Raw genomic sequence first — 72089 nt, 5'->3', positions numbered from 1 at the left:
CAGGACTAGAGGGGCCCTGCCTCCAGCCAGGAAAGGGACAACCGGGTGTGTGTGGATTCGATGGCCTGGCACATCAGACCCACGGGAGTATAAGGCTCTAGTAGACACCGGTGCACAGTGTACCCTGATGCCATCAAACTATAAAGGGGCAGAACCCATTTGTATTTCTGGAGTGACAGGGGGATCCCAAGAGTTAACTGTATTGGAGGCCGAAGTGAGCCTCACTGGGAATGAGTGGCAGAAGCACCCCATTGTGACTGGCCCAGAGGCTCCGTGCATCCTTGGCATAGACTATCTCAGGAGAGGGTATTTCAAGGACCCAAAAGGGTACCGGTGGGCTTTTGGTATAGCTGCCCTGGAGACGGAGGAAATTAAACAGCTGTCCACCTTGCCTGGTCTCTCGGAGGACCCTTCTGTTGTGGGGTTGCTGAGGGCTGAAGAACAACAGGTACCAATCGCTACCACAACAGTGCACCGGTGGCAATACCGCACCCACCGAGACTCCCTGATCCCCATCCATGAGCTGATTCATTGACTGGAGAGCCAAGGAGTGATCAGCAAGACTCGCTCACCCTTTAACAGTCTCATATGGCCAGTGCAAAAGTCTAATGGAGAGTGGAGACTAACAGTAGACTATCGTGGCCTGAACGAAGTCACGCCGCCACTGAGTGCTGCCGTTCCGGACATGCTGGAACTTCAATACGAACTGGAGTCGAAGGCAGCCAAGTGGTACGCCACAATTGACATTGCTAATGCCTTCTTCTCCATCCCTTTGGCAGCAGAGTGCAGGCCACAGTTTGCTTTCACTTGGAGGGGCGTCCAGTACACCTGGAACCGACTGCCCCAGGGGTGGAAACACAGCCCTACCATTTGCCATGGACTGATCCACACCGCACTGGAACAGGGTGAGGCTCCAGAGCACCTGCAGTACATTGATGACATCATCGTATGGGGCAACACAGCAGAAGAAGTTTTTGAGAAAGGGAAGAAAATAATTCAAATCCTTCTGAAATCTGGTTTTGCCATAAAACAAAGTAAGGTCAAGGGACCTGCACAGCAGATCCAGTTTTAAGGAATAAAATGGCAAGATGGACGTCGTCAGATCCCAACAGATGTGATCAATAAAATAACAGCCATGTCCCCACCAACTAGCAAAAAGGAAACACAAGCTTTCTTAGGCGTCGTGGGTTTTTGGAGAATGCATATTCCAAATTACAGTCAGATCGTAATCCCTCTCTATCAAGTGACCAGGAAGAAGAAGTACTTCAGATGGGGCCCTGAGCAACGACAAGCCTTTGAACAAATTAAACAGGAGATAGTTCAGGCAGTAGCCCTTGGGCCAGTTCGGGCAGGACAAGAGGTAAAGAATGTGCTCTACACCGCAGCCGGGGAGAATGGCCCTACCTGGAGCCTCTGGCAGAAAGCACCAGGGGAGACTCGAGGTCGACCCTTAGGGTTCTGGAGTCGGGGATACAGAGGATCCGAGGCCCGCTACACTCCAACTGAGAAGGAGATATTGGCAGCATATGAAGGGGTTCGAGCTGCTTCGGAAGTGGTTGGCACTGAAGCACAGCTCCTCCTGGCACCCCGACTGCCGGTGCTGGGCTGGATGTTCAAGGGGAGGGTCCGCTCTACACATCATGCAACCGATGCTACGTGGAGTAAGTGGGTCGCACTGATCACACAACGGGCCCGAATAGGAAACCCCAATCGCCCAGGAATCTTAGAGGTGATCACGAACTGGCCAGAAGGCAAAGATTTTGGAATAACCCCAGAGGAGGAGGTGACACGTGCTGAAGAAGCCCCACTGTATAATAAACTACCAGAAAACGAGAAGCAATATGCCCTGTTCACTGATGGGTCCTGTCGCCTTGTGGGAAAACATCGGAGGTGGAAAGCTGCTGTGTGAAGTCCTATACGCCAAGTTGCAGAAACTGCTGAAGGAGAAGGTGAATCAAGCCAGTTTGTAGAGGTGAAAGCCATCCAGCTGGCCTTGGACATTGCTGAACAATAAAAATGGCCAGTGCTTTATCTCTATACTGACTCATGGATGGTGGCAAATGCCCTGTGGGGGTGGTTGCAGCAGTGGAAGCAGAACAACTGGCAGCGCAGAGGTAAACCCATCTGGGCCGCCGCATTGTGGCAAGATATTGCTGCCCAGGTAGAGAACCTGACTGTAAAAGTACGTCATGGAGATGCTCACGTACCCAAGAGTCAGGCCACTGAGGAACACCAAAACAACCAGCAGGTGGACCAGGCTGCTAAGATTGAAGTGGCTCAGGTGGATCTGGACTGGCAACATAAGGGTGAATTATTTATCGCTCGGTGGGCCCATGACGCCTCAGGCCATCAAGGAAGAGATGCAACATATAGATGGGCTCGTGATCGAGGGGTGGACTTGGCCATGGACACTATTGCACAGGTTATCCATGAATGTGAAACGTGCGCTGCAATCAAGCAAGACAAGCGAGTAAAGCCTCTTTGGTATGGAGGACAATGGTTGAAGTATAAATATGGGGAGGCCTGGCAGATTGATTATATCACACTCCCACAAACCCGACACGGTAAACACTATGTGCTCACCATGGTGGAAGCAACCACCGGATGGCTGGAAACATACCCTGTGCCCCATGCCACTGCCCGGAACACCATCCTGGGCCTTGAAAAGCAAGTTCTGTGGTGACATGGCACCCCAGAAAGAATTGAGTCAGACAAGGGGACTCACTTCCGAAACGCCCTCATAGACACCTGGGCCAAAGAGCATGGCATGGAGTGGGTCTATCACATCCCCTACCATGCACCAGCCTCTGGGAAAATCAAACGATACAACGGGCTGCTAAAGACTACGCTGAGAGCAATGGGTGGTGGGACATTCAAGCATTGGGATACACATTTAGCAAAAGCCACCTGGTTAGTCAATACCAGGGGATCTGCCAATCGAGCTGGCCCTGCCCAATCCAAACCCTTACGTGCTGTAGAGGGGGATAGAGTCCCTGTCATGCACATAAGAAATATGCTGGGGAAGACAGTCTGGGTTACTCCTGCCTCTGGCAAGGGAAAACCCATCCATGGGATTGCTTTTGCTCAAGGACCTGGGTGCACTTGGTGGGTGATGCGAAAGGATGGGGAGGTCCAGTGTGTACCTCAAGGGGATTTGATTTTGGGTGAAAATAGCCAATGAACTGAATTTTGATGTCAACTGTTACATGATATTGTATATCATTATTTCTATGGTTGCTATCAATGGTATAGCAGTGAAAATCACCCAGATTAATGAAGAATGAACTAACTCCGATGAAACCGAGCAAAGTGCAACGATGATAGAACTGGACGAACGCAGAAGTACCAAAATGAGAACTGGCTTCAGGATGCAACAGCCCAACACCGCACACCATCTCTTTGGCCCTGAAAGACTGTTATAACAGATGGAGCCCAAAGTCATGGACTAAATGAACTCAGTGGACATTTTAGAGGGATAGTCCATAGACCAAGGGAATGATATCTGTGCGTGCATATATATATATGTGTGTATATATAAAGAAAGATAGTGGTGGTTAATTGAAATGTATTAAAAAAAAGATGTGAGACCTAAGCACGACGTAAGTGGTATAGAATAAGGGGTGGATACTGTCCTGGTTTCGGCTGGGATAGGGTTAAATTTCTTCCTAGTGCTGTCTTTTGGATTTAGTATGAGGAGAATGTTGATAACACACTGATGTTTTCAGTTGTTGCTAAGTGCCCTCCTAGTCCAAGGACAGCTCCCGTGCCTACTGACTGAGCTAGGTACACGAGATGGGAGGGAACATAATCAGGACAGCCAGCCCAGCTGACCAATGGGGTATTCCATACCATGTGATGTCATGCTCAGTATATGAATGGTAGGCGTGATCCAGGAAGTACCGATCGCTACTTGGTTATCGGTCAGCGCGGGTGGTGAGCAATTGCATTGTGCATCACTCATTTTGTATATTCTATCATTATTATTATTATTTTCCCTTTTTCTGTTCTATTAAACTGTCTTTATCTCAACCCACGAGTTTTTCTCACTCTTACCCTTCCGATTCTCTCCCTGTCCCGCTGGGGGGGGTGGGGGGAGTGAGTGAGCGGCTGCGTGGTATTTGGTTGCCTGCCAGATTAAACCATGACACTAGTTTAGCCCTGTCCTTTTTGCACAGCAAAACCAAGGCCTGGTTTGGAGCATCTGTATGGATGTACCTTTGTCAGTGGAAGCAATGGGGTGCTGTTCCTCTTGAAGGAGGTGCAGGAGGACCCCTATTAGCACCTAGCTGAGCTGTACGGTTGTTGAAGCAGGGACTCCTTTCTCCTCTGGAGTTCAGTGTAAAGGGCCTTGTGAATGAAGCCTTTGTATGATTTCCTCCAAGTTAGGTTTTACATCAGCTTGAATAATAATCTGTAAAGCAGTCAATGAAATGATTCCTTATGCCAATGTCCACTGAGACTGCTAGAGAAGAAAAAAGAAGCTCTTCCCTTCAACACCCGTCCCCCACCCCCCTCCCCAAAAAAATACTCATTCACTGTTCACCCTTAATCCTTTGTTCTTCAAAGCTGTATGGCAGCAATGTTATGATGAAGTGATAAAGAGCTTACTTTGGAGCTAGAGGAGGAAAAAAACCACAGAGGACTCTCAAGTCTCATATCAAGGATTGAGAAACCTTAAAACATGGAGAGGGAATATACTTGCTGCATCCTAAGTTTGTCAGCCACCTTCTGCTATTTCTTAGCCAAACATGCCAATATGGTATACTCCTGTAACTAATCTGTTGCATATTTTCTTAGGTTTATGTCTTTAATAACTATCGCCTCTTTTTATTTTTACCTTTCAAGATTTTTTCTTAGCTTTAATGTCTCGAGCTCTTTGATGCATATAATATGAGAAAGAAAACAAGTGTAAAAGGGAGCTGCCTACTGTATTGACCAATCAAGTTAATTTCCAGTGACCTGATATGGCTTGCAATATACAACACATCTAATTAAAACCATACTAAATCAGGTTTCTTTCTATCGTATGTTGTTTATTGTTTGAAATCATGTCTTAATATTCATATTAAATGTAAAAAAACCCTGACTTCTATTACTAAGATCAAAGCCATTAAAACTCCATCAAACTAGAATTAAACAGCACTATCAAGGTACTATCTAATTAGAGCAAATCCCCAAATCAGAATTAACAAATAGTGTTGGACTACAGCCAAACCATTACATTAATACATAATCAACGCTTATGAATTCCCAAATAAAAAAACTAGAGGGAAAGCTGCCCATTTAATTATACATTCCAATTAAGATTTTGGTCTCAGTCAGCGCAGTAAGGTTATCTGAACATCTCACTATTAGCCCATTTGTGTTCCTTGAAAGTCACATGTGCAGTCATTGGCGCTTCTACTTAATTCGACTGTTACAGGGTAGATCTTTTCTTGTGATTTCTCTTGCTCTCTTTACAAAAAATAAGTTTTACAGCATAGCTCTGCTCTGGAAATGTTAGCAGCTATAGCTAAACACTGAGAAAAGCTAATCAGTGCTGTGTGCTTTTTTTCAAAATAAAGAGCATGCACAAGTTCAAAAATGTTTTCCAAGAGATAATATGGAGATGAATTAAGAACATAAACGAATTAAGCTTGGCTCCTCCTCCTTCACTTTTTTCACAGGAGGTTCCATTCGAGGAGATTTTTCACAATCGGTGTCCACCTTCTCTTGGGAAGCTTTAACTGGTTTTATTATATTGTCTTTCTTAGGGGGAACAGCCACTTCTACCTTCTGCTTTGTCTTGTCAATTTTTGCTTTTGGCTTATCCTTCTCTTTTTTCTCCTTTTCAGACACCAATTTGAAAGCAATAGAATCTGCTTCCACAGGCTCATCTCTCACAGGGGTGGCATTGTCTCTGCTTGGGAGCATGAACAGGGAGTCCATTTTAACATCTTCTGCTGTAACTGGCTCTCTTGGATTTTTCACACCTTCTAACAACTCAGCATCAGGAAAGCCTTCATTCTCATCCCCTTTTCTTCTCTTCTGGTATTTTTAATGTTTATTTCCTTTGTCATCTCCCAGTGGATTTTCCACCTCCTTCTCTTTTGATTTTATAGGATCTTTGATGCCATGGCTCTCTCTTCCAGAAGGTTTTTCAGGGTAATTTCCAGCTATCTTACGATTTTGGTGGCTCTGCCCACCACGATAATCCTCCCTAAGTCCCCAAGCATATGGCTAGAGTGAGAGAGAGTGTTGGTACCATTAGGTGGCTAGGCAAGCACAGAGCCCCAGTGTTGGTGGGGCTGTGAAAGGGCTGCCAAGGGAAGGTGTAACAAAGTGAGAAAACATCTCCATGTTGGAGATGGCAGACAATGAAAGGAGACAATAATCCTGCTATGTTGACTGTAGCGCATGTGTTTGACTTGCTTCTGTAGTCAGGCAGACTTGGAGTGCTCCCCCAACCTCAGTGAAGGGGCACGCCGGAGAGGACAGAGGAAGGATCAAGCCCCCCTAACCAAGGGTTTTGTTGGTCTCTGCTTCTTCAATGATTCAGACCTTAATATCTGACAGGAAAAGGGTGGTCCCACTGACTTATGTTTTCTGTTGTCTTGTAGTTATTAAAAATGCCAAACGGATCAATAAATTAGCTCATTAGAAGAAATAAGTCACGTGAATGTTTCCTTGTTTTACATCTGTCTTGAAAAACATTTCAAGTCACACTGAAGTTGTAAAGGGAAGGTCTGGATTCGTCCTGTTTGTACTGATGGGCTACGACCGCCCCTGCTAAGACCGCAGATGGAAACTGGCTGTGTCTATACTCCCGTATGGGCTCTCCTTTATTGTCTGCTGACAAACAGATGTATTTACTGTCTTACACATCAGCTTGCTGTCTACTTATGAAATGGCCTTCAGTTCAGATCACAGGCCTACGCACAGGTCACGCTTAGATTGTTTTCTGTTTCTCTTGTTCTGTTTCTTTCCTTTCTGAACATCCTTGCCAAGATCTACACAGAAATCTGAGCATGACATCAGTTTGCCATACCCGCGCAGAAGGATGCTTGCAGGCGCAAATGCATTCCTCCCTCTCCCTCCAAGTGTGGACAGCTTGAGGTAGACTTTCAGAAGGTACCAGCTCTTCTCTGGATTCTGATTCGTTCTTTGCTCATGAAACATGTTAATATTTTTTTAGGTACTCCTTAGGGAGTGTGGCAGGTGCACCTGCCCTGATGAAAGACCAGGGGCATCAGTGCCCGCAGTGCTCTTACTTTTCGTGCCCTTACTTTCCATGCCCTTACTTTCGCACCTTTATGGTGGCAAGTGCCAACCGTCACGTACACATCTTGGGTGTCACATATACACCTCGGGCAAGGAGTAAGAAAGTTAAGGCCCTCAGCCAATTAGAACTGGCCACAGATCACATTTGACTAGGGTATAAATGGAGCCCCGCCGGAGGGCAAGTCGAGTCAGTCCTTCTCGGAGCAGCGGGTCTGCAGTTGGGGACTCTTCACTTGGGTCGGGACACCGCCCAAGGAAACTCCTCGAGGTTGAGAGCCCTCATCTTACAGGTGAGCAAGTGTGCACATTTTGGATCCTCATTTCTAAAGCCAGCTGTGCAGTATTTAATTCCTCGTACACCATCCTGAACATGTGGTTTACCGATGGTGTCGGAGTGTTGAATGATTTTGATGAGCCTCATTTCTAGTTAGCTTTCTGCTAAACAATTTTGGTTTAAATAAAGTTTATTTTTGAATCTATCACCTGCCTAATTTGATTTTGTGAGCCTCCACGACATTAAATTGGCATAGTCAGCAGGATGGTGTCAATAGAGGAATTATTACGGAGGCACGGCTGCAGCCCTTCTTCCCCAGGTATAAAATGGGCAAAGGAGAAGTGGTTCGACCCAGCAGCAGTCACAGAGAGAGTAGAATGGAAATAATCAAAATGGTAGAGGTAAAGGGACCATGTGTGCCATCCTGGGTGCCTGTTTAATTCAAGCATAAAATCGTTACAATTTTTCGGGAATATTAGAAAAGACCAATTTAAAGAAGCAGTTAGAAATTGATTGTTTAAAAGGAGAACTGGAAAGAGAAAGAGAGTGGACGTGTCTTTTAGAAAAAAAATTGAGGTCATGCTAGCACAAGTGAAAAGACCCCCCAGTGTTGTGCAAATCTGAAAACTAATTGCGGGTGCAGATCCCGAGGATTGGGATGGGGATACCTGGAGAGACCCTGATGAAAACAGTTCCGAGGAATTGGAGGGAAAAGAAGTGCGACCTCTTATTAAAACAGAGAGGCATACAGGTCCGCAAGGCAGGAACCCCCAAGCCACCGTCCATTCCACCCCCTGGACAGGACCCGAGCTCAGTGAATTACAAGCCAGGTTTTCCCGCAGACTGGGAGAAATGGAAACCGAGTATTTGTGGCGTGTCTCTTTGACAGGGGGCAATTGGATACTGTTGAGTGATGTCGAGGCTAGGGGATTTTGGGGCCCCGGAGTGTTTCTGAGTGATGGGCCGGCAGGCAACCAGTCGATCAAGTCCTGAGTGGCTTATTGGGCTGGGGGTGTGGACCCCAAAGAGCAAGGGGAGCCTATTGCCATCCGAGTAAAAGGATTGTCAGAGTTAGCAGAAGGAGTAAAAAAGGCTGCGTGTATTCAGGTGATGTATGAGAGGGAGCAGCAAGGGGTACCGATGGCTGCACTGGTGGACCCCAGCCACCTTAGACCTCTCATTGAAGGGCTACTGGATGCCTTAAAAATACATGTTCAGTCTCTCAGAGAAAGGATCCAGAGGGCCATAGAACACAATCAGCAAAACCCTCAGGATCTGTCCATGCACGTACTGACTTGGGCGGAGACGTTACACAATATCGTCACTCATGGGCGCGAGATGGATGGACTGATCCCGGCAGTGGCATGGATGAGAATAGGAGAGTTCGACAAGCCAGCCAAAACCCCCACCCCAGATGGCCTCCCTGCAGGGAGCTCGTACCTTCCTGAGATAGACCGGATTGAGCCCATGATCCGGGAAGGAATGACCTTTGGCGAAAAGCACTAGCGCTTCACAGGCAACCCACTGACCATATCGAGAAACTGGTGGAATTGCTAGAGGGGAAAACCAAAGATCAAGGGAAAACAAATGGCAACCACCCTTCCTCAAGGTAGCACAGACACAATTAACCCTTTTGCGTCCCTGCGAGGGGAACTGAATGACTTGAAAAACTAGAAGCCGTGGTTTGGGATTCAGGCTGCTCATTCCGCATGGTGAATTCCTGCCAATGGTCCGCTGACAAGGAACCTTACATACATATCCTCATGGGTCCAAAGCAAATAAGTTTAGAGTTCTTAATTGATACAGAGGCCCAAATTAGTGTTCTAAATAAGCAACAAGCCGATCAGTTAGGAATGAAACCATCGAGAAAGACTGTAAACAGAATAGCAGTGATAGGTGCAGCAGAAAAATGTCCCATAGCTCTGACTCAACTTTGGCTACCTGGAGAAAAGCAGATGAAGGCCATGGAGGTGGCTTTAAGCCCTTATAAGAGAAATATCTTGGGATTTGATGTATTCACAAGCAAGCGGTCTTATTTACCTAATGGCAAGGTGTGGAGTTTTGGAAATAGAGGAGCAGAGGCCGTCCATGTTAGGACCCTGCAGCTTGCTCCTGTGCTACCACAATCTAAATTAACCTGCGTTTCTCAATATCCACTACCAACCGCAGGTAAACGGGGCATTTCAGAGGTAATTAGCGACCTCGAGAAGAGACAGATCATAAGTCGCACACAATCCCCTTATAATTCTCCAGCCTGGCCAGTTCGTAAGCCAGGTGGGCGGTGGCGCCTAACGATTCACCATTGAAGATTAAACAATAACACCCCGCTGCTAACGGCTGCCGTCCCGAGTCTAACCTCAATAGTAACAGCAATACAGGCAGCCACCCACCCGTGGATGGCTGCCAAGGATGTCAAGGATATGTTTTTCATGATCCCATTAAGAGAAGAGGATAAGCCTCAGTTTGCCTTTAATTGGGAAGGGACCCAATACACCTTTAATCGACTCGCACGAGGATACAAACACTCCCCTACTATTGCCCACAATGCCTTGGCCAGAGTCCTTGGCACAGTGGAGGTGCCATCAGGCGTCCACATATATTGGTACATGGACGACATCCTAGTTGGTGGAGATAATAAAAAACAGGTCGGGCAAGTGGCCGAAACCATCCGGAACCAGTTGACTAAAAACAGGCTAGACATTCCGCCTTCCAAATGTCAAGGTCCCGGACAATAAATTGAATTCCTAGGAGCCTGGTGGATAGCTGGAGCAGTTGTGGTACCCGATGACACTGTCAGCTATTGAGAAATGGCAAACTCCAGGCAATAAGACAGAATTACAGCAATTAGGTACAATGGGCTATTGGAGAAAACATATACCAGGGTTTTCGGTGATTGCCTGCCCTTTATATGACTTGCTCCGAAAGAATAAGGAATGGGATTGGACTCCATGACATACAGAGGCTCTTAATGTCCTAAAGGATGGACTTAGGACCTGTCAGAGGCTAGGCCCACTACACTTACAAGACCTGTTGAAGGTAGAACCGGGGTTTGCAGAACATGCCTCCTATTGTGCCTAGTTCTTTCTCATTAGTATGGGAGAAGTCTACCTCCATTGACTGGGGAAAAAAAAATCTAACCTCAAAAGCAAACTTTCAGATGGCAAAATTTAGGAAAGACAAACCCCACACTGGCTTGCACTCCATTCAGTCCAGAGTTTTCACTGGCAATTAGTGGAGGTCATTGTCTTAAGTCCTACTATTTTGTGTCACAATATGTCTCCCAAACTTGGTAAGTTCCTGTAAAGGAACTGTAAAATGATGTCAGAAAGCTGCTGCCTCCACCAGATTCGGGCACCCCAGGATTCCTGCTCTCCAGCCCCTGGAGCCCATCCTGGTGCACCCTGAGGACTCTCTGTCCCGGGCCAATGGATGTGGCTGCTCTTTCCCCTTTGCAGGATCAGCCAGTAGGACGGCTGAGGTGTACACACACACACAGAGGCATACAGGAGACACCAGTATGGCCAGCCCCACAGACTGCCACAACAGAGCATTGCCTTGAACCACACCCATGTGTAAGACTACCAGAACTTGCATAAAAGGTAAGTGGAGAAAGTCAAGTCCCTCTCCTCCTCTCTGGCTAAACAGGACTGAAGCTCACTGGTGAAAATGCACATGGTATCGCTTTCTGGATTCACAAGCCCGCCCACCTTCACAGATCCCTCAAATGTCAGCATGGGCCCTCCATTCATCTAACATCCCTGCCCAGATCCTGGGCCCTCTCACTTGCCCAGTGTAAAGCAGTTTGTTTGGTTAAATTGCGTAGATCCTGCTTGCAAAGCCCCTGCATATGGCACAAGATGCAACAAAGGCACCCAGTAAGAGCAAGTGACATCAGGTAGCTAAACTGATATTTTTCAAGAAGGCAAAACTGCCAATCAGTTTTTTCACACTAAGCCAAATCTTAATGCTTGTGCACGGTTTTTGCTTGGATTCTGTTCAGCCCAAGCTCAGGGAGAGTTCACTCATTCAAGTCTATCACCATTTCTTTGCTAGAATTCTTACTAGTAATAGTACTAGACTGACTACACTGTTTCTCCTCTGGATTTTCTGTATCAAATTGGACTGTTATCTGACACTGTACACTAACAAAGACTGGAAAAGATCCAAAAACCAGCAACAACAACAACAACAAAACCATGCCAGTCCCTCTGAAAAACCCCAATGCTCTCCATGGCACTAGATAAAATTGGAGCACTTTACCTGCTAACAGCTGCCAGTATTTTTGCTTTCCCTTTGCTAAGAATTATTTTAAAAGCTTTCCTCATTGCATTTATATTGTAAAAAAAGATCGTCAACCTACAGAGGAAAAGATTACTGGTAAAAAATTATTTTAAGCCCCTGCTCTCACTATATAATTCATGAAAACCCATCTTCTTAATAGACACTACAAAATTTTCTGAGAAGATTTTAGTTTATGAAGGGTCAACGTTCAATATATTCCTTACCTGCTTAGATTCACCTAACAAAATGCAAGCCATTCTTGTTCACCATTTGTCAACCTTATGCATGGTTTCTTCAATCTTCACTTCTACCAAACAGGATATAAAATATGGTGGCTCGTCTTTGCCAGAGGAAGTACAAAGAGAAGCTACCATGTTGGCAAAAGATGGAGAGACAGTGGCACCACTTTAAAAAGCAGTGCCCATAAGGTCTGAGAACACCACTTTAAAGAAAGACCAAGTTAACAAGCAGGTGTGACAGTGTGCTCCCCCTGCCTGCGACCTGACCTTTTCCTGTAACCCTGCTTAAGCCATAACCACCTGTGGTGACCGTGATAAATGTGTCTAATGGATGCAGATAACAACACAATAGGCGATGCATTCACCTAACCACAGTGCTGATCGATGTCTCACTCCAGCCAAACTTGGAAGAAACTAACGTCTGCAGTCGGTATGTAAATATGACTATGAGTCAATTATCTTACCTCCATAAACAGTGAGCAGTTCAAGAGCCCTTTGAGCTCTCCTGCATGGCAGCGGGCTGCACGCCAGGATCTCCCCTTGAGTAGGGATGCCTCTCAAGGTTACTCCTCAAGGTTGAGATAATCCTTATCGCACCAGATACTTGGTAATGACTTGGAAATAAGCATGCTGAAACTTTGAAATCTTAGCAAAGTGATATAAAGGATTGATTGCACATATGTAATCCTTTAGACATAAATTATTGACCGAGCCTGGGACTAAGTTTGGATCTAGCCACACCTAGACTCCTCTAAGGGAAGGAGTTTGGAAAGCAAGGGGGTCCTTTCTGAACCTCGTGACTCAACAGGAGGGTCTCCTTGACAGTTCTGTCTGACCCTGTCCTCTATGCAGTAAATAATCGAGTGTACCTTGCCATCGAATCTTGTTAACCACTGTCATATTTACCATTGAATTTTGTTAACTCACTGTCTTACATCAATAAGCATATTGCTGCTTCTCTCTTACAAGTGAAGTGCACCTTTCACTCCTTCCTCGACAAGAGGAGAGAGAGCATTTGGAGACAGAGCTTGGGGAAAGGCAGCTCAAAAACCTGGAAGAAGTTGTGAGAAAACAGCAGGAATGAGGCCCAGGACGCACAAGAGTTGGAGACCGATGGTGACCAGGCTGCGCACATCCTCCACCTCCAAAAAGAATTGCTGCTGCAGAGGCTACTCTTCCTGAAGTACATCCTGGAGTGGTTCGAGCACCCACGTTACCCTGCAGTCCCCAGAAAGCTGCCATGACGCAGGCAGGGCCATGGGGACCCAGTCCCGGCCAGGCGTTCCACTGCCCCCAACCCCAGCTCCCGACGTAGGGCAGCAGCTGGGGCAGGAGAACGTTTTAATGACTGCAGTTTTCTGTCTCTTAGTGACCCAACTCTCTTTCAGTGGAAAGAAATGTGATCTTCTGTGCAGCATGTCAAAATACATTAAAACGGATGTCTGAAGTCACTGGCATCATATGGAAGAAATCCCATTTCTGCCTGCTGGTGAGGAGAGGAAGCAGGTAGTTAACTCAGAGGCAGATGTTTGCACGGCACCTGTCTAAACAAGGCTTCAGGTCACATCACTCTGGTGTAACTGCTATTCCAAAGAAAAACAATCATCTACAAATAGCAGATAAGTGCTTACACTAACACAGCCAGCCTCAGCTGGCTGTCTGGACTCTTCCTGTCCCCCTCGTGGGGATGTTCCTCCCCTTCCCATATGCTCCTCCCGTGTCTCCCTGAGCCATTTCTCATCGATGCCAGTGTCCACCCCAGCCATGGCAGGGGCGGTGTGCCCAGGCAGGGTCCGGACGGGCGGCTGGACCCACTGCTCTTCCACCCCTCGGCTCACCGGGTCAGGGGTCCTCTCGCCCAGGCCCCCCAGTACTCCCGTCACCCCCAACTCCCCCGTTCTGCCTGCCACCCGTGCCCCCATCACCCCTAAGTTTGGTTCCCTCCCATGTCCCTGGTCAGTGCAGGGGTCCTGGCACAGTGGGGGCACTGGGGGAAAGTGCATGGGGGAAAGCACCAGAAGGGTGGTAGGGCTGGAGCTGCCGCGGGCTGGCCCCTGTGCCTGCCCTGACTGGTCCCCAGAGGGGCCATGCCATGGTGGGAGGGGGCAGTAACGACCCTGTGGGTGGTGGGAGAGGGTGGCAAGGCCCCGGGCCTGTGGGGATACACTCCCCCGGTGTCATCCGCACACAGAGACCCTGACCTGGGGCCGCTGGGCCTAACCAATGGGGCTGGGGTCAGCTGGGCCTGGGGCTGAGGCCCACCCCATCACAGCCACCATGTCACGGCCACCAGCCCCCCGCGGGCACCGGCACCTGTCCCAGCACCACCGTTCCTGACCCGGGGGCCCCAGGAGGTGACAGGGCCCCAGGGTGATGTAATTTGGCAGTGGACTTTGAGGGTATGGAGAGGAAAATTGCCAGCTCTTGCAGCTCAGGAGATATTATTTTCAATTAAAATAACCAAAATGTCTCATGATGTTCAAAGCCAGACTAGTCAAAAGAACACAAAAAGGCTGTCAGAAGAACTGCATATTCACAGGAGATGGCACTAGATGACCGATGATTGTTTTCTTATACAATTCCTATGTTTAAGAAGGCACTAACCCCCCAATTTTATATTAAAGATGTATTTCATTCATATCCAGCTTCTCATCTGAAGAACTATTGAGGGGTAAAAGGGAAATGAAGCACCATCCAGAAGGAACCTCGTTTTCACAAATGTTTTATAAATGTGGTCTGCTGAGTGCCAGGACATACCATGTAAGGCCACGTGCCCCCCCTCCTCTGTGTGTTGGGGGCCAGGACACGTGTATAAGGCCACACTCGCCCACCCTCGGCTGACTGCGGGTGCTGTCTCCGCTCCTGCATGGTCAAGGGAGGCAGCAGTTGCTGAGCGGGAGTGACGTGCAACGTTGGTGGCTGTTGGTGGCAGTGTTTGGGTGCCATCCCCGCAGCCCTGAGCCAGCACGTTGCGGGACGGGGGCTCGTGGTGCGCAGCCGCCCCTTGCGCTGCCCAGGCCTGGCGCTGAAGGACAAGCACAAGCGGCAGCTGGAGGGAGTGTGGGCTGAGCTGGAGGTCGAGCGGCTCCGCTCCCAAGAGCTGCTCTGCCACTTCACCGCTGAAACTTGCGAGCTGAAGGAGGCGGCAGAGCGGGGCTGCCGGCTCCTGGCCGAACGGCTACGCTCCAAATGGGAGCAGCGGCAGGCATGGGAGCTCCAGCAGCTGCGGGAGCTCAACCAGCAGCAGCGCTCGAAGGAGGCTGAGCTGTGCGAGGTGCAGGGGATGCTGCAGCAGCAGCGCGGCGATGCCATCCGTCAGGCACGGGACCTGCAGCAGCAGCTGGCCAAGGAGCTGGTGAGAGGAGCCTGGAGCAGCAGCAAGGCTGGCGGTAAGCTCCAGGACGTCCTCAGCAAGCTGTGTTGGGAGACCAACGGCGAGCAGGCCGCCCACATCCTCCACCTCCAAGACGAACTGCTGCTGCAGGGGAGACTCTTCCTAAAGGATATCTTGGAGCGGTTCGAAGGCGAGCAGCCCGCTTCCTGCAATGAGGCCAGGGCCAGGGCCACAGCCTGGCACCATCTGCAGACCCTCCTGAGTGCCGGGTCCATCGGGCCCTGCTCTTTGGAGAGCCTCATGGCGTCTCACTCCAGCAATGGAGAAGAACAGCAGAAAACCTGCAAGAACTTAAAAGATGCTCGCTTCCAGGAGGAAGAGATCAGTGTGGAGGTTTTGCTAGAGATTGTGGGGCAAGACTTGGTGCTGCACTGCTTGGAATCCCCGCCGCAAGGAAGGACTGGCAGCGGGCGGTCTGTGGCAGAGGTGGGTGTTGCGACCGTAGGGCAGCAGGAGGACTGCCTGCCTGGTAGCACTTACATCAGGCTGCTGGAGCAGAATGCCCATCTCTGGAGTGTCCTGAAGGACCTCGAGAGGTAATGCAGTGTCCTTCAAAAGAACTGTCTTTTGAGGAAGGCAAGCTCTCCTGAAGTGTGGGAGGAAGCGGAGAGGCTCAAGCAGAAGACTGCTAAGCTGGGTCTCATTAGCAAGCAGCTGGGAGAAAGAGCCAGGCGACTGAGAGAGGCCACTTTCCAACCTGAAAACACCATGTTTAAGACAGACCTAGGGACCAGTGTGCCTCCGGAGCTAAGGGATTACTTGCAGGATGCAGATGATGAAATGAGTTCCTGCACCAGAAATAATAGCACATGGTCTTGACAAAGGACTCTGTGGTCATGTGTTGGCTGACAGACTCAGGTCAGCTAGAAGCCTTGGCTAGAAGTATTGGAAACAACAAATAAAAGAATAATCTTTAGCCGCTTCATTTCTTCTTTGGGAGAACAAGCCTCTTGGCTTTAGTATGATGCTTATGTCCTGGACGTGCAGTTTTTAATCCATTGCAGACAGAAATGGATCATAGCCCCAGAGCCGCTGGGGGAAGTCTAGCAGGTCTTCTGGGACCTTCTTGGTGACACAGATGTGCTGGCTGGGACCTCTGCTCACCAATATCGTGTGTGTCTTAACCACAGCTGTCAGCACCATGATGTTGAGCATTGCCTGCTACAGAGTACTTACGCCTCCATCGAGGACCACAAGCCCTGAGGCTGATGATGGCTGTTGGATCAGTTTCCCTCCCCCAGATGGAAACACCTCTCACTGCACTGTGCTGAGACCAAGGAAGGAAAAAGCAATACACCCCCGTACATCTAAAGGCATGCTACTCCATTCAAAGGTAAATTTGATTTCTTTAGATAAACTGCCTGGCCAGTTAAAACTGCCTATAGATTATAACTGCCTATAGAGTATACCAACTTCATCCACCCTTACCCACCCTTACCCTTTTGACATGCTGAGTAATGTGGAGAGTCAGGTGGACTTAGATATACACTGTGTCCTGGTTCTGGCTGGGACAGAGTTAACTTTCTTCCCAGTAGCTTGGGGTGGGTGGGTGTGTGTGTACTGTGTTTTGCGTTTGGTATGAGAGGAGTGTTGATGGCCCACTGATGCTTTGGTTGTTGCTAAGTGGTACTCGCACCGGGGACTTTTCGGCCTCCCATGCTCTGCCAGGTGCAGGGGAAGCTGGGGGCGGGAGGTAGCATAGCTGGGGCAGTTGGGCCAGAAGCTGGCCAAGGGGGTATTCTATACCATGTGACGTCATGCTCAATATAAAAACTAGGGGGGGGGGTCTCACCCCACTGTTTGGGACACGTGGTCAGCGGTCAGTGAGCAGTTGCATTGTGCATCACCTGCTTTGTATACTCTGTTATTGTTGTTGTTATCATTGTTATCATTACTGTTCTACTTTGTTTTATTTCCATTATTAAACTGCTTTTATCTTAACCCACGAGTTTTCCTACTTGTGCCCTCCCGATTCTCTCCCCCATCCTACCTGAGGAGGGGGGGTGAGCAAGCGGCTGTGTGGGGTTTAGTTGCTGGTTGGTGTTAAACCACGACACACTGCTACCAGGGGACTAGTTTTTTAACCTATTTACAAGTATCTGTTGCTTTGAAGCTGCTCAAGGGCCAGCATGCTCTCCCTTACTACTGGAGGTTCTTGCTCTGTGCAGGCACTAAGAAAAACATTTCTGGCAATAGATTATTTTAAACTGGTAAAGCACAGCAGAACATACCGTTTATGACCTCCTGAGAATTCTCTCCCAGACAGATCAGGAACAAGGACAAAACTTGTATATTTAACATGCATTTGAGTTACATGACTGTTAAACATACAACACTACCAGACATTTCACTAGACTGAAGGCTGGCAGCAGTGTATCAGGACAGTCCCTTCTGGACACCTCACTCCTGGGTAGAAATTCTAGAGACTACCTTTATTTTAGTCCATAAAACACTACCTAATTTAATGCCAGAAATCCAAAGAGCTACAGTAAGGGTTTGGTTTTTCATTTTGGGGGATTTTGGTTTTTTTTAACAGAGCATAGCCAATAAAAAGCAAGCAAACAAACAAAAAACCTGAGGTAATCCCCTGAGGCACTAATGAGGAACACAAGTTGAGCCCAAGCTCAACCCCAGGAGCAAGCAGGGTGGCAGAGGGGAGAGGACGCTGCTGAGTGACCGGGCTGTGGGGCAGGAGGCTCTCCTGGCACTGGGGTGCTGCTCCTGCCTGGCACAGCAGCTCACCCAGCGGGACCCGGCAGCTCTTCTCTCCTGCCGGCAGCGCAACTGCAACTCAGGTTTTCCCTAAAGACCCAGTTCTGCTCCGAACCCAAGCTACAGCTGCGTGTCCACCAGCACCCTGCCTCTCAGCAGCACCGGAGGGATGGAAACGCCGGCCCAGAGCAGACACCAGACCTGTCCCACCTGCTTCACACAGCATCCCTGCATCACAGGCATCTCCTGAAAAGGCTGGAGCGTGCAAGAACAGTTTTTAAATGTGTTTCCACGACGACCAGGCAATTACAGAAAACAGATTCAGTGGAAGAAAACCAGGGAAAAGGAGGAGGAAATCAGTCTGCCTAGCTACATGAAATTGCTACGAGAAACAAAAAGAGATGCAGGACAAAGCAGAACTGAGCAGGATCTTGAAGGCGAGGTGAAGAAACAAATAGGCAAGTTGAACTACATAAGAGTTCTGAAGAGGAGCATTATTTTGTTTAAATCTCGATTTAATTCTTCATTATGAATTTTTCTGATTATTAATTCTATTTTCACACAGGCATTTTTTCAACATTTAAGAAGATGCAGCTGTTACAAGTGCACAGCACAGACCAGCCTGTGACAATCCCCATTGTCTCCTTCCGACGAGGAGCAGCCCCAAGAGCTGCCCTTGGGCAGAAAGACGGTGCAGGAGAAGCACGGAGCAGCCGCTGCAAGGAAGGAACCGGGGACTCGCCAAGGCCGCACTGGGGTGTTTGGCACTGGGGCAGGAGGGGTGGGTCAGGGTTTGGATACTGGGAAGAGGCAGCAGCAAGGCTGCCTTAAAAGCCTGGATGCACAGGTGACTCCAGAGAAGCACCAACAAACAGTCATCTAGTAACGAGGTGACAACCTGCAGACTGACAGCAAATCAGGCGGTACAAGCTCACAAAGAGAAACGATGGCAATTGGTTACATCACATTTATAGCAATCAACAGCCACAACGTTACTGCAGTGAAGAGCAACTATTTCGTGCAGAGCTGTTGAAGAGGAGAGAGGTGGAGATGGAGTATCTGACTTCAGAGGCTAAAGCAGTGCCACCCGCGGTATGAGGTCCTCCTGCTATTTTCAGTCTCAGAGCAAGTGCTGCTGCCGTATTTCCCCATCAGGAGCACTCCTGGTTTCCCAGCACTGGGAACAGAAACTTGTACTTTAATTACTTTTCAATTACTTTTTGTACCTTAATTACTTTAGATTTCCGTTCTGCCCGCAGATGTGAGGAGACTATTTGCTGAATGTGGAGCAGGTCATTCAAACCTGAAAAAAACAGATTTTCTCTTTTGAAAAATGTGCAAAAAGCTTTTTTTTTTGAAAAAAGCTCACCACAGAAACCGAACTCACTTTATCCTTAAAGCCGGAGGAGCAGCAAGGCTCTGCAAAGGCATTGGGCTCCAGGACATGCCCCTGCTCACCCCTAGCCTCTCCCAGCACCTACGAGTTGCGAAAACCCGCCCGGGGCCAGCTCTCGCCTTCGGGCTTAACACCAGTTTCTGATCGATGCATCTTGGCTCAGGCCACTCAGACCCTCTGAAACACCACTCCAAGACTGTTTAATCACATTAAAACCACCCAATTCAAATCCCCACAAATAGCAGAAAACATTAAACGTGTCATTTTTTTCATATTTGAACTAAAAGTAAAGGGCTAAAATTAACTTTCCCTTCGGTAATCTGATCGATAAACCCTGTGGACACCACGTAGCCTTACGGACAGCAAAAACCCATCAAATTCAGGGTAAAAGGACAAGCACAGTCACACACCAGCGCGTTTGAACAGCCCTAGCTGTGACAATGAAACTTTTTTCTGAAAGGAAAAAAAAAAAATCAGAACCATGTTAAATTTAGGGTTTCAGATCGAAGTTTTCCCCTTCCCGGGTGCTCCTGTCCCCCGCCAGGGACAGCGGCCCCGGCCCCACCACGCTCACCCGCCGCTGGCCCCGGGCCGCTGCCGCCTCCCGGCGCCGGGGCCGGGGCCGCCCCCCACGGACCGCCCGGATCGCCTGCCGCGGCCCCGCCCACGCAGGCCCCGCCCCGCAGCGTGAATATTCATAAGGCACCGCTCGTGCCGGCTCCCGGCCCCGCCCCCGCCGCGGGGAGCCCCGGCGGGTCGGATAGGGCCCGGGGAGGAAGGGGGCCGGGCCCCGGGCCCAGGCCGGGCCGCGGGGCAGAGAGGGGGCGGTGAGCCGCCGTGGCGAGGGTCCCACAGAGGCACACGCTGCACCAGAGCTGCTGCAAACGGCCACGGAGCGAGGCGCCGCCCGGAACGTGTCTGTGCGCTGTTGCAGTAAGTCGGCGAAATAAGAACTCTCTAAGACTCGTCCCTCCTTTCCTTTTGAGGGTATATAGTTAAAGCTATATCCCTCATTAAATTAATTTGTAGCACACATATTGCAATTATGCTTATAACTAGTTTTTAATCAAAAATAAATCAAACCCTTTTGAGGCTAAAGAAGGGGAACTCCACTGTAGTTTTTCTTATATTAGTCTCACTCTCTCATAGCTTTGGTTTCCAATTATAGAACAACATTTCCAAAACCACTGTATTATTACATATATACAAACAAAAACCAATATAGCAATCATTAAAATGCCTAATAACTTTTTCACCTATTGACTAAGGTCGGGAATCTAGGAGGTTAACTATTTGAATGTTTCCTCAAATCCATACCAAGTGTCGTCTTTCTGTATTTCATGGAGCAATTTTGTCTGTTTCCAAATTTTTTCTAAATCAGAAATTTTACCACTTTGATCTACGTATACGCAACAGTTTGTGTTTAACACTGTGCATACTCCTCCTTGAGATGTTAACATCATGTCCAAAGCCATTCTATCCTGAGGGGTTGTTTCTGCCAATTCAGACACTTCTTCCTGCAAGGCCTTTACAGCATCATAGGTTTTGTTCCCGATGTTCTCAATTATAGCAGATATGTTTACTACAGCTTTTTCTAGTTCACTAACTCCTAACCATGGGACAAACCATCGTGCAAAAGAATGAAATAGACCTGTGGGTCTATCTATTAATGGATTATTTCTAACTCCCTTGCTTCTTCGAAGGTATGTTCTTAGCCACATTTTAGATTCTAATTTCTCAACCGCAGTAATGTTTGGTACTACTGCTCCCAAGGTACATATTCCTGACCAATTTGGTGGCAGGATTTTACGGGCCGCGTTTCCACAAATCCAATACCAACGTCTTCCTTCAGGTACCGGCCATTCAAAAGGGCTTAGACTTCCGATATTTATAGTCTTATTACAATCAGAATAATTTCCAACAAAGTCAGTTTCTGTTAGGCACTTGATTTTGTCCATTCCTTTCAGGGGGCTACACCGTTGTACACATGTACAATGTTTTTGTCTTGGAGCTGGAGTCTCAATTATCATCCATAAAGTACTAGCTGGTATAGTGAGTGCTCCCAAATAAGGGAAATCCCTTCTTTGAATGCTCTGGAAAATGAGTGCAGGCCCAACAAGCCGATTTATTAGCAATTTGGACTGTTCTTTGTACAAGTCTATATATAAGTTTCTTTCCCATGGATTCCATGATCCCTCATGGAGTAGTCCTATCTGAAAACAACAAAGGAATATCACCCCCCTTAGTTCCTTCATTTCTTATTCTAGAAAAACCAGTATATTTACAGAAATATATCAATAAAGGATAAAAGCAGTAGTTGAAACACAATACAAAAATACTAAGCCTTGCATATAATCTAATTCAATGTCAAAGTTCCAAGTGCAATTCATTAGATTCGAGAGAGCTTCAGCCTCAATGGTCCTGTCTCTTCAGAAGTCCATTCTCCTTGCGGAGCTTTCTTTACACAAGTATAACGTATCCGGGAGTCTATGTCCTTCACCTTCTCAGCAGTGTAAGTGGTAAGCAACACCAAATAGGGTCTTTTCCACTTCTCCTTTTAAATGCATTCTGTCTCCTTTTTCTACAACTAAACTAGTAGGGTATGGTTTCTCATATAATATTTCAAAACGGCTTACCCCTTCCCTAACTCTAGGAATAATTCGAATTCTCATTAATGCTATGGGCAGCACATTTACCCACCTCATCTGCATTTCTTGACACAGCTTTGAAATCTGTCTCTTTAGAGTCTGATTCATCCTTTCTACTTTTTCACTTGACTGGGGTCTCCAAGGTGTATGTAAATCCTATTGTATTTGTAAAAATTTAGTTACTCCTTGGACTACTTCTGCTAAAAAATGAGGCTTATTATTTGAAGATATCCCTTCCGGTATACCAAATTTTGGAATTACTTCTTTGAGTAAAACTCTAACCACTTCTCTAACCTTGTTGGTGCGACATGGGAAAGCTTCAGGCCATCCAGAGAAAGTATCTACCAAAACTAAGAAATACTTAAACTGGTGACATTTTGGCAACTCAGAAAAATCTATTTGCCAGTGTTCCCCAGGGGAATAACCTTCTTTCACTTTTCCAACTGGAGGTTTCTTTTGAAATTTTGGATTGTTCGCACAACACCATTGACATTGTCGTACAGTTATATTAGCTAATTTTTGCATTTTTGGTCCTATAGCATATCTTTTAACCCTTGCTACTAAAGCGTCTGCTCCCGTGTGTGACTCATTATGAGTTTTCTTCATTATCTCTTGTAGCATTGGAGTGGTAATTAAAAACTGCCATCACTAGTTACCCACCAACCTTCCTTTGACTTTGTGCTTTCTAAATATTTAGCGAGGAAATATTCCTCCTCTAAATATTTCAGGGGTTCCCACTGAATTTTTCTTGGAGGGATTAATGCTCCTATTAGTTGTCTTCTCATTGCAATCTTTTTAGCTGTTTCATCTGCTTTCTGATTTCTTTTAACTACTTCTGTTTGTCCTTTTTGGTGGGCTTTGCAATGTATAATTGCAACTTCTTTTGCCTTTTGGACAGCTTGTAACAATTTCAAAATTTCTGATCCATATTTAATAGGAGTCCCTTGAGAAGACAATAGTCCATGTTCTTTCCAAATGCACATGGACTACTCCAAATGTGTATTTAGAATCTGTATATATATTTACTTTCTTGTCTTTAGATAGCTCTAATGCTTGGGTTAGAGCGATGATTTCTGCTTTCTGGGCAGAAGTATTTGGAGGTAATATTCAGGCTTCAATTTCGTCCCGCAGGGTTACCACAGCGTACCCAGCTTTTCGCTCTCCATTAACCATAAAACTACTCCCATTTGTAAAGAGTTCAATTTCTGGATCCGTTAGTGGCCCATCCTTTAAATTAGGTCAGCTAGAGTATACTTGTTCCAGTTCTCCTCTTTCATCTATCGGTATTAAAATGGTGGGATTCAAAGTTGAAGACATTTTCAAAGTTACATCATCCTGTTCAATCAGCACCACTCGATATTGAACCAATCGACTAGGAGAAATCAGTGATACCCCTTTTGTTCGAGGACGGCAACCACTGCAGGTGGTACAAAAAGTGTAATAGGTTGTCTCAAAGTTAATTTCCGAGCTTCTTTAAGTAATAGCACCACCACAGCTACTGCTCTCAGGCATGCTGGCTATCCTTTACTTACTTCATCCAGCTGTTCGGAAAAATAGGCTACTGGCCTTTTCTAATTTCCCAAAGTCTGGGTCAGGACTCTCAATGCCACATGTTGTCTTTCATGGACATAGAGTGTAAAGTCAAGTCCAGTAAACCCAGGGCAGGGGCTCTCATCAACTCAGTTTTAATAGAGTCGAACGCCTTTCTGCATTCTGCTGTCCGCTCCAGAGTTTCTCCAGGTTCTTTAATAGCAGCATATCAATCAAACTGAAATTGGGTGTCCACAGCCTGCACCATCTGGCCATTCCTAAAAACCCTCGCAATTCTTTTTTTTGATCGGGGGGGAGCTATTTGACAAATAGCTGCTTTTCATTCTGCTCCCAATTCTCTTTTTCCTTAAGAAATTAAAAACCCCAAGTACATTCAGTCCTTGCTCCGAGCAAGATGTCATCCACATATTGCAACAAAGTGGTGGAAGGATTCTTACCTTGCCCATCTTCCGGTCCTTTAGCAAGTACATTACCAAGCAGTGTCGGGCTGTTCTTGAATGCTTGTGGTAACACAGTCCAGCAAAGCTGTATTTTCCTCCTGGTGGTAGGGCTCTCCCATTCAAAGGCAAGTATTTTCTGACTTTCTTCTTCTAAGGGAATGCAACAGAATGTGTCTTTTAAATCCAATACAGTAAAATATACCTTATTCTCAGGAATAGCAGAGAGTAAGGAATATGGATTAGGTACCACAGGATGCATGTCAACCGTAATCTTATTAATTTCTCCCAAATCTTGTACCAGTCGATATTCTTGGGTTCAGGGCTTCTTAACCGGTAAGATGGGAGTATTATCATAGCATACTGTCTTTTCCTTACCAGCTGAGCTCCCAGTTTCAACTCTATTTTTATTGGAATGGCGTTCTTGGCTCGTCCTGCTTTCTTAGAAGCCCATACTAGGGGTATCACAGTGTCCAGGGTTTCTTCTGGGATCCCGGTCTTTTTCTCTCCTTAGTCAGCAGACACAATTGGGCCTTCCATGCAGTCTCCTCAGGCACATGTAGCTGAGCAGACTTATCAGAGAACGTTCGTTGAGCCTTTAATTTACACAATAAGTTGCATCCCAATAATGGCAGAGGGCATTCTGGCATTCATGAATAGAAATTCATGAGTCAAAGTAGGTTTTCCAGTTGTACATTCCATAGGTTTTAAAAATGGCCTAAGGGCTTGTTTTCCCATGACCCCAACAATTGGCATGTAAGTTTTACTTTAGGGGTTCTTTTACAACTAGTTACTACTGAGTGTGTTGCTCCACTATCTACTAAGAAATCTATAACTTCATTCCCCAGCTTTACTGGAACCAGGGGATCAGCTGGGGAGATCTTAATACTTTCCCCTGGTCCTCTTCATTCAGAGTCAGAGGTTCCCAACATAATCAGGTTAGCAACTTTCTCTTGCCTTCCTTTCTCCATAGATTCAACAAAGAGTTTTTCCCTCTGGGACATTCATTTTTCCAATGTTTCTCCTTTTTACAAAAGGCACACTGGTTAGGGCCCGAAGGGGCACGGTTTGAGGGATTCTGTCCTCACCCTACCCTGTTCCATCCGCTTCCTCCTCTCTCTGACTGAATTTTCAGTGATTGCAGCTGCTAGCAATGCGGCTTGTAATTTTATTCCTTTCTGGTTTTTTTAAAGTTTTTCTCTTTTTTCTTTTTTTTTAATCATCTCTATTATTGTACTCTATTTCAATTAATTGTGATGCAGGTATTTCCCCAGCTCCTTCTACTCGCTGCAGTTTCTTTCTAATATCAGAGGCCGATTGTCTCATACATCTATTAGCCTCATCCTCTGGATCTAAATCCATCCATCTATGAGCAGTTTTACAGCATCTTTCATAAAAGGCCGAGGGGTTCTCCTCTGACCCCTGCCTTACTTCATGTTTACACATCTTCAGCCTCGCCACAGTCCTTAACACATTCCTTTCCTTTTTCACATCTCTCACAACAATTCTCTTTCCTTCTTTTCCCATTAGCACTTCCTGCTAACGTACACATTCCATTTGCATCATTCATCACCAGTTTACATTTCTTTTGCCACTCAGGATGTTGCCTCAGAGTAAAGAACGTGTCACCATACAATACCTCATCTCATTTTCCTTCCCTCCTTAGAAACAGCATTAATTGCAATAAAGTATTATAGTTCAAAGTTCCATTCATTGGTCACTTCTCTCCGTCTTCTAGTTTATATAATGGCCACCATTGATTACAATACTTAATCAAATCATGCCTTTTTGTGGTCTCCCCAGGGGATCCTGCAATTTGTTTCCAATGTGTTAAAATGCAACCCAAAGGTGATTTTCTTAAAATTCCCCCACCTGTAGACGATCTGCCACCCATTTTACATACAGGAAACTACACAAACAAACAAACTTTTTGCACAACACCACCACCACAAATATTCAATCACTATGACAATAGACAATACCTTTACACAAAACAATCCAAGGGGACTTGAACCCCTGTGTCACTCTCAGCAAACAGACAAATATTTATAATAGTTACCGCGGGCTTATTCAGATTTTACCTTAAGCGGGGACTCTAACCCCTTCCAAACCAAGCAGGGACTCTAACCCCTTTTGAACCAAGCGGGGACTCGAACTCCTACCAAATGGGGACTCGAACCCTTTCCCAGGTTCTCAACCCAACCCTGCAGAGCTTTCGCTGCGACTTACAGGCAGGTAACCAAATTCCTGAAAGAATTCCTTAATACTCACAATTAGTGGTCTTTGCTCAGGGGCTCTTCGGTCCAGGGATCGGTAGAAATCCTCTCCAAGAATCCCTCGGTGCCGGCTGAGGTTCCGCGATCCCAGGATCCATCGAGGCTCAAGAGCGATGTCCCATCTGGGTCGCCAAAACTGTTACCATAAGTCGGTGAAATAAGAACTCTCCAAGACTCAATTTTGGAGTTTTAGAAAACAGGCATTCTTTAATGCGGCGCCGGGCGCACAGGGTATCGCTCCACCTAGTGTGCGCACCAAATCACTCAACCATAGAAGTTATACACAATTAGCATATACATATTCATTACATTTCCGATAAATAATCTAAATATACATGTTATTTCCCAGAATTCATTAACATATGCAAAAGTCTTTGATGTATGCGCCTTTATATCCATAGGTGGTCTTTCAGGGTCTCCTGGTGGTCTTTCAGGGTCCTCTGGTGGTCGTCGATAGTCTTCCTCACAGTGTCCTTTAGTTGAACTCAGTCTTCACGCATGCTCAGTTTTAACCCTTGGCTTAACTAGCGCAATTCTGATTAGCACAAACTAGCTTAGGCTGGCACAACCCCCTTATCTATTCTACTCAAGATACAAGGTTAGCTTCCTCACCTATTTTACGCAGAATATGAAGTTTCAAGGCCTTTTTATCTACTGAATGTCCGGCCTGTCTATTCATAAAGCATTCCTAACCCATCTACATCATTTCAACTAAAGAATCATATGTCTCTTCACTGTTCCTTTGTAATTGGTATCAGTGCCACAGCGGGATTTAAACGCCGAGAAACTGCCCCTGCCTGCGGGTTTCTTAGCATTACGCATTATTAGATAATTATTAAATAACAATTACATTATCAATAATGCTTAGCAAAATACTAATAATGCTTGAATTGTTGATTATTAAAATGAGCAGGCTTATTTCCAGCGGCTGTGGCAGCGAGTGCAGCTCAGGCAGTCAGAGCCTGGCCCAGCCAGCCGGGACCCTCCAGGGCTGCTCTGGGCATGCGGGTCCCCCCCTCGCTCGGTGGCCACCCCCATGACATGGGACCGATGGAGCTGATCCACGGGGTCAGCTGTGATAAAGCCTCCCCCTCCTGCTGAAGAGAGCTGAGCGATGCGAATCTGCTCTGGGTAGCAATTAGACCCATTACGTTTCTCCTTCCAGGGTTCATCTGGCTTAATTTTGTAACTCCTCAGTAAAATGAGGAATGTGCTGTTCCCACCACAGTTAGCAGCTCGGCGCCCCCATTAAACCCCAGCACAGATGATCCATCAGCAGAAGACTCTTCGTTCTGACAAGAGGAGGATGGCAGCAAGCTACAGCACACCCCGCACGTCACTGCTCTTCCTGAGAGCCCACCAGCACAGGAGCCCATGATGCTCAGAAACCGAAAAACAGAAACACAAACTCTCATGTTTCTGTTTTGAAGGAAAATATGGGGAAGGAGGGAGGGGTAGGGCTGTCGCTGTGGATGTGCTTCCTCCTCCTTAGGATGCCTCCTCCTTAGGAGTCCTCCTCCTTAGGAGTCCTCCTCTTCCTCCTCCTCCTCCTCTTAAGGAGTCCTCGCCCTCCTTCTTCTCCTCATGAGCTCTTTTTCTCAGTAGTCCTCCTCCTCCTTTATAGGAGTCCTGCTCCTTCTCCTCCTCCTTTATAGGAGTCCTCCTCAGAAGTTTTATTCCTATTCAGGAGTTCCCCTCCTCCCCAGACGACTCCTTCTACAGAGTTCTCCTCCTCAGGAGTCCTTCTCCTCTTCCTCCTCAGGAGTCATCCTATTTTTCTTCCTCTTCCTCCTAAGGAGTCCTATTCTTCCTCCTCCTTCTCCTCCTATTCAGGAGTCTTCCTCCTCCTCCTCCTTCTCCTCCTCAGGAGTCCATCTCTTCCTCCTCCTCCTCCTCAGAAGTCCTCCTCCTCAGGAGTCCTCCTCCTCCTCCTCCTCCTCCTCCTCCTCCTCCGGAGTCTTCCTCCTCCTCCTCCTCCTCCTCCTCCTCCTCCTCCTCCTCAGGAGTCCTCCTCCTCCTCCTTCTCAGGAGTCCTCCTCCTCCTCCTCCTCCTCCTCAGGAGTCCTCCTCCTCAGGAGTCCTCCTCCTCCTCCTCCTCCTCAGGAGTCCTCCTCCTCAGGAGTCCTCCTCCTCCTCCTCTTCAGGAGTCCTCCTCTTCCTCCTTCTCTTCCTCCTCAGGAGTCCTCCTCCTCCTCCTTCTCTTCCTCCTCAGGAGTCCTCCTCTTTCTCCTCCTCCTCAGGATTCCTCCTTCACCTCAGGAGTCGTCCTTCACCTCCTCACAAGTCCTCTTCCTTCTCCTCCTCCTTCTCCTTCTCTTCCTCCTCAGGAGTCCTCCTCTTTCTCCTCCTCCTTCTCTTCCTCCTCAGGAGTCTTCCTCTTTCTCCTCCTCCTTCTCTTCCTCCTCAGGAGTTCTCCTCCTCCTCCTTCTCTTCCTCCTCAGCAGTCATCCTCTTTCTCCTCCTCCTCAGGATTCCTCCTTCACCTCAGGAGTCCTCCTTCACCTCCTCACAAGTCGTCTTCCTTCTCCTCCTCCTTCTCCTTCTCTTCCTCCTCAGGAGTCCTCCTCTTTCTCCTCCTCCTTCTCTTCCTCCTCAGGAGTCTTCCTCTTTCTCCTCCTCCTTCTCTTCCTCCTCAGGAGTCCTCCTCCTCCTCCTTCTCTTCCTCCTCAGCAGTCATCCTCTTTCTCTTCCTCCTCAGGAATCCTCCTTCTCCTCCACTCAGGATGTCTCCTTCTACAGAGTTTTCCTCCTCAGGACTCCTGCTCCTCCTCAGAAATCCTCCTTTTCTTCCTCCTCCTCAGGAGTCCTTTTCCTCCTTCACCTCCTCCTGAGGAGTCTACCTCTTCCTGCTAAGGAATTCTCCTCCTCCTCAGGAGTCCTCCTTCTCATCCTCATGAGTGCTCCTTCTACTCTATAGGAATTCTCCTCCTTAGGAGTCTTCCTCCTACTCAGGATTCCTCCTTGTCTAGATTGTCCTTCTCTTCCTCCTTCTCCTCAGGAGTCCTCCTCTTCTTCCTCCTCCTCCTCCTCAGGAGCCCTCCTCCTCAGGAGTCCTCCTCCTCCTCCTCCGTCTCTTCCTACTCAGAGTCCTCCTCTTCCTGCTAACAAAACCTCCTCCTCAAGAGGAGGACTCCTCCTCTTTGGGAGTCTCTCTCCTCTTCCTCCTAAGGAGTCCTCCTCTTCCTCAGGAGTCCTCCTCTTCAGGAATCCTACTACTACTACTACTACTCAGGATGCCTCCTCCTACAGAGTTCTCCTCTTCAGGAGTCCTGCTCCTCCTTAGGAGTACTCCTCAGGAGTCCTCCTTCTCTTCCTCCTCCTCAGAAGTCCTTTTCCTCCTCCTTCACCTCCTCCTCAGGAGTCCACCTCCTTTTCCTCCTCAGGAGTTTTCCTCTTGCTCATGAGTCCTCCTCCTCCTCTTCCCCTTAAGGAGTCCTCCTCAGCAATCCTCCTCCTCAGCAATCCTCCTCCTCAGCAATCCTCCTCTAGAGTCCTCTTTCTCTTCCTCATGAGTCCCTCTCCTGCTATGAGTCCTCCTCCTTCTCTGTACGAGTACCTTTCCTCAGGTGTCCTTCTCCTCCTCTTCAGTGATCCTCCTTCTCAGAAATCCTCCTCTTCCTCCTCAGGAGTTCTCCTCTTCCTCCCCCTCCTCCTTCTCCTCAGGAATCATCATCATCTTTCTCCTCCTCCTCCACCTCAGAACTCCTTATCTTCTTACTCATCAGGAGTCCTCCTCTTCCTCAGTCCTCCTCCTCCTCAGAAGTCCTCCACCTTCTCACGTGGTCTCCTCCTCCTCCTCCTCTTTAGGAATATTCCTCCTTCTCTTCCTCCTCTTCAAGAGTCCTCCTCCTCTTCCTCAGGAATCCTCCTCTTCCTCTTCAGGAATCCTCCTCTTCTTCCTCTCAAGAGTCCTCCTCCTCTTCCTCCTCTCGCCAAGAGTCCTCCTCCCCTTCCTCCTCTTGAGGAGTCCTCCTTCTCCTCCTCCTCCTTACCACAAGACAAAAGGACATCTGTGAATGTTCCTTTGCCTTGGTAGACTTTGGTTTAACCACAGAAAAGAGGTATCCATTCTTCAAGATAATGTAGAACCTGAACTGCCAGAATCAAGCACAGTGTCTGACACAGGCTGGGCCATAGCCAGAACTGCATCTGCTCACAACTGCAGTATTAGTACCTTCTCCAGAACTTTGAGAGACCGCTTCCTTCTGACTCCATGTTTCCTTTGTTTTCCATTTGGTCCATTTGCTGCAGTAGCTGCATTGCACCCTCAGCCTGACTGGTTGCTGTTCTTTGTTCAAGGTTATATCCCACAGGTCCCCTTGTAAGAAACAGCAGCAAGAACAGAAATACAAGCTCGCTGTCTCCACACTCCCTGCATACCCAATGGCAGACCCTGAAACGGAGAGATGGGTCCAGACTCTGACTGACATGACACGTGGGAGCTTTCAAAGCAATCACAATGCAGACTGATTTGGAGGTAGGCTCCCATCTCATAATCCAGCTCTGAAAGAGCTACGCAGCCTAGCTCTATGGGTGGGAATTCGTTATGCAGGAAGAGAGTCTCGGCCAAAATCATGGGTGACCTACTGCTTTACAGTGGTTGTAATTCCTAACCTCACATGCTGGAAAATACCAAACATGATTTTTAAAGGAAAACTAATACCAATGTAATCCTTGCAGCTTTTGATTTAATATGACCAATTTGAATGAAACAATCCAGGAATTCCTTCCTTACAGAAACTCACTTGGTTACAGCCCATAGTAAGGGATGCCGGACTAAACTCACACTTACTTTCTTTGGAGGAAAGTATAGGAGACCAAGTGGAAGCTAACACCAAGGCTAACTTGTAACCCCTGGAACAAAGATCTGTTTTCTCAGAGGGTGCAGACAAGGAGAGGAGACAAAACCTGATAAGGGAGCAGGGGGTGGAAATCCCTTGAGCCTGTCTGAGGAACGTCTCAAACACTTGCAAGACTGGGGGATGAATCCCAGGGAGGCTCTGGTGAGATAAAGGAATGCAACAAAAGGCATTATTCACCCTCTGTAGAGAGTTAACTGGCACTGGCCTTGGGGGAAGAAACATGCTAAGTAAGATGAGCACCAAGAGAACAAAGACTGCCAGAAACTACTTGAACTATGGGTGAACTTTCCTAATTAGCATGTTAAGAAAACCACCCACCAGCGGGAAAAGCCCCCTACCCAACAAAGCCCCTTCCTCACTGAATATGCGCAGTAAAAAGAAAGGACACTGCAACTTCAAGTGAAGATGAGGCACACAAGAACCAATGGAAGCAAACTACAAAACTGCCACCGCAGCAGAGAGGCAGTTTGTAGTGAACGGTGGATATAAAAGGGGAAGCAAGTGCCATGGGGTGGGGGAACTTCTGGATGAGCGCTCCTACAGACCAGTGACCTCCCGTTGGCTGGACCAACGCTGGAACCCGGACCAGTGATCTCTCTTTCTCTCTCCCCCCCTCTCCTCTTGCTCTCCTCTTCTCTCCTTCTATTCTTTTACCTTTTCTAGTAAGTAACGCAAGGCATGAACCCCTTCAGCTGTGGCGAGCAATAAGTTTTTCTGCTCCCCAATTATTTACCAATGAGCCTAGCTATATGGTGATGTAGTGGATATAGTTTGTTAAGATTTGTTGCTTAAAAGTTAGGTAACTAGCAGGTGTTGTGTCTGTAGGTATGCAGATAAATTGTGTATCTTGGAAGCATTGTTAAGAAAGGAACAGGGAAGACACATGAGATTCTTCGGTTGAAATGATGTAGATGGGTTAGGAATGCTTTATGAATAGACAGGCCGCGCATTCAGTAAATAAAAGAACCTTGAAACTTGGTACTCTACGTAAATTAGACAGAGAAGCTAACCTTGTAGGGTAGATAGGGAAGGTAGACTGGAATAAGCTAGCTTGTTACAAGTGAAAAACATGTAAACCAAGCCAAGGCATAGACGGAGCATGCGTGAAGACCGAGTTCAACCAGCGGGCACTGTGATGAAGACTATTGACGACCACCAGAGGACCCGAAAGACCACCGAAGAGCACAAGGGCGCATGCGTCAGAGACTTTTGCGTATGTTAATGAATTCTGGGAAACGACATGAATATTTAGATTATTCTTCAGAAATGTAATGAATATGTATATTCTAATTGTATTTAGCCCCTATGGTTAAGTGGAGAGATCCCCTGTGCGTCCAGCGCTGCAATAAAGAATACCTGCTTTCTAAAACTCCAAACTAAGTCTTAGAGAGTTTGTTAGAAACTTCTTCGTTTCAGATTGGCACCCCAGATGGGACCTCCTCTGCTTGTCTGCGGGACCCGCTGAGAAAAAGGACTCCCTTGGGTACCCCTGGAGACTTCTCTGGAGGGACTCCTCGCCTCATCTGGATCACCACAGGAGCAGACAAAGGACTATCTATTGGATGAAGGTATTCTTTAACTCCTTAGCTTTTGGGATTGGCCAATTTGGGCTCTCCGTAAGACGTAGGCAGAAGATCCTACGCAGGACGGCGTATACCGAGGCACTAGCACCTTAGTGGTATACATTGGTTTGGGTTTTGGTTTTGGTTTGGGTTTGGGTTTTGGTTTTGGTTTTGGTGCACCAAAGTATACCATAGTATACGTATACCATAGTATACCATGCGTATACCATAGTATACGTATACATTGGTTTCGGTTCTGATTCTGAATAAGTTTGGAAGTATATGGTATTATCTGTATACTGTTGCTTGTTATGATTTTGGTACTCTAAATGAGTTTTGGGGTATACTGTGGTATACTATTGTTCATAACGATTTGTTATTGCGGTAAGAGAATTTTGTTATTCTTTGTGTAAGAATTTTGTGTATATTATAATGGGCGGTAAGCAGAGAGGAGGTATCTTGAAGAAGAGTCCCCATTTGGTCAGGGTTAGAGCCCCCATTTGGTAAAATCTGAATAAGCCCACGGTAAGTATTGTAAATATTTGTCTGTTTGCTGAGAGTGACACAGGGGTTCGAGTCCCCTTCGACTGTTTTGTGTAAAGGTATTGTCTATTGTCATAGTGATTGAATATTTGTGGTGGTGTTATGCAAAAAGTTTGTTTATGTGATTTCCCGTGTGTAAAATGGGATGAAGTAATGTATGCAGATACGTTTTTCATTTTGCGAAACCACCTGGAATGGCACAAGGAGTGCGGTACCTCAAGACCCTTTTGTATTGGCATTAGAAAAGGAACGACAGAAGGATCAGAGAAAGTCGAAGCAGTGTTGTTCAGCATGTAGCATTGGGCAGAGATGTTTGAGAACAAAGGAACAAGATAAAGAGGAAGAAATGGAAATGTTGATAATGCCCCGGGCTAGGTTGCTAGAAAGGGGGGCAGAGAGGGTGTTGACCCATCTCCGAGTGAGAGCGATTCAGAAACTGCTGAGAAAAAGGAAGGCGGAGGTTTTAGCCCTGTAGCAGGGAGGACTCAGAACAAAGGCGGCAGGGGTGCATTACCCATTCAGGCTCCTTTAGGGAGGCTGTGGGACCGGAAGGTCCGGTAGTAGTTAAAGTCCCCTTTACGATTGCAGATTTGAATAACTGGAGACAAGCAGCGGGCAATTATCGAGATAACCCTGAAAAGACAGCCTGAGCTTTTGAGATGTTATAAAAACTCAAGATCCAGATTGGCGTGATTTAGATGCTGTGATGGGAGAGGAGTTTGACTTTGCATTTCTGGTAGACACGGCTGCCTCTTACTCTGTATTAAACCAAGAATTAATGTCCGTGGATGAGGATTTTGTGACTGTGATAGGGGCTACTGGCCAACAAAAGCAAGCTTCCTTTTTTTACAGCCGCTTAAATATAAGTTAGGGAAACAAATAGGGATACGTAAGTTTTTGTATATGCCAAATTCTCCAAAATCCCTATTGGGGCGAGATTTGTTAGAACAATTTGGAGCAGAAATAATATTCAAAAGGATAGAGTGGAATTTAAAATTAAAAATGAACAATTAATCGAAGTCTGGCTCTAATACAAACTGAAAAAGCAAAACAAATACCCCAAGAAATTTTAGATCAGGTATATCCAGGGGTGTGGGCCTCCGGGATAAAGCCAGGGGCTGGCCCAGTTAGAATTAAACAGTATCCATTAAGGCTAGAAGATCGAAAGGGAATTAAAAAAATAATTGACAATTTCTTGCAATTCGGACTACTTGTGGAATGTGAATCAGAGTATAACACTCTTACCTGTGAAAAAGCCGGATGGCAAAAGTTACAGACTGGTTCAAGATTTGAGAACAATAAACAAAATTGTAGAAGATTTCCACCCTGTGGTAGCAAATCCTTATACATTGCTAACTAAATTAAAGAACAGTGATGCACGGAAACAAACTTTACAACTCACAGAGAGTTATAAAACAGGTATGTTTACTACGGCGCCGGGGTCGCACTGGGGAATTCTCCACCAAGAGTGCTCCCAACTAGTCTTGGCTTTTATCTTTGAAACTATTACATATTCATCACAGTTCTTAGAAATCATTTACATGACTACACCTTTTACATGATTAATTACATAGATGCATTAGTTATTTTATTCCATGGTCTTTGCTGCCATCTAATGTCCTTTCCTTGCAATTTCAGTCCTCCAGGTGGTCGTTTACTTCCTCTGGTGATCGTTTTGTAGTCTTTTGGTGAACCCTTGCTCTTGGCACTGCACACTATCCAGATCTTTGTTCCGAACCATTAAACTGTTCTTAATGGTACTAGTTCCATCGTTATCTCGAACAGTTCGTTTCACAGTCTTTGAGCTGCTTATTGATTAGTTACATTCCATTGTATATACCTTTAACACTTGACTACTTAACTAAATATTTCTTAAACATCTAGTCTTCAAACAATCTTAGTTAATCACCTGACTAAACAATCTAAAGGTCTAAGGATAATACTTTAATTAATCACTTTGAATAGTCAATCTAAAGGTCATAGGAATATTTAATTAAAGTATACAATAATTCAGCAGCATGGTTTCAATAGTCAGATATGGTTTACCATACTGCCTTTAAAGGATGCCTTTTTCTGTCTGGCTTTGGCAAAAGAAAGCCAAAAATTATTTGCATTTGAGTGGGAAAATCCCAATACAGGGAAAAAGACCCAATTAACCTGGACAGTGTTACCCCAAGGATTCAAGAATAGTCCTGCTATCTTTGGTAATCAATTAGCACGAGAGATTGCACTCTATTACAATATGTAAATGATCTTTTAATTGCTACAGAAAAAGAAAAAGAATGTGTGCAATGGACTGTAAGTTTGCTTAACTTTTTGGGATTACGCGGATATTGATTCTCTCAACAGAAAGCTCAGCTGGTACAATCACAACCGACATATCTTGGATTTGAAATCTCGGGAGGACAAAGAGAACTCGGAGCGGAATGAAAAGAAGCTATTTGCCGCACACCAGAACCTAGGATGGTAAAAGAACTCAGAACCTTTCTTGCAATGACAGGTTGGTGCAGATTATGGATATATAATTATGGATTTTTGGTGAAACCACTGTATGAACTACTGAAAGAAAATCCACTAGAACTAGGTTGGACGGGGGAAGCAAAGAGAGCATTTTAACAGTTGTTAGGAATGGAACTTATGAAAGCCCCAGCCTTAGGCCTCCTGGATATTTCAAAACCCTTTTGCTTATTTTCTCATGAGAGACAGGGCATAGTGCTGGGAGTGCTTGCTCAACGATTAGGACCCTACAAGAGAGTGGTTGCATACTTCTCCAAACAATTAGAAGTGAGTAAAGGATGGCCCGGATGCCTGCGAGCAGTGGCAGCGGTCGTCCTCAACATTCAGGAAGCTCACAAGTTTACTATGGGTCAGAAAATAACGGTATTGGTCTCTCATACAGTTTCAGCAGTGTTAGAACAAAAGGGGAGTCACTGGCTTTCTCCTTCTCGACTTTTGAAATACCAAGCTATTTTGGTCGAACAGGATGATGTTAACATACAGACTACTAACATTGTAAACCCAGCATCTTTCCTCAGTGGAGGTACCTCAGAACCTGTGATACATGACTGTTTGGAGACAATGGAAGCCGTCTATTCAAGTCGACTGGACCTGAAAGAAGAACCACTAAAGGACGCTGAGGACTCATGGTTCACAGACGGAAGCAGCTTTGTGAAGCAAGGAGAACGTAAGGCTGGGTACGCTGTAACTACCACCCATAAGGTAATAGAAGCTAAATCTTTACCTGTTGGGACATCTGCACAGAAGGCAGAAATAGTTGCTTTGACTCGAGCCCTAGAATTATCAAAAGGGAAGAAAATTAATATATGGACTGATTCTAAATATGCTTTTGGGGTGGTGCATGCCCACGGGGCCATTTGGAAAGAACGAGGATTACTTACAGCCCAAGGAAAACAGATAAAACATGCAAAAGAAATTTTACAACTCCTAGAAGCTGTAAAATTGCCAGAGAAAGTGGCTATTATGCATTGCAGAGGACACCAAAAAGGTAACACTGAACAGGAAATTGGAAATAAAGTGGCAGATCATGAGACAGATCACTGGCAGACAAGCCACAAAAAAGATGGAAGTCGAGGCATTGGCTTTGATTCCAGACGGTAAATTTCAAATATTAAAATTAAATTTACGTTCTGAAAGATATTCAAAGGAAGATAGGAATTTGATTGATGATTTAGGAGGAAAAGAAAAAGACGATGGATGGGTATATACACCAGATGGACGTATTATAATACCTTCCAGAATATCGTGGAAATTAATTTTAGGTGAGCACGGCAAAACTCATTGGGGAGCAGATGCTTTGTACAAGGATCTAAATAAAAGAATAGTAGGTTGCAATTTGTATACTGTGGTGAAACAAGTGACGCAGCAGTGTGAAATTTGTTTGAAAAACAATCCTAATACAACCAGTAGGGTACAGGTAGGGACAACTGGAAAGGGTAATATCCCAGGGCAACAATAGCAAATAGACTTTTCTGAACTCCCAAGGAAAGGGGGGTATCGGTACTTGCTAGTGTTAACAGACACATTCTCAGGCTGGCCAGAAGCTTTCCCGTGCAGAACAAACAAAGCTCGAGAAGTCATCCGAGTATTGCTGAATGAAATTATACCTCGATTTGGAATACCAGCAGTAATATCATCAGATAGAGGTACTCACTTTTGCGCACAAATAGTTCAACAACTTAGCAAAATGCTAGGGATTGAGTGGCAGTTACATACGCCACATTGACCCCAAGCAAGTGGGCAGTTGAGAAGACGAATCATTTGATAAAACAACAACTCGCTAAAATTTGCCAAGAAACTAATCTATATTGGTATCAAGCGCTTCCACTTGCGTTGCTTAGGATCAGAACAAAACCAAGAACTAAGGAAAGCATAAGTCTTTTTGAAATTCTGTTTGGAAGGCCATACCAATTGCAATATAGAGGAGAAGATTTGAATCAGTTAGGAGAAGGATATTGGCAACAGTATATGATTGCTCTAGGAAAACAATTGGGCCAAATAGAAAAAGTTGTCTTAGGAACGAGAGCTAGGGGCCTAGACCAACTGGTTCACCCTTTTAAGCCAGGGGATTGGCTTTATGTCAAAGTTTTTGCAGGTCAACCGCTGGAAGAAAAGTGGAAGGGACCGTTCCAGGTGTTGCTGATGACCTTTACTGCGATCAAGATCAAGGAGCAGACACCCTGGATACACCATACTCGTGTGAAGAAAGCTCCACCTGGAGAATGGACTTCTGAGAGGACAGGACCATTAAAGTTGAAACTCTCTCGAATGCAGTAAATTACACTTGGGACTTTGATGTATTATATACTGATACTAACTTTTGAGTAAGGAATAGATTCCTGGATTCATTACACTAAAATAAAGAAAGTGCTTCCTAAACTGTGGACATCTATGCCTAAGGGACCATTGAAATTAACTTTAAGACGTACCTGATGAGTCACTGGAGAAGCTGCTGAATTATTTGCAACATTTAAAATTTCATTTTAAAAGGGAAATCAAATTAGCTGGGAAATTGTAAATTCAGGGGCAGAAAATGTGGAGCCTGTTGATATTAGCTATGACGATCAGTAAAGCTGAACCCCAATTTTTACTGCCAAAATGGGATAACAATCAAAATATCTGGTAACTTTTAGCCCAAGAAGTAACCAACATGACTTCTTTTTGTATTGCAGCAGAGAATTCAGTGGGAGGAATGTACAGTTCTTGTCTCGTAGGAATACCAACTCCTCTGGAATTGATAAAAAACTACACTATATTTCACAGTTAACTTACAATAGTATTTATATCTGGGACAAGCAACAAAATCCAAGGAGAGAGGGATGTTAAGAATTAAGGTACGAGGAACATTTCCGGCCAAACAATGTGTCGAATTTGTGAATTGCCCTTTTGGATGCGAAAATTTAACACGCTTACAACCCCCTTTGAGGTATAACTCTACCCAACTTGAGAGTTATGCATGGGCTCATACCAAATTACCCCTTGGATGGTTTTTATTATGTGGGCGATTGGCATATTCTTATATTCCGGCAAATATAACAGGAGGTCCATGTTCAATTGGGAGGATGGCTCTGCAACTGGTAAATAAAAAAGACTTAGAACATAGTGAACGAGTTAAAAGAAGTGTATACCAAGTATCAGAAGATTGTGACTCACAAGTCACCTTATACAGCCCAAGTGAAATGTCAGCTGCAGCTATCCTAGCGCCCCGAGTTGGGGTAGCTATGGATTACCATACCATAAAAAGGATTACCTATGCTTTAGTTAAAGATATAAATTATACCTCCCAGGCACTTTCAGCTATTGGCACGGAAATGACTCAACTAAAAGAAGCCACTCTTGAGAACAGGGCCACAATTGATTATTTACTTCTAAGTCATAATCATGGTTGTGAGGAATTCAAGGGTATGTGTTGTTTTAACCTGAGTGATAATTCGCAGTTAACTGAGAAAAAATTGAACAACAGTTGAAGAACTTGGCATCTGGATCTAAGTAACGAGAAGGATTAGATCTTTCTTGGCTGTTCTTGAGGCTTCCCAATTTTAATTGGCTCAGACAGTTGTTCATATTTGCAATACTGATCGTCATCCTAGTTATAATTCTTGTTGTATGATACAATGTATGTCTTTTTGTAGACCAAACATCTATAGGTGAATTATGTGAGACTCATGGTGCAAAACATCATAAGTCTCAAAGGGGGGAATTGATATAGTGGATACAGTTTGTTAAGATTTGTTACTTAAAAGTTAGGTAACTAGCAGGTGTTGTGTCTGCAGATAAATTGTGTATCTTGGAAGCATTGTTAAGAAAGGAACAGGGAAAACACATGAGATTCTTCGGTTGAAATGATGTAGATGGGTTAGGAATGCTTTATGAATAGACAGGCCGCGCATTCAGTAAATAAAAGAACCTTGAAACTTGGTACTCTACGTAAATTAGACAGAGAAGCTAACCTTGTAGGGTAGATAGGGAAGGTAGACTGGAATAAGCTAGCTTGTTACAAGTGAAAAACATGTAAACCAAGCCAAGGCATAGACGGAGCATGCGTGAAGACCGAGTTCAACCAGAGGGCACTGTGATGAAGACTATCGATGACCACCAGAGGACCCGAAAGACCACCGAAGAGCACACAGGCGCATGCGTCAGAGACTTTTGCATATGTTAATGAATACCAGGAAATGGCATGAATATTTAGATTATTCTTCAGAAATGTAATGAATATGTATATTCTAATTGTATTTAGCCCCTATGGTTAAGTGATTTGGCAGGCACACTAGGTAGAGAGATCCCCTGTGCATCCAGCGCTGCAATAAAGAATACCTGCTTTCTAAAACTCCAAATTGAATCTTAAGAGAGTTTGTTAGGAACTTCTTCGTTTCAATGGAATAAAAGTCTTTGTTTATGTATAGACCTGGAGTGTCGTTTCACCTTAATCCACACCGAGGGAATTTATGAATCTGAGTCACCTCTCCCTCCGCACAGGCGGGACGTGACATTCTGACAGGAAAAGTTTTGGGCTTACAAGATGAGGGCTGTTTCAATACAGGAGTTTATCTGTGCAGGCTGAAGGTAACCATGCAACTAGGAGCACCTGAAATTGCAGGCCATTGTATATGCAGTGAATCCCTGCAGAGCAAATATGCTGGGATTGGCCCTTTGAAACCAGTTCTACAGGAGCAAGCAGGCAGTATGCCCTGGCCATCTGAGATTGCAAGCAAGCCCACAGACCACATTTGCGTAAAGGCTCAGCCAGTTGTGGAGAGGTCCAAAAGGTTCCTGAAATGAGGGCAGTATGTCATCATGCAGAAACAGGCAGAAATCCAGGTATGATGCAACTGTTCACCTCCCAAGGAACAGGGGGAGAAGAAGCTGTTCCTTTTATACTACCAGGCAACTTCTTTTGTGGACAATCCCAAGAGGAGTGAGTTTGCCTCCTTGGAAAATAGTCTCTCCTAAGAGTTGGAGAGGGAAAAAGGCCAGGAAGGCGCTAGGGTGGCAGGGATTTGAACTAAACTTAGAATGGGTATCAGTATCCAGAAAATGGATGAAATGCACTGGGACATTTGGGAGGATGGGCAACAGCCGGGAGGAGGAGAACAGGGGCGTTAGGGAAGAACCTGTGACCTAAAGGGTCTGCCAAACAGCAGCTCTGTCAGAGCAGCCTTTTAGCCTGTGGGCTAAAAGAGAAAGAATCTTCCACTCCTGCAAGGTCTTTGGAGAACAGTGGGTTTAGAAAGCAACTGCCAATCCCTCTGGAATGATCCTGTCATAAATCTGCCTTCTGATGCCATAGTGAGAAAAGTCATGACGCTGTTCAAAGAAGAGAGAGATGCCTGCAAGGCCATCTGCACAGAGAAAGGACACTGGTGTGGAGTGGCAAGTACTGACACTGATGCCAGTGTCAAGGTGTCAGCACCCACTGTTGGCCCTTCATGGAGTTCTGCACGAAGGGGCATCTGAGGTAAAAGAGGACTGGAGTCTTGAAGACAAGGCAGGGCATCCTTCAGGCTCATCTCTGAGAGGCCACGCTCACCCCTAGAGTTTGTAGCTTGACAGTCAGAAAAGCTTGTGTCGTCTCCCTCTAAAGCTCATCCCTTGGCTAAGTTTGATGAGCAGGAATCAAAAATGTCTCCATGCAGGTGATGCAGGTGAAAAGGGAAAACCTGAAGGCATTTTTATGCTTGCCACTTTAAGAATCCAGGACTAAACAGATGCTGTCATCTCTTTCTGAATATTCTGTAGCTTACCGTTTCAGTCCATGCTTTGCTTTACTCATATGGTGAACACACTCAGCTCCAGTTCTAAAAATAAGTTAAATAAGTAAGAGCTTACAAAAAGTCACAAAAAGGAAGCAACCTTGTAAATGGCTACTCAAAGTATTCCATTAGAAATCAGGATTTTAGTACCTCTAGCCAACAAGATCTATACCCTTAATCTATATTTAGACTCATGTTGCAAAGTATCACTTAAAAAACGAAAATATGCACTCATTCCAGTATTAGGCTTTCTGCTTTTCTAGAAAAATCAACAAGCAGTTAAAGAGAAAAAAAAGTGTTACATGACATGGAAAGGGGGATGAGCAGCACGTTGAGCGAGCTTGCAAATCCTACATGGTTACTGACATAAAGAGACAGGCAGGTAGCAAAGAACCATAGAATGATCTGACAAGAGTCGGTCATTGTCACAAAATAGTAGTTTTGAGGCCGCTTAAAGAATCACTGGCAAGGTATCAGCAAAAGTGATTTTAATAGGAATTTGTAAAAGCGCAGGTTGACAGAATTCGATGGCAAGGGCCACTATATTACTCATTACATGGATTAAGTGTGCACAGGGAAAATCGTGTCAGAATTGTATTGGAATGATTTATAGAAAGACCGAGGACAAAAGGGAGACCCTCCTGTTGAGTCACGAGGTTCAGAGAAGACCTGGCTGGATCCAATCTTAATCTCAGACTTGGACAACGGCTTGTGTCTAATACAAAAAGGGTAAGGAGACCCTCCCGTTGAGTCACGAGGTTCAGAGTAGAAGCCTTTGCTTTCTAAACTCCTTCTCAGAGAGAAGCCTAGGTGTGGCTGGATCTACCCCTAGTCTCAGACCTGGGCAACGGATTTATACCTAGGTGTTATGTGTGTTTAGCAGCAATTTAAAGTTTTGAGGTAAATCATAAGATACTAACAATATTTAATCATTAATCAATTTGGCAGCTACAGAGTAAGGTAGTCAAGTTTACTACAAATACTAAAACAACTTAACTACAGATTATACTTATCATTGATTATACACAAAAACACACAAAAGATCTAGATCAATTTTTATATATATATATATATATATATATATATATGATTATGGTACCAAAGCTAGATAAGTTTATAAGGGTATACCTGTTAAAAATTCACCTCGAGTCTCGTGAAATAGTCACGTTAAATGCCTTGGCATTTCTCAACGGGCGAAGGGTTGAGCCCCGAGGAGTGTCTTGGCCGAGGAGTGTTTCAGCCCAGGTCTCAGTGATCCTCCGAATCTCACAAACTCAAGAGTTTGCGAACTCTGAGAGGCGTCCCACTCAGAGGGAGATTCTGGGTGCAGCCCACTGCGGTCCAGGAGAGCTGAGATGGTCTCACTAAGGACCACTGTTTATAAGTTCGTCAGATGACTGGCTTTAGTCATCCGTGACAATTCCCAAGATCTCATCAACAATGGTGCCATTCCCCTCAAATTACAACTCAGAGAAGTGTGTCAGGGAAATGATGGATTATCCCCAACCTTGTCCCCCACCTGGGTTAGGTAATGAAAGTTCTGGTATGGCCAGTGCTGTTCCTCACTCCTGCCGTGCAGGAGTTCTTGGAGAGTCAAGGGACACTTCACTGCCCAACTCGTTACAGGAGGGCCAAAGTTTATCAGGAGTTCCTGAGGTCATAGAGTGACACTGGGGAAAAAAAAGGGGGTGGGGGGAAGGAATGCACCACCACAGTCATGGAGCAATAAAATGGCAGAGGAAACTCTGTACAGAGAGGTACAGAGTGGGGATGCACGTGGGGAAAAACAATCCTGGCTTCACACACAAAATAGTGCTCTTTGAGCTGACCGGTATCACTGAGCAGTGACACCTGGAGATTCTGATAGCTCAACACTCAACAGCACCCCAAGAAAACCCAAATCCAATTCCCCCATGAGGAATTATGAGCAAAAGAGTTTGTCCAAAACGAAAAAAAGATCAAGAGGTGGTATGATTACAATAGACAAACTCCTTCCTGGGGGCGGGAGGGGGGGAATGCTCAGACTGAATGAGGTCTTCAGTCTAACAGAGTACTCGGAAAAAAATGACGGAAGGCTTGAAGTTGATGCCTCACCAATTTAATTTTGAAATCAAGAATACACTTTAAAATTATTAACTGTTTTAATCTTTTCTGGAATAGCGTAACTGCTGGGGCAAGATACAGGACTAAGAGAGAACTGCCAGATTGGATCATGAAGTAGCCTTTTCTGGCCTTGTATCTTATGAATCTACAACTCATGTCTCGGCTAAAAGAGATTAGAAAGCATTTGAGATCCTGGTCTCATTCTTCACTCATTTCCAGCAGTTTTAGACTGGCAACTGATGGGGGGCGGGTGGAAGGGTGAAAGGACTACATTTGTATGAGCAGGAAAAGAACGGGCTTCAGCCTTCTCCCGTTACAATCTCTGCATGAAATACATTTGAGAATTGGGTAGAATATAAGGCAACAAGGGAGATGAATTGACATGGTCTGTACATTGCCATAGAAGGGGAAAGGTGAGAATAAACACTTCCGATTACAACGCTGGATCTGAGACTGGCTGCCACGTACTTGTGAATATTAAGTACAGACACAAATTTTCTTTTTTTAAAAGCTACACTCTATGAAAGAAAGACTCCTGCTAGACTATAACTAATGTTGGGCCTGCCTCTGAAAGGCAGTCAAGAACTAAGCTTGAAGTTTGCCATCATGAGCCAGCATTGCACCCTCGTGCTGAAGGCGGCCAACAATATCCTGAGCTGCATTAGGAAGAGTTTTGCCAGCAGCTCGAGGGAGGTGATCCTTCCCCTCTGCTTCAGGGCTGCTGAGGCCAGTCTGTGAGCTCTGTCCAGACTGAGCTCCCCAGGACAAGACTGGGGTGAGCCCAGCAAAGGACCACAAAGATGATGAAGGGACTGGAGCACTTTTCATATGCAGAGAGGCTTTGAGAGCTGGGACTGTTCAGCCTGGAGAAGGCTCAGGGGGGATCTTATCAATGTACACCTGATGGGAGGGAATGAAGAAGAGGGAGCCGGGTTCTCCTCAGCAGTGCCTTCTGGTGGGACAAGAGTCAAAGGGCACAAATTGCAAAACACGAAATTATATCTGAACATAAGAAAAAACTTTTTGACTACAGCTGTGGTCAGGCACCACAACCAGTTGCCCACAGAAGTTGTGGCGTCTCCACCCTTGGAGTCCACTCAAAACCTGAGGGGACACATCCTGGGCAACCTGCTCTGGGTGACCCTGCTTGAGCAGGAGGGGTTGGCCTTGATGATATCAAAGGTCCCGTCCAACCTCAATGATTCTGTGAAATCCAGAGATAGAGATCTACTTTGGAATCACCGCGAGAAGTTTAGTTACCAAACAAACGGATGGGAAAGATGTGTGATAATCCTCATGTGCACACACAACATGTGCAATTCCATGAGATTTTAAAGCACTTTGAAAACAGCAAGCTCAAATGTGTTTTGCTGTCAGCCTCAAGCTGAGAGGCAGCATTCATCAGCCGACTCAGAGGAACAGGCTGGGAGGCAGCTAGAAAACTGTTCCCAGTTCTTCCCTTGTCATCCCTGGCTCAGGTGTGCAAGTCAGTGCACTGTTTTGTTTAGTTGCTGAGTTCTCACCCTGCTGTGATTCGACAGATAATGTTAACACAAAGGCGTTAAACAGGAAGACCTCTAGTTAATGGCACGGGAACCTGAAAGTATATGACTTTTCTCCAAATATGGGCAATGCTGCTTAGATTCTGTCACCTATGGAAGAGAAGGAAGAAGAAAAATGGGGCAAAGGATCACTCAGGAATGAAATATGAGGAAGGTACAAGAGACATTAAAAATATTGGTATGTGCCCTGGAAGACTATTTTGTAGTCAGCTGACCTGTCCATACCCGACTGTGGACATGAGGTTCCTGGTCCGACTTCCACTCTTCTCCTCTTCACTGTCTCTTCCACTGCAGCACCTTCTGACACTTCATTTCTTCTCTTGACCTTCGAAACATTGCAAGCTTGGTATTGATAAAGTTTGATTTTAACTTTTCTATTTTAGAATAAAATTCAGAGTTAATATATATTCATAAAAAAATATACATTCATACTTCGCAAAACTGTTCATGTTTATACAATGAAAACCAAAAAATGATTCAGGAATAAAAGATTAGCTTCCTTATTCAAACAGAAGATAAGCACTGAGAGGCCACCTAAAGAATTATGCTCAACAGTTTTAAACAAAAACCACTGCTTTCCAGCACATCCTATTTGCTCCATCTTCAGAGGAGAGCCTCTGAATGTAACTAGCAGGAATGTAATGCTAGCAGAGATAGAAAAATTCTTTTGGGGAATTTGGACAGGACATCTTCACTAATTCACTCCATCTTCAGACACTTACCGTATTGAAAACAAACCTATCCTGAGCTCTCATTAAACAAAGAATTTCCTAAGAAGCTTAACTTTGTTGTTTATCACATATACAGCACCTAGGAAACTACTTAATTATTCAGAAATATCAATCTCATACAGACTTTCACAGTGAAGAAACCATTGGACAGCTCAGCTCAGAGTTGTAGAAAATACATCTAACTGAAGCCAGCAGGGCTCGCAGGTCCTGAGGCAGGGCTTCCTTCAAAGTCTGCTGGAATTGACAGGAAAATTTCTCTCAGCTTGGATGGTTCTAGGTGAGAATTCCATCCCACTTTACATTGCCTGACTGACACCTAGAAATAGGAGAACTGTAGCATTGCCCATATATATATTCTGCTTCTCCAGATTACTTAGAATTAAAAAAAAACCACAAAAACAACAACAAAACAAAAACACACACACAACTTTCAAGCTCATAACTGGCCTTGTTTACATCTTTACCTGTAACAGAGGTATTATAAAATTTGGTGAATATTTAGACTGGACTTTCTTTAACCAACTTAAAAGTACATTTTTGCATTGCACCTCACTTTTTGAGGACAAGATAAACTACTTAGAAACAATGCTGGACTTGCAAATGATATGTTGAAATTGAAAAACAGCAAATACAGCTCTTTCAGAACTAGAATTCCTGGCTATGAATACCACGTCGATGGGATGGGGACAATTGCTTTTCTTGAAGAAGTTGAAGGAGGCTTCAGAAGATAAGAAGGAAGTGAAGAACTGTTAGCATCACTCTGTGTTTTGGGCACCAGGTGGAAGATGCAAGGACATCTGGAGCATAGCCTCCAGAGAATATTGGCCAGCTAACCTCTGATCCATACGTATTTTTCTGAAGAAAAATCCCTGCCAACGGAAACTGGAAACGTCAGTGCCTGAAAGCAACAGCATGTTATGCTGTGCATAATTTTAGAATAGAAACACTGTGCAACTATCTGGGGAGGGAAATTAAATACTGGAGCAAGGTGTACAGGGCAGTGAGTGAATTCTCCACATTTAGAAGTTTTTACATCCAAACATGTGTGTTTGATAGGGGATGCTACACGCAAACAAACGGGTGAGACTAAGAAATGACTAGTTGATTATTTTATAAAGAAGATCAGATTATCTACTAAGCAGTCTTAAGAAAAACAGCAACTTTTCTCAGGGACCAATAATCAGAACAGGAAATAGTAAGAATAAACACGCGGTTTTCACAACAGAGGAGGTTAAATGTAGGGTCCCACAGAGGTCTCAGCTGGGGCCTGAAGCTGTTCAGGGAATTCATAGAAAACCCGAAAATGACACACTAGTGAGGTGACAACATTTGTTAATTACACAAAAGACATTATTACCATTATTACTATCATTATTTAGAAAAACAGATGCATTCTTTCATTAGGAAAATAGAAACAAAGAGTGTGAAGTTGAATGTCAACAAACGTAGACAAGCATAAGGAAGAAAAACATGCGTTCCATATACACATGCTGGCTCCAGCCTAGCTACTGACATTAAAGAACGAAGGTTGGGAGCCACTGGGCATTGCTTCATAAAAATACTAGCTGAAGAATCAGCAGTGGTTGAAAAGGCAAAGAGAGATTCAGGAAATTTTAGAAAAGCAATACAGGACAAAAGAGAACACATTGTTATGCTCTATTTCAAATCCACAGCCATACTGCACGCAGTTTTGCTCCCTCTAATTCAAAGACACAGCAGATGAAGGGAAAGGGAAAAGCAAGACATAGATCATAGATGTTTCCAGAAATTATCCAAACATAACCATAGTGACTTACCACAAGATACATTTCGCTGAAAGGAGTTGAGTTCTAGATACACAGAGCAAATGAAGGGATAAGGCACAAGATGGACATTCTCATGTTTGAATCTCATCTTTGATACTCTCTCCCATTTACTCAAACCTGATAGCACTAACATTTCAAAGGAGCAGCAGTCCTGACAATGTCTTCTTGTAAAGCCTCAACAGTCATACCACACTGAATATACGTATAAGGGAGCAAATACAATCTGTCAATATGAACTTTGTGAAAAAACACTAGTAACATATGACAAGAAACTTTCAGCCAGGTGACTCCCACAGCAGGTGATGAACTAAGAGTTATGCTACAGCCCGACACACAGATTGCAGGACAACTCATCATGCCAGGCCTCTGAACTTGCAGTTCGCATCAAGGCCCAGTGCTGGCTGAGCATGTGGATGGACTTCCAAGTCCTAGAAATAGACCTTCGTGAATCAAACACTCCTCAAGCACACAGGCAAAACTGGCAAACCAAGCAGAGGCTTTGTTCGGGTGCCTCCTGTCTGACGATGCTCTTGGCTACCTTCTCTTCCTGGCAGTAACAGGAGTAAGTTGCTATCATATGAACCAGCTTCTGACAGAGAAAGAGGATGACCTCCTTCTCGCCTGTTATTACGAGCTGTGGCAATAATGCAGCCTTCCAAGACTGGAAGGGAATGCCTTGGAGGCGGAAACACGTGGGTGTTCATTACTCCTGGGCACCCAGAACCACAGGAGGTGATGCCAGAGGGCCTGATCTGATTCACAAATTGACGCACCTTAGGACGGAAAAGGCTTCTCATTCAACTAACTTCCTTTTCTCTTCAACAGGAACCTCAGGAGAGTAACTTCTTAACCCTACAGCAACTACAAAAGGAACATTAATTTAATTAAATAGAATTAAATAATTCTTTAATTTAATTATTGTCAATTCAAATTAATAAGCTGCAGAATATGCATCAGACATGGCTAAGTTCTGTCCAGTTGCGCAAGCAAGAAGAAAGAGATGAAGGCTAGCTAGGCCCTTGATGCACTCTGATGAAAAAATATCTAGAGGGAGGAGGAGCCTGTAGTAAAGCTGCTGGCCAGAATAATCCAACCTCGAATGTCTCAGCACTTATATAGCAAAAGTGAAATCCCCAGGAAACTACACTCAACGAAGCCTGTGCATGCCAATATTCGAATATTAGCTTCCATATGCCTATGCTGTGCAGTGGCACAAAGCTTTTACAGCGCTGTCTTTTGACAGCAGGCCAGACTGACAGCAGCTAAATGCCCCTGTAAACTCTAGGGAAGAAGGAAAAACTCTGGTGATTGGTCCCAAAGGAGTAAGCGGGATGAGCAAAATAAGGCGAATACTGTGTGGAGGACATTTGCTTCACTTTTATTTCCAGACTTCAAAGACTACATTGAAGAGGGGACCAGGATAACTGGATGACAGTCCTGAAGGCTTTGTGTGTCCAAAAGCCTGTCTAGTCTTCCAACTATCTCAGCTCAACTACTTCTCCTCGTAAAACTCGCTCTGTGAGGTGCTTTTTGCTTCTCTCAGCCATCTATGTTGGTGCGTAAGCACATACTCACATTTGCTCCCACCCAAGAAACAACTCTTATACTCAACATCCCTCCAGGCAACATAAGATTTCATGGGAACACTATCCTGTTCTCTCAAGTTCAAGCTCAAATTTCTTCCTGTACAGACTGAAGACGGCTTTGCAGGTACAGTCCATCCCCAGAGGCTCATGAATATGACTTAATCCTAATGTACCTTAGAAGAAAACTACTGCAGTCTTCTCTACTAGTGGGCCACTGTTGCTGAGCCTGTAAGGAGCGTTTTATGTTTTATTAACCTTTTTAAGCAATGCACTAGCTTTCCTTGCAATCGCATTAGCTGGGCTTCCTGTGATTTTATATATACATGTTCATTTTCTCTGGCTAAATCTGATTTGGAATGCAGGGGTGTTCATCTGAAAACACTGCAAAACACTCTTTTCACATCAGTTCTCTCTCTGGTGAAGGCAACAACTGAGGAGGATCTTCAGCTAAAGTAAAACTGCAAAGCTTAAAGGTGTCATACTCCAGCTAAAGATCTGCACGCTGCTAGACATGAATGTTGAATTAAGCAATGCCCAACAGATATAAGTCATTGAATCTTTTCTTTTATGAGTAGGAAAGAAAGGATACACGGAAAGATAGTGAAGCGGTCTGTAGAAAATGAATGTAAATCATCAAGATTTCCAAGGATTACTTGAATGCTTCCTGGAGAGGCCAAAAAAAGAAATGAAGGAAGAATATTAACACTATAGCCACAATTCCACTGTCAAGGACAGTTTCAAGGCTTTGGAAAAAAATTAAAATTACTTTACAGTTTGCTTGAATCATGGAAGAGCAGGTTGGTCACAAAGTAATGGCATCATTGAAAGAACATCCACTGGTTCCACTAGCTCCACAGCTACAAGGAAAGCATGTGCAATTTAGCATTAGATTAGCCTCTGTCAAGCTAGCTCACCAGTACTGCCATGGCTCCTGAAAAAATAAGAGGGTTTGACAGCTGGTCAAGCCTGAGAACTTAAAAGCAGTGGTCAGGTCTGGGGCTGAAAGAGAAACCATGGGATTCAGAATGAATCTGAACAGGAATCAGAAAGGAACGGGGTGCAACTAGCTTGACAAATAGGGGTTTTCATTTGCCCAATTTTAACAGTCAATAGCGTCTTTGAAATATTTCAAATAAAGGCGTTACTCGTCTACGCGAATTCTGCCTGTTGATGACATCTTTCATTTATGTCTTTTTTTTCACCCTCGTACTCTCCGGAGAAGTTCCCCATTTCTCACACTTGAAATGTTGCATTTGACAAAATGTCCTCAGTCCCATAACAAACAGAAGATTTGCTCAGCCTAACATTCAGCTAAGGTCCCGTGGAGCTGCTTCATCTCCTGCCTCTAACTCCTTGACAGCACTTTCAATGTGGTCGAGATCAGGAGTGCTGTGAAACAGAGAGAGTTAGCCCCATACCAATCAAAAATCAATGGAGGTACATTCATTGTAAGAGTTTAAACAGCAACAAAACATCATTCCCATTGCACAGACAAAATACTTAGCAGGCAGGTGAATTCCTAATTTATTGTTCTTAAAAAACATCCATTATTCCACAAGGACTGTTTCTTGTGAATTTTCTGCCCATTTATATTTTGTGTGTCTGAGGATACAATGGATGAGAGATCAGATGTTTTCAGTTGATCCTCAGTAACAGTTAGGATTGTTTTTTTGACAAGATGCCCGCAAACCAGCACCTTTGTCCTCCAACCTATCGCGATTCTGCTCAAGGGCCTAGAAGAAGGAACGGGCAGGACACGTCTCTTAATCCCCTCCACGGTGCAAACCTGCAGAGGAACGGGCCCTCACAGCATTGGAGTCAGGCCCCGTGATGCTGGGAATTGTGTACTGCCTGCATCAAACTTTGTTTCCAAATATTAACTATATCTTTTGGAAGCCATCTTCTTAAAAGTTGTTTGCTGCTAGGTATTGGCCAACAATAAAATGCACAGGGAGAGATAACATCTTAAAGAAAAAGACGTTCCGGTATATGGTCTGGTAGGCAGCCATTCTCATATTCTCCACATTCCAGGTCCCCAGCCAGAACCTGGTTAGAGATGAGAACCTTCCTTCCTCTTTAAAAAGGCGCTCTCCTTGCCTGATACAGAACAAGTTAATGAAAAGAATTACACAGCACGCCGCAGCAGCAGGACAGGTATCACCCACTCAAGACTTACGCTGTGGTCATGAAGTCTTCATGAAGCAGCAGGGAAACAAAAGGACGATTCAGGAAGGGACTTTGCTGTGGTGACAAGGAAACAAGGATGGAAAGAATGGAAGAAAGCAAGGCACCATCCAGGGTTTCATGACAAGGATGTCAGACCTGCTATCTGACTGCGGGGGATTCACTGGTTGGGTTGGGTGGGGCTTGGGGAGGAGGGTGTGATTATTTTCTTTTAAGCCTGCAGTGTAGCAATGCAAAAACGGAGTCATCTTTGAATCGTTAAAGAAGGGAAAAACCTTCATTGTTACCTGGTTTTCCCTGGGGATTCCAGAGACCTTCAGTGAAGATGACCTCACTCTAGCAAAAGCCTGCACACATGTGTAGATCATCAGCTCTATGATCAGCTGGGATCAGCTCTTGCAACTCTTTCAATGTTCTTTTGGGAACCTGTCCTCAGATCAGTCACCACCTTATTGTGGGGCAGGGAACAGGATTTTCACTTCCCAAATCCGCAGGCTGACTGATAGCACTGCTTTGGGCATAAGGCTATGTAAGCACTTAGGACTTACTCCTTTACTCTCTCTTATGAATTGGGAGTGAATCCACATGCTTTGAATAAGTACTCCCTATTCACCACAACCATGACACAACGGGGAAGAGTTTCATGAGTTCCGCTGTAAAAGGAGTTGCTTTTGCTATGTTTGACCGTGTTGATGTGAAGACTGACTTGATGAGCTCACTACCAATTCCAGAAGTTATTATGAAACACAAAAGGTGCTGCAAAAGTCTCACGTCCTGTTCCCTCAAGTGTAACAATGAATTACAAGAACTGATGTTGCAATGCACACAAACCGTGAGACACGCGGGGGCAATGACAGACTGCCAAACTCCAACAAATGGAGTGCTCTCTTTACCATCAGGGGATCACACACCTGCAGACTGTTCAGACACATACGCACACTACTGGCAGTGCCTTCCAAAGGGATTATGCTGAGGGAAAGAGCTTAGTCACAGACAAGAGCAGCATTTCAAGGATCTTCTGAACGCTACACGACACCACAAGACAGACAACACAGCTTCCTCTCCCAAATCAACACAGAGAACAAAACAAGGAGGAGGGTTAATCCTCCTGGATCTGACACTATTCCAGCAAAATGCTAATAAGCAAAGCTAAAGAAACAATTGCATTTCAATTCACCCCGAAATAAAGTCATGCAACAGAATTTCAAAGAGCCAGCCTACTTCTACAAAGGAAAAGGGAGACCAGCGTTGCACGAGATTTAATGTAGCTTCACGTCTGGAGACTGCCTAATTGGCGTGATGTTCATAGCACACTCCCTTCAATTCTTCTGCAGCTAACAACAGTCACTTCCAGAGTAAACCCAGGCTCTGGCAATGTCTGTGCACATCTGATTGCAAAAGGAAATCCACTCACACTCATGAAACCACTCTATTGGCAGATGCTTGAGTCATTGTCTATGGCATTTTAGCTCTGCTGCAACCTCATTGGCATGAAAACAGTGTTTTTGGCATGGCACAATGCTGTCCTATTTCTCTGATGCAGGGACACTTGCTGACTCAAAAGGATCTCAGTCTTGGTTTCTGCATGGTCACCACCATCTGAAAAGAGATTTAACCCCAACAGTTTATAAGACTTTCCAAAAGCCTTTGAGGGCATCAACCCTGAACTGCTGTCTGCTGATGATCACAGCCTTGAAGGATGTACACAGGGAGCCAGATTATGCGGAGCCACTGCTTTGGTTTTTTTTAATTAATATTTACGAATACTGTCATTATTAATTATTTATCACAGGCTGAGACAGCTCAGATCAAGTTTGAGCTCTACAGAACACCTCTTCAGCAGGACACAATCTATAAGCACCTGGTTTGGACTACTACCCTTAAACCTGAGCAGCTCCATCTCCTTTTCCCAGAGTAGCACAAACTTCTGTGATTACTATAGCCCGCAGCCTCCAGGATTCTGAGTCCTCTCTCAAATTAAAAGCTCCAGAGCTCCTTGAGTGAGCTGGTCAAGGTTCTGCCCACTCGCAAAAGCACTTGCCCATCATCTCTGCGTGTCTGACCAGCAGACACAAGCAGATTCCTCCAGGACAATACCCTCAGGGAAAGTCTTTTTTTTCACCTCTAAAAGATCACCCTCCTTTCTTGTTTGGCATCTTCCCCACCTGACCACTCAGGACCCTGTGCTTTAGTTACTTTGCTGGCCACTAACTAGAACTTCCTATTTGAGGCTTACCACACAACTGTTACCTCCCACAACCCTCCTACTCATTGTCCCCTGCACACCCAAAGGCTCTTTTCCTTTCTCTTCCTTGCACGCCTGTGGTACCACAGACTAAAATACTCTCCCTTCACTCTCATTTCTCAGGCTTGACACTACAGTGCCTTCTAGAAACTGAGAGAAGCGGTCATCCTGAAAGTCCTGCTCAGCCCCTCCACCTGCAGGAGAGGCACGCTATTGTTTCAAAACAACAGGACAGGTTTGTCACAAACACATCTGAAATAGGAGTGGCAGCAGAAAGGGAACCTTGAGAGAAAAAATCCCGAGAGCACAACAAACATCTACTGCCAGCAGCCAGTGGGAGCTTCCAAAGCCTCTTCCTACACCCACACTTGAGCACTAGATTGCAAGGCCAGCGAAAGGCACATTGCTAACAGCAGACAGCCCAAGAAATATGTACATACGTTGAGTACAGAGCTCCAAGGCTATACTCGTTTTGGCTGGGACAGTCAATTTTCTCCATAGTAGCTAGTATGGGCTATGTTTTGGATTTGTGCTGGAAAGAGTGTTGATAACACAGGGATGTTTTCGTTACTGCTGAGCAGTGCTTACACAGAGTCAATACCTTTTCTGCTCCTCACACTGCCCCACCAGTGAGTAGGCTGAGGGTGCACAAGAAGTTGGGAGGGGACACAGCTGGGACAGCTGACCGCAACTGACCAAAGGGATATTCCATACCATATGATGTCATGCTCATCAATAAAACCGGGGGAAGAAGAATCATAGAATCATTCAGGTTAAACCATTACAAAGGGTCTAGAGCTTCTCAGTTAAACACTTATAAAATTTCAAAATGCTGCCAGTAAAAACAGCTTCTTTTTCCACTGAAGCACAAAATCCACACGTGGCAGTGAAACAGGGTCATTTTTTAGAGCTCAAATTACTCTCTTACGCCAATGCTCGGCCTGTGCCAGTGCAATAGTAATTTTTAAGTGGCCACTTTCACGGCCAGTGAAAGAAGGCAAGAAATGAGGAGCCCCCAAGATCTGAATTTAGGGTCTTGTATTAACCCACTGCTACCTGCAGTCATCAAACTGCAGGTTGACTTTTCAGCTTTAACGTGCTTACCTGCTGAAGCTGCCATACCGGATTTTAAATTTGTACACCAGCCTGCCTGCATGAAGAAACCTCGTTTCAAGCAATGGACAGGTAAATGGTTTCAACAACATCTTTCTTTCTCCCTGAATGCCAGCCTAGGGAAGCAGGAGAGTCAAAGGTAAATTACTAAAACCCTTCACCACATCTCATTCTGTCATACGAGAAGAAAGGCTTACATGCAGTTTTTGCTCTAGAGGACATCTGCAGAGAGAACAGATTTCCTACCAGCATCTCCTACAGTCAGAGAATCGCTGATTCAAGTGCCCATTCCAAGACAGCAGGGTATTTTGGGGCAGGATCAGAGGACAAGCTAAGAGCTGATGGCGGCCCCGCCTTCAGCTGCCCTGCTCCGGAAATATCACTACCAACGTCCCTGAAGCTCTGCAGGCCTCTCGCCCCGGGGCTGGCAGGAGAGCCCGGGCAGGACCTGCCGCAGCCCCTGACCGACACAGGCTGTGAGGGTCACCCCGGTGCTGTGGGTCCCGGCAGCCCCTGCGGGCACAGCACTCGGTTCTCTCCGCACCCGCACGTCTCCCCGGTGCCCCCGCCGCCCCCCGACAGCCACCAGCGGCAGGCAGTCCCCTGCTGCCCCGCAGCCCCGGGGGCGGGCGGGAGGGGCCGGGGCTGGCCGGGCCTGCCGGGGGAAGGCCGTGCCCCGCTGCGGACGCCGGCCCAGCGCCCTGGCCTGCCGAGAGGGGAGATGACGACGCCTCCTCAGCCCCGCTGCCGGCCTGCGAGGCCTCCGGGCAGCCCCGGTGCTGGCGACCACCGGGCAGCCCACCGCCCCACTGGAGGGGAGGCGCCCCCACCACGGCCCCCGGCCCCACCGCCCGCCCTTGCCTCAGGCGGGGCCGGGCCGGGGCTGCGGCCGCAGCAGAGCCGAGCCCAGCCGAGCCGAGCAGCACGAGCGGCGCCGGCAGAGGGCCGCGCCCCCCAGCGGCGCGGAGGTCCGCGCCCCGCCGCTGGGCGAGGGGCCGGTGCCCGCCCGGGGCGGGGGGTCCCAGCGGTGGTGCCCGAGCGGGGGCGGCTGCAGGCGAGGCCGGGCTCTCCTCGGGCTGCTGGCGGTGACGAGGGGCTGGCGGGCAGGACTGCGCTGCCAGGGGTGAGTTGGCAGCCCTGCGTGCCCGCGTCCTCCCACTGGGCACAGCCCTGCCGCTGGTTTGGGGGAAAGCCCCCGACTGGCATGGTCGTGCCTTGAGCTGATCGGGTGGGCCCGAGCGCGACCGACTCCTGGCTGTGTGCACCAGGACGTGGCCAAACTCTGACCACCGGGGACAGGGGATGGCCTCTGCGGTGTCTCTGACGAAAGCTGCCGCGTGGGGATGCCGGGGGGTCTCCTGGTCTAGTCAGAGATGGCTCCGTGCGGATGCCTGTGGAGAGGACCCCCGCCCGCACACCTCAGGTGCGGACAGGACAGCTTGTTGGTGAGCTTTCTGATCAAGGGGGACCCCATTTCAGAGACCCTGGCGACGCTTGCTCAGCAGCCCATTGCTGCATCATTCGCACAGCAGGACTCTGGGCAGGTCCCTGGGGACGCTGGCGACTGGCCCCAGCTGCAGAGGGGAAGGGTGGACATGGCATGGCGTGACGTGTCGTGACATGGCACAAAGTACCCTGTGTGCCCCAGCTCAGCAACCCCTTTCCAGCCCTGGTGTAGGTGTGGGAGGGGCCAGAGGGGCAGGACATGCTGGTGGCGGGTGCTGGAGGTGGCCAGGGCTGTGCTGCAAGAGAGGGCGTCGCAGGTGTGCGGCGGGATCCAGGATACACCTTACTTGCCACGAAGGAGGCTGGGGGTCGATCCTCAGCTGCTGCAACAGCTCCTTTTATTCCCTTTCTGCACCACAGAGCTCCCTGCTGCACTTCTGCTCTGGGTCACCAGGGCTGCCACCTCCCTCTGCTCCAGGTCCCCACGGCCATGTGCTGCTCTACACCAGCTGCTGCTGCTGCTGCACTTCAGAGGCAGTTGCATTTTGGGGCTTGGAGCGCCTTGGGTTCCAGTGTGAGCCCAAAGTATCAGAGGAGTTGGCCTTTACCTTGTGGCAGGTCTTGCTACTAGTTTCAAAGGGTAGTCAATGTTAACTCTGGTGCCTAATGATAGTCCCTTGACAGTGGCCCTGGTAGCTCATCCCTTTCTCTCCCAAATTGCAATGATGTCATGTTTGCCTTTTCTTGGTTTAGGCACCTTTCATGCAAAGATTCCCAGAGATTTTTTCATTCCTCTGCCACACACACAGAGTGGGATTCCTGGAGGGCCACAGAAATGCAACAGCAGCAGCATTAGTCTCATCTGGGTTTTTTGAGAGGAAACTCCCTCTTAGAGAGCTGTCTTGAGCCTTTCTGGCAGCCACGTTTTACTTCTGAAACAGACACAACTGAAAAGCTCCGATGATCAGTGACCTAGGTGAGCAATGATCAAACAAAAGCCACTTTTTATCCCATGAAAGCCTAACAGTGACATTTGTCATTGAAGAACAATGTCCCTATTAGTTCTCTTGTGCCAACCACAAAAACAGATTTTGGTACAAAAGAAGAGGCTTCTGATTAACTAAATAAAAACCTAAACAAACAACTAAAGCAGACACTGATCTGCCTTCTTGGGGCAGGACAGTCAGAGTGTCACTTTGCTCTGTAAAGGACACCCTTTCCATTAAAATGAAGAGCTCCTCCTTGATGAACCATGAGGCAGTCAGTTCTCACTGGCTTCTGCCGGCAGCCCAGCCTCGGGATCCCAGACAAGTGCTTGCAGCACTTTGGTGCTTCTAGGGAGCACCTGGACTCCTCCTGCCTCTCAGGAAATGTCTATAAATCCCAAACATCGTTCTCGTAAAAAAAAAAAAAAGATGGTGTTCATGTCAACCTACAGGGAATGAGAAGGTCTTAAGCTTCTGGAATAACAATTTGCATTTTATTATCCAAAAAACCAGTAGAGTGTAAGCAGAGTCGGGAGACAAACAAAGTTGACATGGAGCCTCGCAAAAACTGCTCCGCCCTGGCGAGACCCCATCTGCAGTACTGTGTCCAGTTTGGGGCTCCCAAACAAATACATTAAAAAAAAGTCACTGACATACACAAGCAAACCAAGTGGAGGCCATCAAGGTGACCAGGGGCTGGGAGTAGAGGATGCATGAGGAGAGGTGGGGGGAGCTGGATTTATTCAGTCTGGAGTAGCAAAGGGTTGTGGAGATCCCAATTGCTGCCTTCAACTACCTAATAGCAGAGTGCAGAGAGGACAATGCTGGGTTCTTCTTAGAGGTGCATGGTGATAGGACAAGAGGCAATGGGCACACGTTAGAACATTGGAAACTCCAACTAGGTACATGAGGGAGAAAAACTACCATGAGATGGGTCATGTACTGGAACAGAGCCCAGAGAGGCTGTGGGATCTCCATCCCTGGAGATACTGGAAGCTCAACTAAAGGAGGACCTGAGCAACCTCTTCTAACTGAACCTGCCTGGGGTGGGAGGCTGGTTTAGAGACCTCCAAAGGTCTCTTCCTACCTACATCATTCTGTGATACCAGCAGTTAACAGTTATCAAGAAAACTTCAGATACATTTCAATGAAACCAAGTGGGCGAACACACACTACTGCACACAGCTAATATCGTGTGAAAGGAAAACCCTGTTAGAAAAGGAGAAGAAGACAAAGGGTCAGTATACTAGAAGGTAACCAATTATATACCCAGGCCCGCAGTCCCAGGACATGCACCTTTTCTACTTCACCCTCCAGCTTTCTCATTGCACTCCACATCTTTGTGTAGGAGAAGAGAAGGCAGGACACGCCCCCAAAGGGATGAGTCTGTTTGGAGGATAACTTCTGAGGGTCTGCTCAATGCACAGAGCAGACATTTGCTCTTCACCTCATCCTGAGCAGTTCTAGCAATGCACAGACGGGCTGCCAGCTCTCCCCAGGCTGCTGGTGGTGACCGAGGACCTCCCTCCCTCTGCAGCATGTCCTGCGAGTGCCTTTCTGACTGCTGAGCTGGGGGAGTACACGCTGGGGGACAAGGCACCTGGTGAGGGTGGTGGAGGACAAAGGCCAAGTGGGAAGTGTCCTGCTGGAGTATTCAAAGCAGTGGCAGCAGGTGACAAACCTGTGTGGAAAGAAAAACAGTGTCCACCTTACAGAGATTTCGGCGCATGTAGAGACAGATTTCCAAGTCTCTCTGCAACTCTGACAATCTGCCAGGTAGGGTCAGTGTTTCCAAAGAGCTCATCTTCCCAAAAAAGAGAATTAGGTTGGAAGGGACCTCTGTAGGTCGTCTGCTCCAACCCCCTTGTCTCAAAGCAGGGCCTTTTAGCTTCAACATGAAACCGCGGATGAATGTCGCTACCTTACAAATACAGAGGGCTATTCATTACGGTTGCACTGGCTCTGGGCTCCCACACAGGGACTACAGAAATGCAAACCCAAAGGACAGCCCCTGTTGCCAATAGCTCACTCATCACGTAAGGACAGGTACCCAGCTCTCCCTCCAGTCCCAGTGTCCCTGGACACATGGCTCCTCTCCTCGCTCAGTCCGTGTACAGCATCAGGTACAGCAGCACAGCCTGCCCAGGAAAACAACTGCAGATCAAGTGGGCATTATGCAAGAAAATCACGCCAACATATTTGTCCAGAAATAGGAATGAATACCCTCCCTCAGAGTAATGTCCCGACCGTGCTCCACGAAATCTACAGTCTCCTTAGATGCTGGCTGGAGCAAGCTAAGAAAATCTGAATGCCAACACCCATCAGGTTTCTGTGTTCAGCTCTAGAAAAGATTCCTGTTCGTCCTGTTTTCCTGTTACAGGAAAGCCAGTGTTATCTTTGCAGGGCAGGAAACAAAGCTTATCTGATATACACTTAAGTGCTACATGAAGTCAGAGCACAAATCTTTACAAAAACGGGGGTGGGGGGGAAGCCCGGCCCAGCCCCTTGGGAGCCCCGAGTGTCCCCAGGGAGCACAAAGCCTGGCAGCTGCCCTTCCTCACGCTCCTGTCCAGCTCCTTCTGCCAGCTCCTCTCTGGAATAGCAGGCACCGGCATCCTCAAACATCCCGGGGGCCGGGCCGGGAAGACCCCTGCCAGAGACAGCCCCGGGTGGTGCTGCCCAGAGCCCACCCAGCCCCGCTGTCCTCCCGCGGCACCCACCCTCACCCCAGCCCACGCCTTCTCCCCCGTGGGTTTGTTCCCGCGGCAGCTGCAGCAGGACCATGCTGCTCTCCAGCCCCAGCGTGCGGGGCAGGGCTGCACGAATGGAGCCCAAGGGGTCTCGTCCTGCGGGCCGAGACCAGCGGAGACCTGCGAGGGAAACCGCCGCGTACATCGCACGGACGGGAGCAGCAGCAGCAGGAAAATGCTCCAGAATTGTTCCACTCTCAGGGCAACGCTTCACGAGTGGGATGTACCGTCCCGAGAGCGGGGCTAGCCCAGACGCGGCTGGCTAACGAGCCCGGCGGCAGGGACAGGCTGGCCAGCAGCGCTGAGCACAAGGCAAAGGCTGCCGCGGGTGAAGCCAAGGGCGGGTCCAGGCTTAGCCCTGGCAGGCACTGTATGCCTCTAGGGAGGGCCGGAATCGGGAGAATCGGCTCAGTCCCTTTGCGTCCGTGGCCTTGCCATCAGGGCAATCGCTGCCAGAGACATAGGGACCCAGCCCCCCACTCCCCGGCCCCTGGCAGTGTCCCTCTCCATCTGTCCACTACCCTTGCCGCGGGCGGGAGGTCTCCCCGCCGGAGCGCAGCGGGACGAGGAGCTGCAGCGCCCGGTACGCGGTGCCGAGGGGCCGGTTCCTGCCCACCCTCCCTGCGGCTGGAGGAGCCGCACCGCGCCCGCAGGCAGCGCTGCCCGCCCTGCCCGCCCATGCCGCTGCGCCCCAGCCGGCTCGGCTCGGCTGGGCTCCGCTGGGCTCCGCTCGGCTGGGCTCGCCTGGGCACAGCTCGGCTCGGCGCTCAGCTCTCGGCTGGGCTTGGCTGGTTTCGGCTCGGCTGGGCTCGGCTGGGCTGGGCTGGGCTGGGCTGGGCTCGGCTCAGCTCCGCTCGGCTGCGCCCGGCTCCACTCGGCTCGGCTCGGCTCTCGGCTCGGCTCGGCTTGGCGTCTCCCAGAGGACGGAGCCGGGGCAGGAGGACGGGTACAGCCGTGCACCCCTGCCAGGGCTCCCACCGCCTCAGCCGGGCTGTGCGCGGGGCCTGGCTGGGTACGGCCATCAGGTCCTCTGCCCTTGGAGACGGGGCAGGGATGGATGGGGCTGATCTGCTCCCGGGGAAGGAGCTGCTGCCCTGGGAGCAGAGGCGGGACGGCTGGGACCCCCCCTGCATCTGGTGGGGAGGAGGAAGGGGGAGCCGGGGTGCAGGACCGTGCGGGTGCTGGGCAAGCTGAGCGCAGAGCTCGTGTTGGCCAAGTCCCGCAGCGAGAACTGGGCTCCCGCGGGGCAGCGGGAGGAGAGCGGGTCACAGCAGAAGCGGAGAGCTCCGGGGTGCCTGGAGGCAGGGAGCGTGTGGGACTTGCTCCGTGGGCAGCTGCGGAGGCACCGGCAGGGGCAGAAACGCCTGGCCAACAGGTCCGTGGGCCGGTCCCGGCGGGAGCAGGCAGAGGCGCAGCCCTCGGGCATGCTCAGGCCGAGCCGGCGGGTGCCCCTGGGACTGGGTGCAGGGGGCCAGGCTCGAGCGCTCCTCTGGAGAGCAGCTCGTCCTGCTGCTGTCAGCACTGACCAACACTCCGGCTGGATGTCAGCAGGGCCATGGCAGACCCTGCCGCTCCCTGGAGGAAAGGGCTGGATGCTGGCTGGGCTGGGGGGGACAGGGGTGCTCCCCTCCCTCTCTGCAGCCCCTCTGGAGCCCCCCGGGCACGGCCCTGCCCTGGCCTGCTGCTGCTGGGGACGGAGGTCTGGCAGGGCGGCAGGTACTGGGCTGCCTGCTGGGAAGTGGGGATCCGGAAAGGGGCTGGGCTTTGGCAACAGGCTCCTGTGCCATCCCTGCCCGCGGGGACAGGCCCAGGGAAACCCAGGCTGCCGGCAGGGCAGAGGCTGCTAGACTGGGCAGCCCTGGGCCCAAGGAACAGGATCAGGCCCGGGCCGGTGGAGGTGCTCTCAGGCTGCGACCAGGACAAATGAGACACAAACAGCAATTCTGGCAGACGAGACCAATGCTCTGCTTTTGTTGCATGTACAGCTGGGCGGCAAGTGGCAGCTCCTTCCTGATGGAGCATCACGCCTGCAGCCTTTCCAAGCAGGCCATGTTTTCACAGGGCAGAAGACCCCAGGTGACCTAATGCATGGAAGTCCTTGAGGTTCCCCTGCCGACCTGGCACAGGGAAGAGAGCAGGAGGGACAGAGGGCACAGCTGGGTTCCTGGTCCTGCAACAGCAGGGAATCCCTGGCCAGAAATGGCCCCAAGGAGTCCTGGCACATGGCCATGCTCAACGCTGCAGAGGAAGGCGAAAAACCCCTGGGGACCTGTGCCAATCTGCCCCGGGGGAAAATTCCTTCCTGACCCCAGAACTGGCGATCGGCTGTTCCCTGAGTATGTGAGCAAGACCTGCTGCCTGGCCCCCTGGGGCTGCTGTGGTTGCAGGGGACACCAGAACTCTCCATTCCGTTCCCTTCCTCCACCAGAGGCAACTCAGGGGCTTCCTATCATGGACACCTGAGATGGCTTTCTTCCTCAGTCAGGTCCAGTCATTCCATACTTGAGATTTTTTTCTCTTTGGGAGGAAACTGTTTCCTCCGGGATCCACCTAAGACTCCTCCCAGGTCTCTCTCACAGTCTTTTGACATCTCTCTACCCAGAGATCCTGGATTGCAGCCCCAGACTCCTCCAAGGAAGCTACCAAGGACGTTTTTCTCTTTTCGTAGAAGCTCCCTTCTCTGGGATTTAGCCAAGACTCCTCCCAGGAATGTCCCGGACTCTTTTGACCTGAGCTTTAGGGATCTGAGATCTGCGGTAGGAGCCCCAGAGTACTGCAAGGAAGATACTCGAGATGATTTTTCTCTATTGGTAGGTGCTCCCTCCTCCGGGATCCACCCGAGACTCCTCCCAGGCATCTCCTGGAGTCTTTTGACTTCTGCTTTAGGGACCTGAGGTCCCAGGTAGCAGCCCCAGACTCCTCCAAGGAAGCTACCCAAGATGTTTTTTCTTTTTGGAGGAAACTCTCTCTTCTGGAATCCACAAAAAGACTCGTCACAGGCATCTCCTGGAGTCTTTTGACCTCTACTTTAGGGACCTTAGATCTGAAGTAGCAGCCCCAGACTCCTCCAAGGAAGCTGACCGAGATGATTTTTCTCTATTAGTAGAAGGTCCCTCCTCCAGGATCCACTCGACACTCCTCCCAGGCATCTCCCGGAGTCTTTTGACTTCTGCTTTAGGGACCTGAGATCCTGGGTTCCAGCCCCAGACTCCTCCAGGGGAGCTACCCAAGATGATTTTTCTCTCTTGGTAGATGGTACTTCCTCCGGGATCCACCCAAGACTCCTCACAGGCATCTCCTTGAGTCTTTTGACTTCTGCTTTAGGGACCTGAGATCCCGGGCTGCAGCCCCAGACTCTTACAAGGAAGCTGCCCGAGGTGATCTTTCGCTTTTGGTAGAAGCTCCCTTCTCCAGGATCCACCCAAGACTCCTCCCAGGAATGCCCCGGACTCTTTTGACCTGAGCTTTAGGGACCAGACATCTGGGGTAGGAGCCCCAGACTCCTCCAAGCAATATACCCAAGATGATTTTTCTCTTTAGATAGAAGGTCCCTCCTCCAGGATCCACCTTAGACTCCTCCCAGGCATCTCCCGGAGTTTTTTGACCTCTGCTTTAGGGACCTGAGATCCTGGGTTGCAGCCCCAGAGTCCTCCAAGGACGCTACCCGAGATGATTTTTCTCTATTGGTATATGCTCCCTCCTCCAGGATCCACCCGAGACTCTTCCTAGGCGTCTCCCAGTATCTTTTGAACCTCTCTTATTGGGAACTGTGATCTCGGGTAGAAGCCCCAGACTCCTCCAAGGAAGCTACCCAAGATGATTTTTCTCTATTGGTAGATGCTCCCTCCTCCGGGATCCACCTGAGACTCCTCTCAGGCATCTCCTGGAGTCTTTTGACTTGAGCTTTAGGGACCTGAGATCCCGGGTAGCAGCCCCAGACTCCTCCAAGGAAGCTACCAGAGATGGTTTTTCTCTTTTGGAGGAAACTTTCTCCTCTGGGATCCAGCCGAGACTCCTCAAGGCATCTCCCAGAGTCTTTTGACTTCTACTTTAGGGACCTGAGATCCCAGGTAGCAGCCCCAGACTCCTCCAAGGAATATACCCCGGATGTTTTTTCTCTATTGGTAGATGCTCCCTACTCTGCAATCCACCAGAGACTCCTCCGAGGCATCTCCCAGAGTCTTTTGACAAACTCTTATAGGGAACTGTGATCCCAGGTAGCAGTCCCAAACTCCTCCAAGCAATATACCCGAGGTGATTCTTCTGGTTTAGTAGAAACTCCCTCCTTCGGGATGCACCCGAGACTCCTCCCAGGCACCTGTCGGAGTCTTTCGTCCTGTGTTTTAGGGACCTGACATCTGAGGTAGCTGCCTCAGACTACTGCAAGGACGATACCCGAGATGATTTTTCTGTATTGGTAGATGCTCCCTCCTCTGGGATCCACCTGAGACTTCCCTCAGGCATCTTCCAGAGCCTTTTGATCTCCTATTATATGGAACTGTGATCCTGGGTAGCAGCCCCAGACTCCTCCAAGTAAGATACCCGAGATGATTTTTCTCTCTTGGTAGAAGCTCCCTTCTCTGGGATTTAGCCAAGACTCCTCCCAGGCATGTCCTGGAGTCTTTTGTCCTGTGGTTTAGGGACCTGACATCTGAGGTAGCAGCCCCAGACTACTGCAAGGACGATACACGAGACGATTTTTCTCTATTGGTAGAAGCTCCCTCCTCCAGGTTCCACCCGAGAGTCCTCCCAGGCATCTCCAGGACTCTTTTGACCGCCTCTTATAGGGACTTGAGGGCTATATAAAAGATGGAAAGGAATTATTTGCAAAATGTTAGGCACCTGCCTAAAAGCTGCTTTTCAGTATAGAAAGAATAACAATAGAAGGGAGTAGGACCTGAAAGAAGAAATAGAAGGCAGAAAGTCTGCTGAATTAATACTTTTCTTGAAAATCAAGCAGCTGCAAAACCAGTTACAGGAAGAGAAGGAGAAAACACAAAATTTGGAAGAAAAGATCGATATGATGCTTATGCAGGCTCCCAATCTCCCTGACGTTGTACAGATTAGGAAATTAATTGTATCCCCTGAGGAATGGGATGGTGATATTCGGGGTGATCCTGATAATATGATGAGGGAAATGATAACCCCTTGTTCCTCTCAAATTCCTCTCAGTATAACGCTACACCCATCGTTAAAGCAAAATATATTTTAATTCCAGTTGGTCCTCGACAACAATTGGTAAAATTTCTAATAGATACAAGAGCACAAATTTCAATACTAACACAACAAGATGCCGAGAAGCTGGCTGTACGACCTGGATGGCAACGAGTTAAAATCACTGGAGTTAACAGACCATGTGTTATCTGCAAAAGTTAATTTATGGCTCCCAGGCGAGAAGCGCATGTTTTCTGCTCGATTTGCAATTACAGATCCTAACAAAAATATTTTAGGCTTCGATGTTTTGAACAGCCAAACCCAGTGTCTGCTGGACGGCAGAATGTGGTCCTTTGGTTCAAATGTTGACCCTAGCCCTGATAAAAATTGGAAAGCTATAGTGCGTCTCCTCCACACAGCCCCTGCACTCTCTGATTCAAAAATTACCAACGTCCCACAGTATCCGATTTCTGCTGCGGCACGAGCTGGAATCTCTCAAGTAATAGTAGATTTGGAAAAACGGCACATTCTCTCCAGAACCCACTCCCCATTTAATTCACCGGTTTGGCCAGTCTGAAAACTAGATGGGAGGTGGCGACTAACAATTGATTATCGGCACTTAAATGCCAATACAGCTCCGCTTACGGCTGCAGTACCCAGTATTGCAACTTTAACAGCCACATTACAAGCAGCCACACACCCATGGAGGGCAGCACTTGATATAAAAGATATGTTCTTTATGGTCTCCTTGCAGGAAAAAAAGAATAAAGAGAAATTTGCTTTTACTTGGGAAGGTATACGATACACCTTTAACAGACTCCCACAGAGGTATAAGCATTCACCCACAATTGCTCATGCTGCGCTTGCTGAGCTTTTACAAGCAGTCTCACTTCCCCAGAATGTGAAACTGTACCAATATATAGATGATATTCTAATCAGAGGAGATTCCCCTGAAGAGAGAGGGGAAGCAGCAACTGCAGTGTGGCAAGCGCTACATAAAGCAGAAACTGAAATCCCACCTGAGAAATGTCCTGAGGGACCAAGTACCAAATTTTTAGGTACTTGGTGGATTGCAGGTGGTGCAACAATTCCACTGGACACCCTAAGTAAAATAGCAGATGCCCCAGTCTAGGAAAGAATTACAACAGCTTATGGGTACTTGAGGATGTTGGAGAAAACACGTACCTGGATTTTCTATCATTGCTTGTCCACTACACTCATTTTTACAAAAGGGAAAACGGTGGGAATGGAATTCAGAGCATGAAGAGGCAGTCAAAACTCTAATACAGGAATTAAAAGCATATAAATCACTAGGACCAGTACACCTCCATGACCCTATTATAGCAGAATGGGGTTTTGCTGAACACAGTACTTATTGTAACCTGTTCCAAACTGGCCCTGACGGAGCGAAAAGTCTTTTGATGTTCAGCTCGACTGCATTTAAAGAGACACAACAGAGATATTCCGAGCGGGAAAAGGAACTTTTGTCTTTAGTCTGAGCAGTAAAACAAGCTGAGAAAATACACCAGGAACAACCCATACAAACCAGAGGTCCATTTAGTTTACTAGAAGCAATTCTAAAGGGGCCTGCTCCTCCAGAAGGAGTTGCACAAAAGCTTACAGTTAGAAAATGGTATGTCTATTTGACAGGAATTGCAGAGGAAATAAAATTAACTGAAGGACATACTAAAGTTTCCAAATTACAGATGCCTATAAATGCAGGCTCATTAGCATTACAACAACCTTTTTTTTTTTTAAATGCACTTCCCCTCACTGAGGGAACATAGAATCATAGAATCATTAAGGTTGGAAAAGTCCTCCAAGATCATCGAGTCCAACTGTCAACCCAACACTACCATGCCCACTAAACCATGTCCCTAAGCGCCTCATCTACACGTCTTTTAAATACTTCCAGGGTTGGTGACTCAACCGCTTCCCTGGGCAGCCTGTTCCAAGGCCTGACCACTCTTTCGATAAAGAAACAGAAGACATTTGGTTTACTGATGCCTCAGCAAAAAGGATAGATGGCAAATGGCAATACAAAGCTGCTGCATTAAATATCAATACTGGCAAACAAATTCTAGAAGAAGGTGAAGGTAGTACAGTAGGAGAATTAAGGGCAGTCGTTCTAGCAGCACAAAATAGAGCAAAAGTTATCTATGTCGACTCCTGTGCCATGTGGGTGGTGCATGCCAGGGTGGCAACACACTGGAAGCCCTGTGAGCCGAGCATTCTTTGTAAAAGCTGAGCCCAATATTCCCCGTACTGATGAAAGAAAATATCTGCTAACATTACAGCCAGGACAACCTGTTATGGTGAATTTACCACAAATTGGAACTGTGCCTATGATTTTAACTAAACACCATGGCCCACGTGCTTGGGAAGCTACTGATAGCAGTGGTGCAAAACACAGAATCGGTACTAGATGGATTTTTCCTTCTTTCTAGAAGGGGTAACCCATTCGGCCTTCCCCATCGAAACGTCTTCTTTCTTTTTCTTTAACAGAAGATGACTCTATATCGATGGCAACAACAGCAGCAGTGTGCTCCCAACTAAATTTTGTTTTTCCTTTTAATTGGGACAAGTATAATCCTTCTAGTTCAGACACAAGATCCTTGGGACCATGCACTACTAAATTATACTCAAAGCGTTGGAATCCTACCAGTAGATAAGACAAACCTGAACCTCGCTATTTGGATTATACATGGAAACGAGGCATATCTAAAAGATGAATGGAGATGGGAGACACTATACCAAAAGGGAGTTAAGATATCTCACAGTAATAATAACATTCATCGAATATTACCACTTCAAACCACACCAGGGGAAGACATAAAAATAGGGTGCCGAGTAATCGACCGATCTACCCACAAAAAACCCACCAAAATTAAAATATACTACACCGATTTTTTCTAAACCCAAAACCAACACGAAATCTTGCTATAAGATACCAGAACCTAATTGTTGGTACAATTTCACTTTTACACAACCTGTACTCGTATTTTGCTTCTGGGGTAATCGTAGTGTAGAACTATTATTTGATTTTATGATTATCGAGCGCAAAATATGGAATTTGTGTACAACAAGGTGGCCATGGGTTGATGCATACATACTTCTTAACGTACCTCCATCTAATCTAAATTTATCTGTAAGAGCACTACACAATAACATCACTTTTCATAGGCAGAAATGGATTATTAAAGATGAAAATGAAAATCAACACATTCCATCTTTAAAGGGAACCAAAGGAGACACCATTTCAATAGGATGCCAAATTGAAAATCACACTAGATGTATGACAGCAACCTCACCCACAATGTCGAAGGAAAAGACAACATACATACCTGTCCTTTTAAACACGAATGCTGGTATACTTGTACTATATCGCATTCAGCACTCGTAATGTGTCTTTGGACAAACCCTAACTCTCATTCCAACCTAGGTTTTCAGTTCCGGATTGATACCGAACAAACATATTCACCAACTCAGCCTCCCTATCAAACTGTCTCCTCACATTCATAACATTGGTCTCTATGTAATGAAAAACAGGACAACAGCAAGTGCTATTTAATCCATCATGGTCTCTCAAACAAGTGGAGCTATCAATGCAAGTTAATATCTCTGCAATTAAATCTGCCTGCTCACCATTCCTGAATAGATCTTGTTCAGCATGGTCAGCGTGGCTGCATGGACAAACCCTCACCTCTCCAAAACGATCAAGGAGAGATGTGACTGGCATCCTGGGAATGGGACTAGGAATATTGAACAGCATAGACGCTGAAGTTTTGGCAGATAAAATAAGTGCAGCAACAAGTGATTTACATAAATTAGAACATCCATTACGATCTTCTTTGACGGCACTAGGAACTAGTCAATGGCTTTTAGCTAATATATTGCCTAAATGGGAAAGAATTAGTGAAGAAGACCACCGACTAATTATAGATGCATTTGGCATAACCCAAAATAACGTTTCTCTAGTTCTTAGCTGCATCCAAGCTCAATTATGGATACAATCTACCCTGGTAGCAATTATAAGGGAAGGTGATGAGGGCACTTTGCCCACTGAAACCCAAAAGGTAATTTGGGATAATGCAACTAAATTTAAAAGGGAATTCCAATCTTGGTGGCATCTAGTCAATTTTACTTATGACCCTACTGACAGCAAAGTCACAGCTTTTGTTTTGACAATACGCAATGCTTCGGTATACACCATATACCCAATCATTGCGCTGGGATTAAATCATAATGGAACTGTCCTTTATCTGTTAGAACATAGAGTATGGGCCCAACAAAATGGGAACAAATGGCAAACTATTGATGTTGATGCAGTGTTTTGTATGGGAACAACAGGGATTTATTTGTGAAAGTAATACCATTAAGGCCCAATGACAAAGTGTTTGTCATTTTGAAATACATCCTGATGAAACCCCTGAAACTGTACTTTTGTATGTTGGAAATGGATGTGTTTGTATGAGAACTCTTTGTGATTCTATATTTACAGACACCACCACTGTGGAAACATATAATGACTCAAATACCTGTATTTGTGATTTTACCAAGATCATGGGATGCAACTTACTATTCAGCTACTGTTACAACATCATGACCTGACTCAATTGCTAAATAGGTTTGAAACAACGGACAAAGAACTCTGATTACTGTCCATCATGATGCAGAGAAGATACACCATGTCCTAGAAAAGGTGAAGAAGGATGGAGAACATCACTGGTGGGAGGCCTTATTTGGATGGTCGCCAACAGCAAGAGGAACTTTGAATCGAGTGCAACATTCCATTGCAATTTTACTAATTTCTATTGTACTATGCTTGTTGTTGAACATTGTTCTGTGTGTTAGAGTGTAGAAGATAACTAAACAAATGGCACTATTACCAAAACCTCCTCGCATATATAATGTTGCTTAATTGCATTTAACAAAACCTTAATAATTAAGTATACCAACCAAAAATTTCCCTCAAATTACAATTGGAATATGGCATTGATCTGTTTATAGGCACAGAGGCAAGCAGCGACCACACCGCTACTCTGTGATCAAGATGGACTGACTTTAGTCACGGGGTGGATTGTGGTGGTGCATTTTCCCCCCTATCCTAGGCCGCTTGTTGATCTCAGAAATTCCCGTGAAACCTTGGTGTTGGTGTACTGAGTCTGGTGGTTGAGCGCTCCTTGACCATATCAGAAACTCTGCATAGCTGAGGCTGGGAATGTATTCCTACTGCTTGGCCCAGATGTCATCTTATCTGAGTCGTAGCTCAAGTGGAACACCACTGAAACCGTGAGAATTTTTAAAGTAACTACCACCTGGGAGTGCGGCCAAGATGGAAATTTACGGATGACTAGAGCCAATCATCTTGCGAACCTATAAACGGTGGTCCTAAGTGAGACCCTTTGAGCTCTCTGGACTGCAGCGGGCTGCATCCAGCATCTCCCTCTGGGTGGGACGCCTCTCAGAGCTTGAGACCTCTCGAGTCTGTGATATTCGGAGGACTGTCGTACGAGAGGACCTGGGCTGAAACTCTTCACTCCTCGAGGTTCAACACTCGCCCATTGGGAAATGCTGAGACATTTTACGTGAATATTTCTTCACCGAACTTGAGAGGAATTTTTAACAAGTATACCTTTTGTACAGTTATATATATTTCTGTCTGTCTGTATGTGTGGACTAACAGTAAGCACGATCTGTAATTAAGTCACTGTCATGATTGTAGTAGACTCTACTAACTTACTTTGCAAATGTTAAATTAATTAATGATTAAATGCTGCTAAAATCCTATGATCTAAACTTCATCTGTGTAGTAAGTAATAGAGTGAACCTTGCCATCAAACTCTATTAAGTCACACCTTTATAAATCTCTACTAAAATCACTTTCTGCTAATACCTTTGACGGTGATTCTTTAAGCGGCCTCTAAACCACTCATTCGCGACAAGCTCGCCGTGCTACTTTTCCAGCAGACGTCGGGGTGGTTGAAGTCCCCCAGCAGGACGAGAGCCTGCGAGCGCGATGCCTCCTGTAGCTGGAGTAAGAAGGCTTCCTCAATAGGTTCCCCTTCATCGGGTGGCCTGTAGTAAAGACCAGCCACAAGGTTCCCTTTGTTGCCTCAGTCCTATTCTTACCCATGAGCTTTCAACCTGCTTGTGGCTATTCTTCAGAGACAGCTCTTCACAATCTATCCATTTCTTGATGTAGAGGGCAACCCCTCCGCCCCTCCTTCCTCGCCTGTCCCTTCTGAACAGCCTGTAGCCGCCCCAGTCACAGGATTCGTCCCACCAAGTTTCAGTAATGGCAACTAGGTCATAGCTTTCTAGCAACACGGTGGCTTCCAACTCGTCCTGTTTGTTGCTGCATGCATTGGTGTAGAGGCACTTCAGCCGGGACCCCTTGGCTCATCTCCGTAAGACTTCAAGTGTGCCGCAGTTTACCCAGCACATCTCAGAGCAACAGTCTGAGGGCCCTCGCTAGCACCCCGTCCCTCTAACCTTGGCGTGTCATTCCACAGCTTGTCACGGGCAAGCCTGATATTAGCACCCTCCCCCTTCAAGTCTAGTTTAAAGCTCTGTCAATAAGCACCACTAGCTTGTGAGCAAAGACCCTCTTCCCCCTTTAAGAAAGGTGAATCCCATCCAATGCCAGCAGGCCTGGTGCCGCATAGGCCATCCTAGTATCGAAAAACCCAAAACTGTTGTGGTGATATGTATACGGA

The 72089-nt window shown here is 46.8% G+C and overlaps 1 protein-coding gene and 1 pseudogene across 1 annotated transcript; one reads left to right on the top strand and one right to left on the bottom strand.

Moving 5' to 3' along the window:
- Positions 1–41350: 41350 nt before the first annotated feature.
- On the bottom strand, positions 41351–55357 carry LOC142076245 (membrane-anchored junction protein-like). Its single transcript, XM_075138624.1, has 10 exons — positions 55281–55357; positions 55026–55150; positions 50843–50881; positions 50447–50458; positions 50082–50152; positions 47898–48023; positions 46530–46565; positions 45586–45712; positions 41697–41750; positions 41351–41405 (listed from the first exon to the last, which is right to left on the bottom strand). Exons 1-10 carry the CDS (start codon positions 55284–55286, stop codon positions 41351–41353), a joined length of 651 nt encoding a protein of 216 aa, XP_074994725.1. The 5' UTR covers positions 55287–55357.
- A 1064-nt stretch (positions 55358–56421) lies between these two features.
- Positions 56422–69981, top strand: LOC142076246 (uncharacterized; annotated as a pseudogene).
- Positions 69982–72089: the final 2108 nt, after the last annotated feature.

Source organism: Calonectris borealis, unplaced genomic scaffold (assembly GCF_964195595.1).
Source record: "Calonectris borealis unplaced genomic scaffold, bCalBor7.hap1.2 HAP1_SCAFFOLD_39, whole genome shotgun sequence".
Lineage (NCBI taxonomy): Eukaryota > Metazoa > Chordata > Aves > Procellariiformes > Procellariidae > Calonectris > Calonectris borealis.
Note: the sequence above shows the minus strand (reverse complement) of the source record. Positions and strands in the feature narration are given on the sequence as shown.

Bases quoted from the DNA above. Each gene is read 5' to 3' on its own strand.
- LOC142076245 (XM_075138624.1), bottom strand. The intron at 41,751-45,585 runs GTCAGCTGACTA...ACTTATTTTTAG, and splicing joins CCACAGTCGGGTATGGACAG to AACTGGAGCTGAGTGTGTTC. The intron at 41,406-41,696 runs GTAAGCTACAGA...CTTTTACCTCAG, and splicing joins GCAAAGCATGGACTGAAACG to ATGCCCCTTCGTGCAGAACT.